The sequence below is a fragment of the Pagrus major genome, chromosome 12 (genome assembly GCF_040436345.1).
Source record: "Pagrus major chromosome 12, Pma_NU_1.0".
NCBI classification, from domain to species: Eukaryota; Metazoa; Chordata; class Actinopteri; order Spariformes; family Sparidae; genus Pagrus; species Pagrus major.
Genome location: NC_133226.1, coordinates 19,528,223 through 19,589,170, shown reverse-complemented (window position 1 = coordinate 19,589,170; position 60,948 = coordinate 19,528,223). Strand labels below are relative to the sequence as shown.

Genomic DNA, 60,948 nt, shown 5'->3' with positions numbered 1-60,948 from the left:
GTTTAGGGAAGAAAACTGCTTGATAAAGCTTAGGAAAACGTGTTTTGGCTTAAAATAGCTAGATTAGATGGACTTAACATATCTGATGTCACAACTACATTAGTACGTTAAAATAACTCGCTGTTGACGTTTGCTGTCTCACTGGACATGAGCAGCCGTCTCCTGGATGATCCCCAACCTCCTCCCTATGCGGTCTTTTCACTCTTTACTTCACCTCACTTCCTCCTTTGCTGCTTTAACAATTACTACAGCTACTAGAGGTCGCCACCTAACAAGAAAGATAAATATGGGACGTGATAAGCTGCTTTCACAGTCGACATATATGGTCGTTCTTATACGTGTGGGGAACAGTGGGTAGTAAAAGATAAATACTGGTTATCTGCACGTTTGGACACAGAACTGTATTATGTGCTTTCTTATATCAACACCAGGAGACAACGAACAAATATGCCAATGGTTTTGTTTGATATTAAAAGATTTTTATTTTACTTGAGTGACTGTCTTTGCACTGAGCTGAACGGGCTGCCAGTTGTAACTTAATTTAGCTGACATATATGAGAGCTCTATCGATCTTCTAATCCAACTGTCTTCAAGAAAGTGAATAGTTCCTGAAATGTCAAACTATTCATTTTGGATTAGTTGACCAGACTGGATTGCTGCTGTGTTACAGGTGTAATTTACATCAACATATTAAAACTGGAATCTTTGGGAGCGAACAGGAACCTCCCACAATGCAAACCACCTCCTAAACTTTCTCTCTTGGCCTCAAAAGCCAAGCGGTGAACGAGCCAAGCAGCAGCTCTGAAGCAACATCTCCTGCAGGGCTCTTAAATGAGCACACTGAGCTAGTGTTTCTTTCTTTGGACAACTCCCTTTAGCTTAAAAAAAATAAAAAGCAAACATCACTTTTCAGTCTTGTCATCACAAACTATATTTAGATTTTTAAAAGGCCGGCTGGTATTAGATCTCAGAGTGCAAACAAGAGCTTCTTGGCTTTCAGACTGCGGCTGACCCTTTCCGGCAGGTTGTAAAAGTTGTGTGTGGATACTCTAAGTATTACTTCTCGTCCACTTGACCGCAAAGGAATACATTTTTGTGGAAATGAAATGGTTTGAACCCAGGGGGTATTGTGTCTCCTCCAGGGCCCGACTCCAGACGCCGCTCACCTCAAGCCCTCTCTCCGAGGTGCTTCACAGGCTCTTCAGGACTCTTTCAACAAGGACCGTTTATGCCTGTCTATCCTGGTATTGAGTTTGCTACAAGCTAATAAAAAGAAATGGCAAACAGAGAAGAGACAAACTGTGTATTTGTGTGTGCAACGACAATGAGCAGTGGCAGTACCAAGTGTAAGAAGAGGAGATAATAAGTCATAAAAATCTAAATGTCTCACTGAAGATGTAAGCTGTTCGTTGTGTAAGGCTTTTTAAAAGACAAATGGGTGAGCAGCTGCATGTCTCCACCTCGGTTTCCTCCTATTCCCAGCTTCATCTGTCTGCCTGACACCAATGTTTACATATCTGAGGTGACTGTCTTCCTAATAAAGCTATGACATAGTGAGAAAGGACTCTAGCTGGGTAGGGCCGGAAAGAGATGTCTGAAGCATATGTGTTTGGTTTAAAGGATAAGTTCACCCAAAAATGAAACTTGTACCCACCCTCAAACCAATGGAAAGTTGTGTGAAGTTTTGTCATACAGAGAAAATGTCTGGAGCAAAACAGTGTTCTCCTAAACAAGAGAGAGAGGGAGAGAAATTCCCCAGACTCCCTTACAAAATCGCTAAATTTTGCAAGTATTTGGCCCTTCCTGTAAATTCGGCATGTATCATACATTAAGTTCTTTCTTTCTTTGTGTAAAAAAATGTAGTGTCCGTTTTTCCCACGTGTTTATTACCCAAAATCTGTTTTGCCAAATAATTCATCCATATCTTAAGGCTCTTTTTAGACACTTTAGGGTCAAAACATTGCTGCCACGCTCATATTTTGGGTTGGTTTGACTCGACATTGAGAATTTCATACATCTGTACTCATCCAGGATTCCATATCCACTGCCCTCCACTCAGTCTCCGCACACCTTGAAAATAACAGCAGCTTCATCAGGAGGCTGTTTGTTGACTTCAGCTTAGCATTTAATACAATCTCACCCATAAGGCTGATTGGAAAACTCTGGGCCTGAGCACCGCACAAGCAGACCCCCAGACAGTATGCACTGGCAGTCACACCTCCTCTACATTATTGCTCTACATGATGCAGCCACGCCTTTAGGCTCTTATCAAACACTAGGATGAAAAACTGTTACCAGCTCATATTCTTGGTTGTGGAAAGAATAACAGATACAGTATGTTAATTGATAATCATGGTCCTGCAATGATTTGGCATCAAGTGGGGAACTTTCGACATTACAAATTTGCATTTAAATGAAAGATGACCGACGGCCTGACCTCAGTGGTATCTTCTCTTCTTTTTACTTGATGTCACCCGTTTCTGAAAGTTCCCTTTATGATAACCAGATAATCAATTAGGTTTAATTATGAGGTAGCCTGCTGTGCCGATGATTTCTCCCCATCCCCCAAAATTTGTTATCGGTTGTTTAATGTTTTTTTTTTTCTTAATTTAAAATCCTGTAAAAAATGCTGACTGTAAAAAAAAGGGGCACTCAAGCATTTTTGAATAATCTTGAAAAGTTACACCTAATCGGCTGTTTTATCTTCATTACCACTGGCAGCTGTTAAAGGCATACAATAAACCAAGTGTCTGTGATCATCAACACAAAGCTTTGAACTCGCTCCTGTCTATTCACAGACTAATGACTTTTCAGCAGCATTAATTGGCGCATAAAGGACCATGGCCATAGCCGACGTCAAGCTGCAATCTAGCTCTTCAGAGGCACGTCGGATTGATCGCTGATCAGATGCAGTCTGGTATTGAACAGGCTCAGGTGGAGGCCTCGTCTCTGGAGAGCAAGAACAAGAGAAGAGGGAGTCGCTCCTGCTATCCTGAGCCGCGTAGACATCCTGGATTATTGATTGGCCAGTTGGGGAATTCCGAGTTGAAAGAGGGCGCGAGGGCACACAGGAAGAAATCCTGTGCCAGAAATAAAACACAACACACGCTTCATCAATTCTCTTGTTCAGCCTGTAGCAGAGGTGGTGTTTGTTCTCCAGAGATCAGAGAGGTTCAGGGGAAATAACAGCTCGAACATCTTAACGCTGAAGGACTTCCTTTTTGCCTCCCTTCTCATTACTGCAACCCACTGACACCGTGAACACATTAAGCCTGTCAGTCAACTGCTCCTGCCTTCGAAGCGACGGTGTACACTGCAGAGGCGAGCTTTGTAGGCTCGGGGGCAACAGAGGAAACAGCTCACCTTAAAGAAAGGCACCTCGGGAGCAAAACCACTCAGAGAAAGTGACCAAAAGTGTCAACGAGCCTCTAAAATGTTATGCATGTGGGAAAAAGTTTGACAGACATGGATTTTTAATGCCAAATGTGAATGTAAGGAGACATAATTAGTGCAGAGAAAAAGGGCAGAGCTTGATCCCTTTCAAACTGAAGAAATGAACAGTGGCCCTGTGGTTGCATTGTTACTCAGTGGTTTAAACCCAGCTGTGAGCTGCTTGTTATGATTTTCCACTGCTTCACCTGTTTGAATACTACATGTGAATGCCACTTAAAGTGCATCCACGTCAGTCAGTGGATGAAATTATGTGTACAGAGCTGCAGCGATGGGAAATTACAGAGAAGGCGTGTATCAACAAAAGACGCATGCAGTGACAGGGTCATTTAAGCAGTAAAGTGAGCCATGGCTCCTTTGAATGACTACATACACAAACCATTTTCGTGTTCAGTCACCCATAATCAAGAGACTGGTCTTGTAGTTTTCTGCATGTAACACAAACACACTCTGGATAAGAAAATGTAGAAAAGACAACACAGCTAAGCGTTGAAGTTCTTCAGCTATTCCTCTTTATTTTTTTCTTCCACACGTTATTGCTGTCATACCTCCCTGCCACGCGTGATGTTGAGAAAAGCCTCGTCTCTGGGTGTTAAAAGCTCCCCCTGTGGGCATTTTACACCTGCACCTTATCACCACCCCTCTCCTCACACCTCGGCTGCTTTTCCTCTCGCTTCCATTTACTGTTACTTCTACCTGTCAACTGTTACACCGGTAACCTTTATTATTAAACCAGTAATGATATTAAATCATAATCGTGATATTAGACTCTTTCGTCTATGATTCTGGATATCTTTAGGTCGTGATATGACATGCTGTAAGTGTCTTTTCCTGGTTTTAATGGCTGCATTACATTAAAGTGGCGTACATTTTCTGAACTTATCAGAATGTTCTACTTGTTCTAATACTTCTCTTTAACCAGTAAGTCATTATATCCACGTTACTGATGATTATTGATCAAAAATCAGGTTTGGGTTAATATTCTGTGAAAGCACCAATACTCATCCGTACAATCAAGGTATTTGGTCAAGAAGTGCTTTTGAGGAGATTTCAAAATGTCAAGAGTCTAAAAATATTGCTATATTATTCTAAGGGCCAGCTCTACAACAAAGTAATGTCTCTCTTTATGTAATATCCTATCTTGAAAGCTCCATATTCAGTTCTAGGGCGGCAACAAAATATTATTTTCATTGTCGATTTAATCATTTTCTCCACAGACTTGTCACTGGATGTGACAGAGACACCATTCACATTATAACATGAAACTGTACCATCACTTTAAGGTAAAAAAAAGAGATGGATGAATTATCTGATATTGATCAAGTCATCGTTGCAGCTCGACTGTATGAAGCTGAAACAATGTTCCCAATGTTTAGATTAAGCTCCATGTATATACAATGTCAATCTGTCCTGAGAGCTCGAAATGAAACCCATTTGCTGGTTATTCAAGATTTCAGACAGAACATAGAAAATCCATCTGCCAAGCGTTCCAAATTCCCCAATTATCTTTCCATTGAGTTCATTTCATAACAGACTACCCACTCAGACAGGTGCAATCCAAAGCTTTTACTGCCATCAGCTCATTGTGTCGACTTTGCTCTCTTCCATTACCTTTTCTCAAAACTAACATATTTTAGGTCAATGTGGTAATTCCTTTACTTTGAGGGATTACAGCCGTGCTATCAACTGAATCAATGCAATTTTCCAGCGCTGCTTTAAGACCTACAAGTCTGAAAAACCCAAATACAAGTAGCACAAAACTTTCTAAAACCCACTCAGCCGTGCTAATAAAAAACATACTACACAGCCACAAATGGATGTGCATACACCAAAACTACATCTGCTCATTTTTATTCTCCCCTTTTCCTTTATCTGACTTTCTTGTTCTTTTCTCTCCACTCATCATCCAGTCAGGTGCTTTACAGACTGCGAGGCTCTTCCCAACATCACCAACGTTTGCATGATCATCGTGAATAAAACCTGCAGAAATTCATATATCCCACAGTAGTTTTGCGCCACAGTGAAGCATCATACAAAACAATGTGTAATGTCGACTACTAGCAAAAATAAAATGTGTTCCCTCGTTGGCTTTGAGTTCTACGGTAAATTACGTGTGACCTTAACAGTGCAAGAACTGCTACATGTATTCTGCTTAACATTCTAGTCACTACAAAGTAAATTAGATCATTAATTTCATTACAAAAATACTAAATCTGGCTAATAATTTATACGATAGATTATTCTTCAGTAACTATTCTATGTCTGTATTGTGTCACAAGTGGACGAGATAATTAAAGGTCCTGAAATGGAGCCCAGTGCAAACATAGGAGGGTCTGACAGGAAGTATTGCATTAAAAAGCTGATTGAAGGACATGGTGAAAGGTCTCCAGGGGCCCGTCAGCTCATCCCCCTAACTCCGCTGTGGGACGTTAGGGTCCTCCTGGCTGCTCTCCAGCAGCTCATCCTCAGAGAAACTGATGTGAAGGCAGGTATCATTCATGGGAGAGGAGAAGGGCAGTGGGTGCTCAAAGGTGTCCGAATGTGAGACAAGGGCAAGGGGCTCAGCGGGAAACGACTTGGAGGGAGAGAGAATTGCCTCGCATCTCTCCTCCAGGGGACTGTCACAGCCGCTGGAGGCCGTTAGAAACGTCCCGCGGTCCCCAAAGGGGTCGTCGTCATCGCGCAGCGGCGACAGCAGGGACTTGGTCTCGGAGCGCACGCCAGAGTCCTCGCTGGCCGAGCAGGAGCTGCTCTCGCCGTTGCTGAGCGAGTGGAAATCAGCCGACGACAAGGAGCTGGGGGTGATGTCTGGGAACGAGAGGCTGCTGCTGCGGCTGGGGGCCACGTCGTTAGAGCTGGTGACCTCTGACACAGCTGGAACGTCTGACCCCGGTGACAAGGTCCTGCTGGCCCGCTTGCGGTTCATGGAGGGCGGAGGGGGGTCGAGTTTGGGGATCGTCTGTTTATACCTGCCAGGGAGACAACAGAGGCACTGGTTAGCGACAAAAAGCCTTTATTTGTTTATTTTATCCCCTTCACCAGCTTTTATTAATAAAAAGATGTGCTGTACATCCATGAGGACATTTTCATTGCCATTTTATTTTGCTAATTCAGATTTAGCACGATCATCTCTCTGTACCAAGCAGGTGTATGAGAATAAGCCTCAAGCCAGTTTTCGTCTCCATCAGTCACATTATACCCCATTAACCTGAGCGTACTATGACGCTAGCTGTTGCTAGACGAGACAGTAACTCCCTCTCTTTCTCTGGCTGCCTGGGGTCTGGGACTTATCTACATCCCACAGCTACCCTACTGAGAAAATACAGAGACAGGGAAAGAAAAGAAAGCCGAAGAAAAGAGAGTGGGGGGTAAAGAAGCGAGGAGAGAGCTGCAGGCTTCCCCCCCCTCCCCGTACACACACCAGAAATAGCTCCACTGCAGTGTCTCTGATTGTACCACAGAAATGCACCAGAGCGCACAACCACACACAGTCATTCTGTGAAAATGAGTCCTGACACACACCCGCTAACGAGCCTCGCTTCCTCCCCGACTCCTCCCACCTACACTGTACTGGTGGCTGCTAACTTCGTTCCCCTGTGAAATCCGGTCTGTGGCTGAATCTGGTCTGGGTAATGAACTTGCTGATGTATTTACTGTCTCTGCTTTCATACAAGGTCGGTGTTGCTGCTACAGTAATGACAGACTTCTGGTAATGGTGCAGGGAAACCATCTCCAGACTTAATTATCCACTGTTTCCCCTACTAACAAATGGAGAAGCAAATACTGTTTGGTTAAGCTCAATATAAACTCAAATGATACCAATGTCACGAGGGGTATCATCAGCTTTTATTATTGTAGTGCGATGGCAAAAGGGATGGTGATGTGGTTGGTTAGTCACTGAAATATCTCAATAACTATTGAAGGGACTGCCTTGATTTTTTATAAATACAATCATGGTTACCACCGGATGAAGCAAACTGACTTTGGTGTTTAGCTGACTTTACCTTAAGCAAGCCGGATGCTTTGATTTTAATTGGAAAATATTGGATAGATTGACATAAAACCTGGTATTTATGCCACGTTCTAGACAAAATTAACTGTATAATAGCATCTGTTAGATCATGAGTCATTTTTCTTAAGTTTAAGTTATTAAGTTTACTTATGCAGGGAGGCTGCACTGCTCATTTTGTTCATTTTTGGCGTTGCAACTAGAGCGCTTGGAGGTTGGAAGTAGGAAATTCCAACCTCTGAAGTTGACTGGAATGCAACTTCACAACTTTGATGTTTACCCTAATATTTCCTCTAGTGCTACCAGCAGCTCAAACAAAATCTGGTCCAGACATTCCAATAATTATATAAATTGTGAATGTCAAATCTAAATAGCAAATGACATTACACTTCAGTGGGACAAGATGGTAGACTCTGTGTTTTAAGTCATTGATGCTTGGAGCTCACACACTCAAAGTGGACATACAGTGTTTTCCAGATCAATACGAAGATGTCGACCACATCCATCCCCACCTTGTTGCTACTACTACATGTACCCTGACACAAATACAAAAAATGCACAACGTTTTTATGTGTATATGTATATAAATAACTGTATATATGTTATATGTCTGTGTAGCATGAAGGAGTCACAAACTTTTATTTTGTTATGCAACCCTGTGATTTGTAACGACAAATAAATCACCTTGAATCGTTTTCCACACAATTAATTGCTTCTAAATGAACAAATAACAAAAAAAAAAAAAAAAAAAAGATCTCTGGTTGTAAAAGGTTTTTTTTTCCATGTCCATGTTTATTTTATCATTGGTTGCCATGAATTCAGTTTTGATGGACTTGGCTGCCACAAGAGATGTATATTTGCTGATTTTATCTTTCTTTGTCGTTTTACGGCCTATCATACTGGGAGAAATGTTTATTTTGGGCTGATGCCGATATTTTAATTTAAAGCCTCTACTGGTGGATACTGATGAGGTACCAATATTATTGTGCATCCACATTAAATATCTTCTAAAACTGCAATTTGGTTGCCTGGGTTTATCTCTTAGTTGCTATGCTGTAAATCTGTGTGTATCTATACTTCTAGTGTTGTCCCTGCTCCCATTTACAGTCTTGCAAACAACAAATCTTTGTGTGGGAAGAAGGTTTTGTTTAATTTGAGGAAATTACATCAGTAATGTGACAAAGTGACAGAGTGGCCCACATGGTGCTAAAATTAAACCCATGGCTACTTGAAAACAGTCCAGTTTCAAGTTGGATTCAGCTCTGGTTTCTTGCGCTGTTAGTTTTGAATGTGAATATTTGTGCTGCCAAGTTTTGAAGATGAATCTGCAGCTGGATCAAGGAGCTGTCTGCCTCCCTGGACTCGTTATCATACCGTTGACTCAGCGCTCCTCTTCTCTGTCCCTTTCTCCCTCCGCTGTTTTCTTCCCATTTTTCTACCTCTTGCTTTATTATTTCACCTTTCTCTCACCATTCATCGCTCTAGACTCATTCAGCCTACCTGCCATGTGTCTCAGCTGCTATTGTCTATGACAAACCTTTGTGCCAAATTTTAACCTTTAAAGAGCAAAATGTTCTTCAGACCTGTACAATAATAGATATTAGATGACTCGAGGTGACTAGAAAAGGCTGAATTTACGTTGCCTAGAGCCCACATTTATTCCTATCTGAATCTTCCTTCAATCAGATTTATTCTACATTAAACTTAAGGATTATATGTTATATGGACCACACTACTCAAATGTTTTGATGCTCAACACTAAAGTTAGAGATTTTTAGGAGGTTGATCACATATACAGTATTTCCTATGACTGCTAAAGAAGATTTAGAAGATTTCTATCGTTCTATAGTATCGTTCATACCACTTTCGCTGTCCTTAAAGTTGTGGTGTGGACTCCGCCATCCACTTGAGTTAAAAAAGACTTTTAAAACTATCTATGTATTTATAGTTACTGTTATAGTTATTGCTCTTGGTGTGGACAACCTTTAATCAGGTTTGTTGAATACAATTCTATTCTGATCTGATGGAAGAATTCAATAACCTTTTATTTTATTTCAAGACTAATTTTGTTACATTAGCCAAAAATAATATTAGTTTATTTTGGAGCCCAACTGATATATCAGTTGGTTGATAATATCAGCCGATAACAGCCCCTCACAGATATATTGTTATCTGCGTATATGTCGCCTGATATGCGCCAACATCAGACCTTTTTAATTTAGTCATTATAGAGCAGATTAAGATGCTTTGGGTAATTTCTAATTAGTAAATTCTGAGCGAAGTTTACTGTTCAAGTGACATCTTATACAATAAGGTTTACTGTTAAACTGTAAAATACAATATTCTGACCCCAGTAGTATTTCATAACTACGATTAAGGGATCATTGCAAAAAATGTAGTGGCCAATATATTGATATCGTAACTTTAAACTTTCTAATATCAGTATTGGCCCCAAACAGTATAGTATGTGAGACCTCTGCTGCTGTGTGCCTGAGGCTGGGCTTATTAACATTCTCCACTTGGAGGGCAGTGATTTGGTGACATGCACGTGACAAAAACCGACAAACACTCACACAAACATAAATATAAACGTCAGTGTAACACAGTGAGTATAAGACAGGTACATCAAGATGTACTTTTCTTTTGCCGCTGCTCTGACAGCTTTACCGTTCAGGTGGAACCTGCGCTGACAAGATAATACCAGATCTTGACAAGAACATTTGGTCTATTTTGGAAAAAGCACCCTGGACAAAACAAGTCCAGCAAAAGGGTGGAAAAGAAAACACAGACAGCGCTACCATGCATAAGACACTTGTGACTACTGATCAGCTTGATGCTAATGTGGTTATGAATTTGCAGGACCACATCCGCATGTAAATGGAGGTCATTATGCAGTCATTAGCAGAGAAATCACTGGTGAGACCGACACACGAGCCACCCACACTGTTCACCCACCACATGCCTCGTCCCATGCTTGTGCCACAGACACTGGTTCTACATGCTGGTAGTCATGAATAATACTCACATAAAGGGAGGAGAAGGGGCAGAGAGGAGAAGAAGAGGAGGAGGAAGAGGAGAGGAAGGGGGCAGTGGCAGAGAGCACCCCAGGCTCCCAGGGAGAGGCAGGCTGGTGCAGCAAACGATGAGAGGGACGGGGATGAGGGACGGGACGATGGAACGCATGAGCTCGTTGGGTGTTAATCTGGGGTTCAGTTTGTTTGTTTGAGCAGACTGACAGGGAAAATGAGGGATGGTTAGAGGAGGAATAGGAAGAGCAGGAGAGGGTCCTCACACCTGTACCAAAGAGAGGCAACAGTTAGACTACAGCCGATCAGGGAGCTACTGTAAAGCTGCATTCTGTAGAATTTGAACATTTCCAACTTTGGAGCAGCCAGTTGTAAGACAGCAATGTAACTGTGAGAGGAGCTGCTGGTTTCAGAAATGTTTGACCCAATTCAAAATTGTTCTTTTATTGATAACCTCAACGTTACCAAGATGGAAACACGAAAGACGTTGGAGTCTACGTTACGGTCTTTTATCCTATTAGACATTTGTGTTAAATTTTGTCAGAATCATATAAAGTGTTGAGTAATCGCCAAAAAAATCAGTTCATCCTTGTCCAATTGGATGTTTTTTGACAAATTTGAAGAAATTCTCCCAAGGTGTTCTTGAGTTATCGCGTTTCCAAGAATGGGACGGATGGACATAAGGACGAACAACCCAAAAACATAAAGCCTCTGGTCACGGCTGTCGTTGTCATGGAGGCAAAAAAAAGCCAGCTGTAAGCAAAAATCGAAGCAGCAGCAGATTCAAAATGCAAATTCAAAATGTAGTCTATTTCTCACCTTGTGTTTATTTTTGGGGCTGATGCCGACATTGATATTGGGGAAAAAATAAAAAAAAGTTCAGACATTGATATATAGGCCGACATATCTAAATGATATATATAGGTCAACACATATTTTATATATAAACATATCTGAATGATATATACATAGCTCAATATACTACAAATTACCCCAGGCGCCTTTTTAAAAGAGGAAAACAAATATCGGCTGATTATTTCAGCCAACCGATATATTGTTTGGGCTATATTTTCAATAGTCAAACCACTGTGCAGGACAGAGGCTTTTGACAAGCTTTCCTAAAATCTGGCTTTTATCCATGGCTGTGAAGAGGAAACAGTGAAGGCTGTCTTCACTGAGATGTGTTTTGTTGGAAAGTAAGACTGGTAACAGCACCTGAAATAACTAGCACTGAGCACACCGTGCATCACAACGATACAGGTCAGCAGGTAGTTGGTTAGCGTGTCACATTTTCCACACTCGGAGATTGCAAAAAAGAACAAAAAACTCCTGTGGTGGGTTACCAGCAAAAGCAGTTTCTACTGAATCAACCAAAGGGCAAAGCACATGTTCATAGCTAAAGGGCAGGATAGAAATGTTTATTTTTTTAAAGTAACTGGATGTTATATAAAAAATTGTTAAAGTGTCTCACATTGTACCACAGAAAATATTTGTCCCACATTTGGTTTGTTGGGATCTGGTCACCCTATTCCACCACCCCCGAGGTTGGTCCTGCCTACATTAGTTAACCCTTCACTGGTTGTAAAAAAAAAAAAACACTGTGTTTTTGCACAATTGTTAATCTTTTGTCCCGATGATTCAGCTGGGGGAGTTTGATACCTATCAAGGCTACTGAACTGTGACTGAGCGAACGTCTATTGACAGAATTAATGGGACTTTTACAAATGGAATCAGAGGTAACTGAACATACAGAAACAATGTGATGGGTTAAAAAGCTTTGCAAGTTACTGTTATTTCACCCTAAATTGAAGGCCAAACAATGGGTATCCTGTAGTCAGAACAACCACTGTGATGGTTTAAAGCTTTCACTTTTTGTTTCTACTTGGCACAATTAAAGGTCACATGAAAATCAATATAGAGACCAAAACAGCAAAGGTGTTTTAGAAGTTAAAACGAACGCCCACTGTGTCGGTAATACAGATGACTCATAAGCACAGCATGTTTTTCTTGCATCACCATTCAACAAAGAGGACCAAAGCACATATTAGCAACACTTTCTTATTTCAAAAACACCCAGTAGGAGTTCTGCAGATCAACAGGTGGAGACAAAAGGAAAACATTTCGAACTTCCTATTTAGTCATGTCTCTGAAAGAAACGGTTCCCAGTGAAATCCAGTACACAGTAGGAGGTTTAAACTCAAAGAAGGGACTCTGTGGCTTTTTAAAAGCGTCTTTCTCTAGTAAAGAAATGAACACGCAACACCAATCTGAGACTGTGTGGGATGATTGTGTGGGATGTTTAAGCATGTAGGTGGCGAAGAGAGTCTTCAAGAGTGTGACGGGAACCGCTAAGTGTCTGCAAAACTTTAAGCAATTATATTCGAAAGAGCATCTGTCAGATATTACTCAGTGACTTCCCGGCTCTTCTGATATCACATTCAGCCTCACGTGAGTCGGACAACACAATTGAATCTTTGAAGAAGACTTTCTATCTCTGAACAACAGTGTGTAAATCCAGCTGACAGGATCGGCTCCAGCCAAACGCCTGCAAACATCGTCCATTACAGTCTGATCACATCTCTGAAATGAAATTAGTGGCCAATGAGGCTGCTGGTGCAGCGTAGAGGATGATGCTAATGATGAAGAGGGAAAGAAGAAAAATGACAGAGGTGGAGGGAAGATCTCCAGGTCAGGTCAGGAGATGTGATTATGCAACATATACAGTCAGAGTGTGAAAGAGTGAAGTCTATACCATGCCAGAGGAAAGCATGACTCACTTGTGATTCATGTATAGTTGAGTGTTCATATAAGCTCGTCGCCATATGTGTGTTTGTGCTCTGTGTGGGCATGATGCATGGCTTGAGGGATCTCAATGTTCGTCTGGAGATATCTCAACAACGAGCAGATAGATTGTTATGAAACTATTTACAGATATTCATGTTACCCACATGATGTATCCTAATGACTTCTGTGATTTCCTCATTTTTCCTGTAATGCCACCACCAGGTTTTCATTTGCAGTTTTGAGTGAAATTTCTCAACAACTATTGAGTGGACTGCCCTGAAATTTGGTTTGCACATTTATGTCCCCCTCAGGATGAATTCTAGTAACGTTGGTCGTCCTTCAAGGGGCTCTATGTAACAATTTGAATCAATTTACATGTATTACTCACTTTTTTATTGACCATATGTGAGCGGATTGTAACGTGATGTGACTGTTGACTCTTGTTTTCGTGTTTTTCAGATAAAGAGGTGGATGACTCAAAAAGTTGCAAATAACAGGGTGTAATGTTTTGCCCACTAAGTGTATTTTAAGAATACTATTACATCCTGTTTTGATCCTACTTCCACTTCTCTCTTTGTTGTGTAAAGTGTGACTCACTACATGCTCATATATAATGTTGGTATGCCAACATACCATATGCAGTGATCATACAGTACTCGAGTCAGTGGGCCAGCTGGAGAGCACGCATGGATATGATCCATGTTAGGAGATAATGCCTGTGTGATTTAAAGCTAAACTGCTGTTATAATGTACAGTACAAGTGAACAGATTCCATTGCTCTGCATGACCAGGCCTGGACCCAGGGGGAGGTTGGCTTTAGGCAGGACGAAGAAAAAGAGGAGGAAGAGGAGAGACGGGAAGAGAGAGGGTGGCGGAGGAGTATCCGTCTGCTAGTTTGCAGGACATAAAATAAAGCCACTCAGGCTGTAAACATTGATTCGCCAGGGAAATCCAGAAAACAAAAGCAAATGGAGGCAGTAAAATTTGCCGTGCGATGGGGGGAGGGCTGGTATAGGAGTCCGACTGCGCCAAAGGTAATGCAAAGGAGTTTGGCGGGGAAACACAATAACACAGGAGCTGAAGTTTCCATCTCTTTTTTCTTTATTTTTCCTATGCTTCAGTACTCGTTTGCATAGTCGCTGCCCATTTCTCTGTTGCAGCAATAACCCGACTTTTCATTATTTTATATGCCATTTGAGTATAAACCCCAGCATAAAATTTTATGATATCTATTTACATAAAGACGATGTCACTCAGGAGAGGAGCCAAACAAAACGGCAATAAAAGAGGGGGAGGATGGCAGAAAGGGGAAAGTCACTTTCAAGAAGAAGAACACAACGAGTCTGGGGTGGTATATTTCGACATCTTTTCTCAAGCCTTTGAGACAGACAATAGAAAAGCCCAGGAGGAAGAGAGGCAGACAGAAAAGAGATGCCGCTTGTTACATAATTACAAATACAGAGAAGAGAAAGGGGGGTTTCAGTCTGGCATACTGCCAGATGAAACTAACGTTCAGATGGAAACGTGCAGTAACAGATGCCTCTCTTTGGAAAAGATCTGAAGTTTTGTGTTTCCTTAATTTTTTCCCCCCACATGTTCATGCAAAAGAGGGAAAAAAAATGGCATATGTCGTGGGTAGAGTTTCAGGTTGTGAAATGATGGGAGCTGGGATTGGCTGGGAGTCTGTGCTGCAGGAAACCACAGGATGTGAGTCTGGCTGGAGGGAGCTCAGACAAGCACACACAAAACAAAGCAGACGTTCCAAACAACAACATGCACGAGCACACCAAACACACACTTCCAACTTCCAACGACTTTTTCTCCTTGTCTGTTTTGAAAACAACTTTAACACTCCTCTGGGCATTTCACCATGGATCACTTTCAGGGAGAGAAACAGCAGGAGAGGAGACAATTTAAGTGAGAGGATGAGAGAGGGAAGGAAGGGGATAAAAGGAAAACGACTAAAGAGTTTGTCCTGCTCAAGAGCTCTGCTTGATCTCATGTATGGAGTGTTTTATTGTATTTTTTTTTTTTTACTATAGCTGGTCTTTGTGATGGCTTTTAGGAGATTAAAAGCTCATTAAAAAGCTCATTAAAAAGTAATTACATGCCGTGGCTCCATGTATGCATTCAAGGTAAGAGCTGCTTGTGTATCACTGAGCTGCATGAAGAGCATTCAGACTCTAAGTCAGAAGTGCAAACGGCAAAAGCACTCCACGAGATAAAACGTGCGAGACGGCGAGAAATAGAAGCTCAAACATCTCTGGAAAGCAAAACACATTCATCATAAATTATTCCAAAAGAAAATGATTCCGTTTAGTGTCTTTACTCGCTCGCTTCTCGAGTTATTTCATGGAACAGAAACACTGAGTTAAAGCTGACGTGTTTCTTCTTAAATCTCATTCTCTCTCACAGGCGTCTCTGAGTCCCTCTTTCAAACTCAAACCTGATCCCTTCTTTGTTTGTCTAACCCGAACCCTTTTCTCCCTGTGTTCTGTAATCCCCTGATTACAGTCACACTTTCATTAGCTGGAGGCTGTTTCTGCTGAGTTGAGCTGTTCTCTGCTAATAACACTAAAAGCTAAAAGGCTGTGTATGTCGCTGTGCAGCCCTGTTACTTCAAACACAAACTGACTTGGTACAACATCAGGAATGTGTATGCATGTTAAAGGAATAGTCGGAATAGTGGGAAATATTTGCTTTCTGGCAGAGAGTTAGACGAGAAGAGCGATATCACGCTTCTGTGTACCCATTAAGTGTGAAGCTGTAGCAAGCTTAGCTTAGCATTGGAATCAGGGGGAAAGAGCCAGCACAGCTCTGTATTCAGTTAACAAAAAAGTGTTACTAATCGACACGTTTTAAGTGACAATTCGCTGTTTTACGGGCCGTGATGTGTAAAACTATTTCTTGGCTCGGATCATTAACTTCCTCGTTGCCGCTGGCTGCCTGGCTACTGCTGCTCAGAGGCAAGAAATAGTCTGGCAGAATAACCCAGTGAGACGCTGATTTGCCTTTTTTTTTAAAGTTTTGGTTCAGAATAAACAAACAAGATATCTTATTTTATTTTGTTACCCTTCAACCGAGCCGGGCTAGTTGTTTTCCACCTGTTTCCAGAGGGTTTCAAACTGTGAGGCGTGACAACATAGACGGGTGTCAGGACAGTTAAAGGTGCTGTGTTTGGCCTGCTGATTAGTCATGCTTACCAACATGGCCAACATTTGAAGCTACATAACAATGATGGACATGGAGATAATGATATCCTGGAAAAGTCTAAGTCACACTGAATCTAAAAAATATGTGTTTCATGTTTTCTCTACTGAGTGAGACCACAGAGAGAGTAAGGATGCTGCATCAGAGCCAATGTAGCACATTTTTAAATTAACTTAAGTTATTTGCAATAGGACACAAATAACACAGACACAGATAGTCGAAAATTCTAAGTATCGGCCCTGATAATTGATAATATACATATTATTAGTTTTCGTGGTGACTTATGCGCCCATTAATCTGCTTAGAAATCACAGAAAACAGACTCTACTTATAATTGCAGGACTTGCCTAAGAATAATCACGTTTTTAAGTTTTGTTCGGGATCAATGTAATCAAGTACTAGTTGTCTGTACATCCATGGGTGCAACACGAACAGGAACTGCTAATAACTAATTCGGCATATTTTTAATGGTGCCAATCTGCCAAAAATGTAAACAAATATAGGCTAAAAATATGGGGCCCACAGTTCACCAACTGACTCCATGGCAACATTATACTTCCTGGTCTGTAAATCTGTCGATATAGAGACCGAATGCTGAGGCATGAGAGTGGCAACTTTCAGTCAGAAAGCAAGCGAGTGTATTGCATTATTTCTTACTTCTCATCCATGCTGGCAGAGTTCCTCAACGTGAACGGGACAATCTCATTGCACGAGTTCTCCTTGTGGTCCGCCATCCCGTTGGCCCTGATGAAGGGGTCCAGGTCTCCGTTGACTGACGTGTCTGGTTTGGTGCTGTTCTCCAGGTTGAGCAGGTTCAGGTAGGACTCGGCGCAATCCACTTGGGAGGGGGAGAGGGGTGAGGTTTGGACTGGCCATGCAGGTGTGGAGGTGATGAGCTGGTCCAAGGTCTGGTTGAGTTGATTCTTCAGATTCAGAGACAGAGACTTTGCTGATGGAGAAACTGACGACTCAGAGCCACCTGGAATCGAAAACACAAAAATAAGTCAAGAAGATTTAAACACAACCTGTTGGCTTTTTCTTTGTTTCCTTTTTCTAAATCTCTCTGAGTGTTGATTCTCATTACAGAAAGGAGGAGCTGGCACTGTGCCAGAGCAGCACTTAGGTCCACCATGTCTCAGATTAGCAAGATTAGCATTTTCAATCAGAGGGACTAACATGATTAATACAAGCATGAAACATGATGTGTCATTTTCAACAACTACAAATAAACTACAACACAAATCCCACACAGCTCTGTCCACTGTGTGTGTGTGTGTGCGTGTGTGTCTGTGTGAGGTTATTCATTATTATTTTGGCAAAACTGACCGTTCTAAATACAAAATACCCTCCGCCAAAAATCCTCTCTTGGGACAAAGTGTGAGTGTGAGTGTGAGTGTGTGTGAGCGAGAACCAAAATAAAGGCTGTAAACACTGTAAAAATGCTCACAGAGTCTGTGAGTATGAGATAATGCTGACAGAACGCCTTCAAATCCACTCTGATTACATAATCTGGTATTACTTTATTATGGAGATGCTATTGTGTATAAAATCTGTTGTTTACACACATTGTGTTACACTGAGTAAACGTGCTGTTGATGCAGGGCCCTCTGCTTATGTAAAAGTGTTAAATTAATTGGGAGTAATCCCATTCTGGAATAATTTCTGTAATCGACACAACTATAGCTGCAAATTCATTTTCATGTACACTCAGGGTTCATTTTATTAGGTACACCTGTAAAATCTAAAGCAGTCCACTGCAACTGCTCATTGATTCTATCTTTACAAAGGTAATGTCTTAATGTCTTAATTTAACTATATATTAATAATTTTACCATAAATATTTATGTATCTATATCTTTAATATTTTCCTTCTGATTCAGTCCTAAAATATGAGTACCCGGAGCTCCTTTTAATGTAGCTCCGAACCTGTTTCTGTGTAAATGTGTTTTAATGTGTCCTGGCTTGAGTGTGATATGTTGTGCTTTCATTGCAGATTACACTTAAAAGGTAGAAAATAAAGTATTTTCTGTTTATATATTTATATGGGTCATGTTAGCTGTGTGGATTTATGGATTGTAACTAGCCTGTTGGTTCAGAACCAGGCTTGAAAATATCTCAAAAATTATTGGATGGGTTGTACTGAAATTTTGTGCAGACATTCATGGTGCCCAGAGGATGAACCCTACAGACTTTGGTGATCCCTGACTTTTCCTCTAATGCCAGGTCAGAAGTTGGGAACTTTTACAAGGAAATTCTGGCCTCTAACTCTGACTGGAAAGCATCATTTGGTCTTATCCGGACAATAACATCTGAAAGTAGCTACATGAACTGAAAAGTGTACTTGTTTATGCTTTTGTAAAATTAGATTCTATCAAAATGACCAGAAAACATGTTTGAGCATTAACTCGCACTCTTTCCTTTTCATCCTCACTCTTTATCATTAAAATGACTGGGATTTTGCATAGTCCTAATTAGCTGTGACTAATCCTTTGATGCTGTGATCTGGACATCTTCAACATTTAAACAACCCATCATGATCACCTACAAGAAAACTTTAAATTAGGTTCGCACCTTGAGAGAGGAGTAAGTTCTCTCCTCAGCACAGATCAAAGCAAAAAGCTCAATTACAGGACACCCAGGTGGCACATAGGGAAAACTTGTGTTCACCTGCGGATGGGGTTCAATTGCCTGCAGCTGTGTTTCTGTCCTATCAAACACACCTGACTATGTTTCCAGGCAGGAAGCCAGTGAGGGATCATGGCTTGTGTCATGAATGACTGGAACATCTCCTTGCCAACAGGGGAGTGAGCGCTGACAAGGACTGCAGCACACGGGGAACCTGACCTGACATGAGATCATCTGAGGGATTACACTGTTCCCACCAGTCACTTACTGTGCCCGTTAGCTTGAGGCTCCTGTTGTGGCTGCTCTGCTAGTGTTGTTTTTGGGGAGCGGGCCTCCAGCTCTTTCAGCTGCTGCACGAGCAGTGCCAGGTGCTGCAGCAAGTCCCTGTTCTGCAGCAGCAGCTGGTGGACACGGGCCTGAGCCTCCATACGAGCAGCAGTCTCTGCTGCCATCTGATCCTTCAGCAGCTGCACCTGGAGAGGAAACAAAGGGCAAGGTGTGTTTGTTTGTGTCAACATTTCTGATTCGATTCATATGCAAAACATAGATAAATTAAAGTTTTTATTTTTTTTATTTTTTCTGTCTCATGCCTCAAAGTGATGATGGGATGACTATTTAGGTAGATAATAAACTTCCAGGTTGATTTTGCTATTGCAGAACTATCAACTGGATCAGACATGAAATACTGAAGTAAATTATTAAGCATTTATGTTGCTCAGATGCTGCTATAAACACAAGGCTTGATCATCACAGTTGAGATGCTTTGTTGCAAATGCATTTTTGTCTCAGCACCACTTGTGTTTGAAAATGCTGCTCTGACTGTCCTTCCATTACTGTGTTGGTGCTGCCCCCTAGTGGTAGAGCAGCAGTAAAAGACATACAGAGATAACATTGTGGTCTCATGAGGTTAATAACACAGATTACTGGGACTTTACTGTGAATAACAGACTGACACTTGAATCAGCGGGCTATGATATGGTTGCAAAAATGAAGTTCACCTCCAAAGGTCTCTATTCTACAGAATAAATCTTTTGATCCATTATCTAAGTCTAATCTAAATTGTTCTCTGACCTGTGTTCATGACTTAATAACAGGTGAAGAAAAGGTTTTGCCGGGATAATTCAAGTACCTTTTTATTTTCAAAACAGAAAGAAACATGTTTTGCTCAGATAATTACTTTCATCAACTTGGACACAAGAGGCTGAAATGCCCTACACCATGTTCTTAATAGGGTTTTTTTTTGTTTTGTTTTTTTACACAAAATGCAAAAACTTCTCCCCATTTTTTTCACAGATGAAAAAAAAGTACGACCTGTCAAAACTTCATGACAAAACTACATCAAAAATGTTATGTTTGTCTCTAGTAAGTAAAAGCCTCACAATAAAATGATTCCAGTTTCATTTTTACCCCAGGTCTCCTAGCTGACTGAAATAGATATGAAGCTTTGTAACAGACTGAATAAGCCAAATAATAGTTAATAATTCATGCCATGCTGGATGAGCTAAATCCACAAAGTGAGTCAGGATCTGGCAGGCTCAGGCTCCTGAGACTGAAGTCAGAGTAAAAATAAATGGTACATGCAACTGGATTTACAGACAACAGGTGACCATCAGGTTTAATTTATTTAATATTGATTATTTGGTTCCCTTTTCCACAAGAGAGATTGATTTGAAAATTGCCTAAAGGAACTTTACAAAAAAAGCCAAGACTCTGAGAAATTAATGTTTGTGTATTTATAGTATAACCAAACTGACTGGAGCCGAAACAATTACTCATTTAGTGGAATGTGTAAATATGTAGTAACAATAGTGAGTAAATGCCACAAATTGTCAGTAACTTCTTGAGTTTTAAGTTCTGACATGACTAGATTTGCTTCTTGTCTTTGTCATACATCATTGCAAATTAAACATCCTTAAGTTTCAGACTTGTGGTGAAACAAAAACAACAAGCGTTCCAACGTCCTCTTAAAATCAAGTTCAAGGACCCAACGCAGCATAGTTTGAGATGCGGATCAAAATGAATTACTGTTACAACACTCAGAATTTGTATAATGAGACTAGCAGGCTTTACAGAAGCTCAAAGACAACAATAACAAAGACAGAGAGGCTTGAACGTCTGAACTTCTTCTCTGTGTTACAGTGATGGCACATGCAGAAAAAAAAAACTCTTCTGACACAAAATATAAAAATTCAAGCACCTTCAAGGACTCAAAATCTTAAATCCAAGCTTGAATTGTAGTTGTAACACAGTAGAGGGTTCAACTGTAGTCATAATGTGTTTTCAGTACAACCTGCACACTGTGTATGATCTCCTGTGTCCTTTTCTTACCTGTGCGACGGCCACCTGTGTGTGCTGCTGCTGCTGCTGTAGCTGCTGCTGGAGGAGCTGCAGGTAGTGCTGTGATGCCAGTGGAGTGAGAGAGCAAGGGCTGCTGGGAGAAACGCCTTGGGATGTCACAGTGAAGAGAGACCTCCGATCCAAGTCCTGACAAACACACAGATAAATGATAAACAACATTATATTAATTGAAGGAAAATAGTAGGAAAAACAACATACTTTAAGCCTGTACCCACAAAAACCATCAAAAACACAATGGACTTCAATGTTGGCCCACACTGCTGCAGGTTTTTCATCCTTTCTACATAATCTGCGCTATTTTTAGACCTCAGACACCAGATGAATGCAATTAACGAACCAGTAGGATGGAAACCACCCAGTCCTCCGCGTCCATGAGACCAGGACTGTGACCCACTGATCTGGAGCCCCCGGAGCCCGACTGTAGCTCCTCACTAGAGCTGAAATCATCTCCAAGCTCATTATCACACCATACCACTCTTTTCCCTCCGTCTCCATTTATCTCTCACAGCCTCCATTTCTCAGTGGATTTTTAGGTGAATTTGCAGAGAAATGTTTCCTGGAGAAGCAGGAACAGCTTTTCACTTCATCCCCTTCTCTCATATTGGAGGGACTGACCAAGACAGATGGATTTTGGGTGCTTAAGTCAAACATAAACACAAAAAATTCACGTTTGTATAACTGCACTTCTAGTCATGTAAAATGACTTGGCACAGTGGTACACAGTATATTGTAACTCCTACATCACACCGCTAGAGGGCAAAGTAGTACACTGTAAAGTTCAGCACATTCAAAGGGAGGTTGGCTTCTGCCTCAGTGACACTTTTGAAATAAGGGTGAAAAGAAAGTGCAATTTAATTTGGCACTCTTAATTTCTATTTCGGATCATTATCAACAGTTGCTGCAAGTTATAAACACTGCAAAACATATGCTAAATACACAGTAACAACAGTCACCTTCACATGAGATATTTCCGTTTTGGTGTGTTGGTCTGCGCTCCTCTCAAGGGTTTGAGGTTGGTGGGACTTGGTTAAATAAATGTGATGTCACAAGCTTTGTTGAACCAATCAGAATGTGATGACAGCTGGTGGCACGTTTGGTAATGTTTGGTAACTGCAACTCAGTATTAATAAATCTTAAAATGTTTTCTTCCTAACTTATTTTGCTTATGTGGTGAATATTTAATGTTACAGAGAAAAAACCTGAGATGTCAAACCAAGCTTCAATAACACGAAAAGCTACTGGTTAATGAATATATGTTTGACCAATGAAATCCTTTGTTTCAGCTGATGTCCAGGTCAAAATGAGAGAAAACCTTATCAATTCGGTCTCACAGCATCCAATACTGTATGACAAACACTATAATAATACGAAAATGGAACATGGCACCGCGGATAATTTGCATCGGTTCCCGTTGCATGCAGATTTCCCATATTGCCGCAACACATTTCTGCTTCACACTGGTGGGAACTAAATGTTGTTTTTACAAAAGCAATTAAAAGCTGTTAAATTAGGCTTAATGTCCTTTTTACAGACAACACAAACAAAGCAATGAGCAGATTACAGGCCCCGGAAAACTTCAACATAAAAAGAAAACAAAAACAAAAACATTCGTCCTTGTTATGAAATGTTTATCACTCATAAACTCGGATAAACAGCTTCATTAGGACTGTGTGTGTGTGTGTGTGTGTGTGTGTGTGTGTGTGTGTGTGTGTGTGTGTGTGTGTGTGTGTGTGTGTGTGTGTGTGTGTGTGTGTGTGTGTGTGGGGTTTGATCTGATTTAATTCAAAGGAGCCTGAAAACATAAACAAACAAGCCACCAACTGTCACCAGACTTCAACTCGAATGTTGCTCAACCGTAACTGGTGCAGGGAACTATGTGACATCACCTTTTTCAAACAGAACCCCACCCGCTGAGAGGAGCTGAGACGGAAAACAAACACACAAATGTGAAACAACTAAAACTGTGCTAACCTTTGTGCTAAAATGCTGTGCTCATATACTTTAGGACCCAATTGTTAATATAGTAAAAAGCAGAGCGAAAAAATAGGTTTTAAGGTCCTTTAATTGGTTTGAAAATTGTGGAATTGTCGATTCAACACCTCAGATGGTTTTAGAGGTGTTTCTGTTATTTTGTCCACTCTTCTTGTGGAGTCTATATTGTTTGGCCATTCTTTTTCCCCCCGGTATCCTGATCACTCATTGTTCCTACCTCCATCTCTCTCTTTTCCCTCCCGCGCTCCTTGCTTATCTCCATAGAGCAGATGTTGGTGAACCCCTCTATGGGATTATGGTGGCGTTTCTCAGAAATCAAAGGGAACAGACTGGGTTTTGGGATTAGGTGTCCCCCTTTTCAGAGCCAGCAGGAATATTCAGGTTTCCCCATTCTCTCCCTCTTTCTCTCCCTCTTTTAGCAGCATGAAAACAGCTGTACCACACTCGCTCTGGTGACAAATTCAAAGGAACACATCTTGACACACCAAAGCCTGCATGTTTGCATCTATTCATCCTGTCACAAAATATTAAAGATGATCTTCAGCTCCTAACTTCATGAGGAATTAAAGTATGCCAAATCTCAAACGTGGAGAAACAAAAATGTAGTCTTTGTACCCCATGCAAGAGTGACCAGGTTATTTCATCCCTAGTCTCCGCTGCCAACTCAGAGCTGCAGATCAATGATCTGGTCAGGTACTGCAGTAGATGACAGAGCACTATACTCTACTTCCTTAGTTCAATGGGCCATTTGGCAGCACTATGCCTAGATAATAGCATCAAACACCACTAAAGCAAAAGCAGTGAATCAAGGCAGAGGATAAGTCCTGCAGCTATGAAGCCAGAAGCAGTCTGGAGTAAAGAAAGCTATAATCTGTGTCAGTCATAAAGAGGAGAATTCACTCCAACTGTGACGGAAACGACCTGTCATGAGAATGTGGTGTTCATGATGTGAGTTTGTGAATGTGAGGCTGCCCTTGACATGATAGAAAATACGAGTGTGCTTACTGAACACAAAGGTTCAGCACACTTGGTGTGTGCTGATTTGGTCAAACTGAACTTATTAAAAAGTACAGTTTACAAAGTACAGCCAATCGTGGGCCGTGAACTTTTGGTATTGTACAGTATCTCTGTGGGGGTGAGCTAGTTTGTAAGACCACATGAATCACAAACTGCTCGTGTTGCCAACTTGGCAATTTTACCTCCAGATTTAGCAGTTTTTATGACTCTTTTTTTAAAGTGTCCCTAGCAACAAATCTCGCAACAATTTTTGGCAGACCTCACCTCCTCTCCTTTAAAGACGGTCCCTATGATTTCTCAATAAATGTGCACTCCTGCTTGCTCATAAAGTCTGTGACTCTGTAAGAGGCAGCATGTTCAGACAACTAATCATCAGTCAGACACAAGTGACCTGTCACTGTGTGTCACTAATGACCCATAACAAATCTCCTTTGTTTGTCCAGCGGACTCTGTTGAGTTGGTTTTAAATAATTTAGCTGACTGTTTAATATGGTTTAGTTTAGAGTTTACACCACTGTCTAGGTCCTTCTGAAATTATAGATAGATTTAAGATGATAACACGCATGATGATATGATGAGGCCAGTCAGTCAATCAATTTGATTTTAGCTTGACTTCACATTTTCATTTCTTTTTACTACCTTTCATTAAAAAAATGTTGCTATGACTGCCAAAAATCACACAGGCATTTGATCAGTTGAGGTACTAACGCTGTTACTTTGCTCTGTCCCATGATTTGAGTAATGTAAGGAACGCCCTCCTTTCCATAATGCAGGATGAACACATCACCAAGTTTGTGAGAGCTGCCCATGACTCAGCAGCTGTTGAAACAGAAGTAATGTCTATAGATGTGTAGATAACACATCAGCATTTTGCAATGGGAATAATACGTAAAAATACGTAAGAATTTCCACGTGTTCACCCGGGTCTTACGTTTAGATCAAAGCCGAGCTGAGCGGAGATGATAAAAACCTGTGTCTACCCCAGAGTCAATTGACCCGGGTGTAAATGCCGAGTGTGCACATTCCCACGGCACACAAAGTGGAAAGAGGTATTAGCAGCATGATGAGTCCTCACAATTTCTGAATGTTGTAAAGGGACAGACAGCTTTAGTCTTACTGGTAAATAACTAAAAAAAAAAAAATGCACTGTACCAGCATTCATAAGCTATGGGGCTAAGTCCATGACAGCAGTACCTGTGCTTATCTCCTAGCAATGCTAGCTTTGTGATGTCAAACAACCACAGCCAACAAGAAACACAAATCCACAAAAACTTAATGTCCAAAAAATGTTCAATCCTCTTAATGAACAAGAGGAGAGGAGGTGAGCAGAATTCATGTTTGCAGTTTGACTTTTAAACATCTCCATTACTTGACCTTTGAAATACTACAGGGAACAACTGTAGACAGTTATCATATATCAACCACCATGCAATCTACTCGCAATCTTCTGTGTGTGTGTGTGTGTGTGTGTGTGTGTGTGTGTGTGTGTGTGTGTGTGTTTCCTGCAGTCTCTTACTATAATGGTCTGTCCGGGCTTCACCACGTTCAGTTCAGCCAGACTCTGCAGAATTTCACTGACTGCCTTTTCACACAGCGAGGTGCCAGTTGAAGGATCTTCTCCTCCTCGTTTTCCGTCCTCCTCTTCCTCCCCTTGCTCTGCTCCTGTCAGTTTACGACCTGTGAGAGAACACACAAAGACAAGATGCGAAACGTTTTCCATTAACTCTGGGGTTCATGTTTGTTAACTTCTTCTTCTCATCTTTGTTAACTTAATGCGCAAGAGTCTTTAAAAGGCGTGCAAACATGGCTGCCTTCATTTCGACAACTAAACCATAAATTAGTGCTATTTTAAGCACATGCACAGTGTTTTCCCCTCTGTCTGTCACACAACTGTAGCTCAGTGCCACAAAACTATTCATTCAATGTGCAAATTACACTCATTACTGGTAACACTGGCAATCACCCTCCTGCATTGTCTTATGACGTGACAGTTGTAATTACAGGGATGTTTGCCCTCCGTCACGTATGAAATAATCGCAGCATGAGACCTCAGAGAACACACAAATCCAGATTAGCTTTGTGTTGTCCCTTCAATCTGTTCACATTTCAGTGTAACCGGACATCTGTGTTGTCGCTGTTTGATCACTGTGATTAATTAATGAGCTAGTGAGGTTTGATTTAGCCAATAAAGAGCAGTGTAATCAAACTAAATGGGCGAGGTCAAGCTTCAGGAGAGAGATGGTCGTCATGTGACAAACATGGACAATGAAGGCTCATAAACATCATGTTTTCCACAATAATTCTCTGTGAAGAATTGGTGTCATTATTATTCGGTTAAAATGCACATTTTTGTAAGATCTAGAATGTGAAACACCCCACACTAACCACACAAAAAAAATAAAATAAATAAAATGTTTTAAAATGCTGTGACCAACTGAAGTGAAAAAAGAATAGAGAGAATACCTCTTAAAAGTCTAGCATGAAAAAGTTAGCAAAGAAGTCTGATTTTGTGTTGTGTTTCTTCTGTTTGGCTGATGAATAGTTGTTGGCTCTCTAACAGTTGGAAGACTCACACAGGCAGCAGGTGTTTGCTAAACAGAAACTTAACTGTACAAACAGACTCTGGCTCACAAAGTTTGCTGAAAATAAAGCCAAATAATCTGTTCACGCAGACTTTTCAGGAGTTTGTTCCTAACTTTAAATACCTTTTTAAAAATAATGTAGTATTTTTTTTTACTTTATTTTACACACTCATGTACCCTAACCCACGAAAATTAGCCGCAATATAATAACCCAAAATGTGTATTTGTCTGCGTGTGTTCGAATGGCCTCTCCAAAGGCAACACTGTGCATAGCAGATAACAGTAAATCCCGTCAGGAAAGCCTCACCTTGGCTGCTCGGCTCCTCTGTGGACTTGTCACTCTCTCCGTCGGCCTGTCCGTCTGCATCCTGCTCAGCATGCTGCAGACTGAGCTTATGGCACACCTCAAAGGCCTGACCCACTGTCCGCACAATACGCATGGCCTGCGTCTGACAGGGAGAGAGAGCAGGGAGTGGAGAGTTTGAGATAAAAAGGTCAGTGTTTAGAAGACGAGCGAGGAGGTGTACTTACCAGTTAGCAGAGCCCTTCAGGCTTTTCACTCCGTCAAACACCACCGCACTTAATTTCACTGATCACTTCCTCCTGTCTGCTTTAAGACAGTGAAATCACCTGCTGTAGTCTTTGAACAGACTGAAAATAATCACACTCTCAGTCATCCTTTACATGCAGATGAATACTTCTGTTTCAGAGACTAATAATAAGACTTCTGCGGAACAATTCCCATTAAGAACGACTGATAATAACAGGCCTCTGAGCCAAGACGGCAGAACAACAGAACAGCTTAGACTGAGGAAAGGTAAAGAGATGCTTGTCTCAAAAATGCAGCTTGTCCTTGGGTGCAGCTATTCTGTATTCACTGCAGGTTATGGATCTGCAGTGGTAAACCACAGGATATTAAATAAGCTGCCCACTGGAAATTGAATTTCAGATAAAATTTTAAACCAAATTGATTGACTGAGCTGACATTAAAGGGAAATTAATTCCTAAATAAAAAAGAAAAAAAGAAAAACAGAATACAAAAAACCCTCAGTCATAGCTGGCTGGACACAGTAAAATGAAGCAAGTCACATTCAAGTCTGCAGTACTGTATGTCCCACAGTTTACAAAACACTTGCTGTATACAGCTGGAAGATTTACACAAGGGAGCAATGACATCAGCAAATTGAGTGGTCAGATGCACAAGTGCACAGGTTATTCTAAATACGAAAATGAGAAACACGTCTCATCGCTGCATTAGAGTTAAGATGATGCTGCTGTATCTCTTCTTCCTCTCTGATGGGTTTGTCCCTTATCATCGCTGATTGACAGGTCCATTTCCAGTTCTTTAAACTGGGGATCTCACAGGTGATGATACACAGAGCAGCACTGAAGCTGTGCCATGAAGCCTCTTCCCCATAAAAGTGCTATTTAATGATACAATCCCTGTATCTGTGGTTAGATGTCAAGGGAATAATTGAACATTTTGGGAAATATGCTTATTAATCTTCTCCCCAAGACAGAGATGAGAGGATTGATGCCACTCTCAGGCCCGTCTATTAAATACGAAGCCACAGCAGGGAGATGCTTTGCTTAACTTAGCAGAAAGACTGGAAGCAGGACGAAACAGCTGTAAGCCCCTGTTTCCAGTCTTATGCTAAGATAAGTTAGTAATCTGCTTGTTTATGATTAATGGACAGACACGAATGGTATTGATCTTCTAGTCAAATTCTTGGCAGGAGAGCAAATTGTCCAAAACTTCGAAGAATCTCTTTAAAGGATAACTTCACCCTTTCTCAGCAAGAAAGTGAGTAAGTGTATATTCAGGCATGTCAGCTACTGCTTCGATTATCACAGTGTTGATCTGTGTATGTCTACAGTCAGGAGGTGTATGTGTTTGTGTGGACTTTTGTTTTACCTTCTTCTTTGACTTGAAGACATTACATCTGAAGGAATTACTGGAACCATCTCTGGCGATGTAGCTGAAGATCTTTAAGTCTTGGGAGTCATGAGACACGTAGAAAATCCTGAAAAACATGACACAAATTACGCAAAATTACAAAAAAAGAAGTTAATTCATTTTTCATTACTTTATCCAGCCATTTTGTTACCATCACTGTCCTCAAATTATATCTAAACCTAATAGAAAAATCAGGGAGAGAGGACCAACCTGGTGCTGATATAAATCAAATGGTAATATACAGTGTAACACTTAATACATGGCACTACGACGCTATATACTCCTTGTGTCTTATACTGTACAAGTATGCCATCCCGTCTGCTTCTGCTCTTGCCAACAACCCTGCAACACTCTGCAGTAAACTGGCAGAGCCAATGGTCGGCCCTGCATCTCAATCTGTAGCTCCACTGCTATAAAACATCGCAACTGGAAGGAAGGCAAAGAAATTATGACCATCTACTACTGTAAGTCACATGATACAGAGTGGACTATATATCCCCTCTGCATCAAGACATGGACACACAGAAACACACACAAGGAGAATTATATTTAACAGACCCAGGCCCTCGATGAGGCGTGACTTTGCTAAATGAGACCCTCACACAGAAATATGCATAAATCATAAACACATGCACAAACACACATACATACGCATGCATGCACGAACGCATGCACACACACACACACACACAAACTCGAGATGGTTAGATGTTGAATGTTAAGACACTTTTAAGTGGCCGCCCACTCCTTTCCATCTCTGAGATTTCCATTTCCATGCAGATGTTGCCTCACAAGCTATAATTGCTTATCTTAGCCAGCTCCAAAAAAAAAGAACAAGAAATCACATTCAATCATTCCTCAGTCCTCCAAACCAAAAATCGTGCGAGTGTTCAGCAGTGACTGACAGCTTCACCGGCCCGTTGCTGATTGGTTGACAGGCTGCATCATCACGTAAACATTTAGGGTGGGATGAATGACTGCATTTTCTTTGGGCACATTTTCTCAAACAAACTGATACTTTGCTGGTCAGATGGTTTTAATACCAGATAACTGTGAATATAATCTGAGAGTTCCTCCCCTGGAAAAAAAAATGGCATCCCTTGAAAGTATAGAAACATATGCTCTACCAACTACAGGCACAAGCTATAGATTATTCATTAAGCTGTCGTATGAATGTAGCTGCATTTGGCACATATATTCAAGCACATTAGTCCTGCATGGTAAAGAACATGGGATGGCCTTTAAAGAGGCAAGCCTCAGCTTCATCCTCAGAGGCCAAGTGGAAGGATCTAATTTCCACTGAGAGAGACATACAGTATGTGTTATCTGCAGTATGCTCACAGTAATTACTCCTGTGAAAGCTAACAAGAACATGCCGAGTGCAAAGCACAGACTGGATCTTATATCAGACAGTTTAATCCCCTGGTTGTAAAAAGCAAGTGGCAAAGATAGCAAGACTTTTCATTTGTTCACATACATTATTACGCTGGTGTTACCAATTACAGCGGACATTTCACAGGAAAAACTGCTCACTATCTATAGAGCGCTGTATAGTTACTGCTAATGCAACCTGAACACTTCCTACTGCTGCAGCTTCACATTAGCAGCATTTAACTGGTGAAACGCGAGTTGACTTTTACTATGAAGTGATCACAGGAAACAGAAAGAGTGAGCTTAGCACATGCCGCTATCGTTCATCAAAAATGGTCGACAAAACAAGACAATGGTCATTTTAGGCATTTGTTGAACATATCAAATTGACATTAAAACATTGAATTAAATTGTCAGTAACTGAGAAGTGTGACTGACCTGTATATGGGATCTTGCATGATCATCATCTTGCTCTCATCCCATGTCCATTCTTTTCTCTGTGTAAGAGGCAAATGGTTGTGATTACACACTGATAAAGCATCTTATAATAAAGAAGTTATACCTTTATCATTACTTAAATGCTAAAACTGATTCTCTTTTGAATTCAACTTTAAGCTGACATTCGTTTCTGGTGCTTACTTTCTAAAAAGGAAAGCGATACCTTTATATATAGTTATATATTTTTTCTTTTGACAGTGTGTCTGTAGTGACCTACCTTCTGTTTCTTCCTCAGCATCACCTTGACTCCATCCACAGACACCACAATGCTGACCTTCTTCTTCTTGATGTTCTTGGCCTTGAATTCATACTAGGAAAACAGAAAAGAAACAGCAGATGAGAACAGCAGCAGTATTATATATTAATAGTATCTCAAACTTCCTGTATGAAATAATAACATCTGTAAAACATTTAGATGATTTGGTTGCAGCTGATTACACATAACTGAAGAAAAACAGCTGATAAATCGATCTTAACCTAACAAGAGCTTGGAAACCATTTATTTTATCGTGGCATTGATTTGACAAAATACCAGGGCTGCAACTGATGATCATTTTCACTATCGATTAATCTGCTCAACACTCATCATCATACAAGACAAATAAAACCAAGAAATCTAAACACTGGAGAGACATTCTCAAGAAATTTTGCCTTTAGAAGTTAACATTAAAAACTGTCCTGCTGCACATTTGGCTTGCTCACAGAATTAAGGGCATACGTAGGAACAATCTGTCAGCATTAAAAAATGATCTGCAGCGCACTTTAATCCATCAGCATCTTTAATAGCTTGGCAGCTCACAATAGGAGCACTGATAAAGTCTGATGAATATTTGTAGCCGAGCCAACTATGAAGACCTCCTCTGTAGCTCTCGGATGCCAGTGAAATGAGAGAGGACACTTAAAAAAGCTTGATGAACAACAAAGTTTTACCTTGAATGTAATGAGAAGCAACTTCCCAAAGGTCAAAATAGCAAATTAATTAACATTTAAGTTAAAAAAAAAACCCAGGATGTAGGCTTGACTCCACTCTGTTTGCTGAGTGGTACACAACAGCTGTGTCTGCACTGAGCGACTAACATGTTTCCATCTCGTCAGCTGGCCGGGCTCTCTGCTCAGGAACTTAGCAAGTCTGGCCTGTCGACTCACATCAGTGTCACTTTTAAACATGATGCAGAGTTCAGCCCTTGTTAGCTACCAGCTATCAGGGCTACAGTAGGACTGCGACGCCAGAGCCATTTATCGTGTTGCAAAATGCAGTGGTTTGACCCCTGAGCTATGAAGCTGACTTCAAACTGTGGCCTATACAAGGTCAAATAAGAATCAACGTGGAAAACAGCTTTCTGGCTTAACTTAATGGTAAAATGATTAACAAATGGTAAAATGATTGCCACTATGGAGACGAGGGCGAGGGTAAGAATACAAAGACGGGAACATACAGTAGAGGAGGTGAGCAGATAGGAGGAGACAGAAGGAGAGGAGGTGAGGAGACAGCTGTTGTTATGTAAGGACCTCCTGCAAACTGTGACCTTTTCATGCGGCTGCACAATGCTGCCATGGAACAATTAGCTGAGCATTGTGAACAAGTCAAGGCTGACCACACGTGATTATGAGATAGTTTGGCTTTTATTTGTCTTGTGTGAACATAGGATATGTCCCAACTGTCTGTGAATGTGTAGCACAGACTGCCAGTCATGACTTAAATGATGCAATTTTTGTCACATTGGTTTCCATACCTTCTCCGCTGCTAATTTTCTGCTTGTGTCTATTTGAAATGCCCTGCTCTCCCTGCCCTGGATCCATGGTGATTAAAGTTTCAGTCTCTAATTATACAGAACTGAGTCCTGAGAGAGCTGATTAAATGGAGAATAGGTTTAGAGAGGGAGAGGAGGAAACACACCACAGAGACGGAGCGAGACGCGAGCCAGGGTTTAGAGAGCAGGAATGAAGGACTGCTCTTGCAGCAAAAGGGAAGTGGTATGGTGTTAAGATGAAAGCAATGTCTTCAAGTGTGAAACCAAAAACCAGGCGATGAACGTCATTTATCTCAACTGCAGTGTGCTTAAGAACCAAAGTGCAAAATCCACTGATATTCAGGGTACATTATTTGCTCTGAGGCAAATGATGAGATGAGGCAATTGAAAGAAAGGTGACTGAGCAGAATGATGATTTTCAAACTGCCAAATATGGAAACCTGACACCGAGAAGAGGCAGTAAAAGGTTATCAGACGAGATTAAAATATGACTGAATGATTTAAGTCACAATATTTCAATTTGAATATTTACAATAGGTAAGATTTTTTTCTTTACCCTTCAATCAACTGGTACATAAAGAGAAGAGGGAAGCGTTCCCTGCCTTTACCTCCACTAAGCTGGTGAATAAATCAAAAATGTCTTTTACTCTTCAATCACTTATCTATCCCTCTCCCATAGCTATGAGATATACCCCAGAGTTGGTGAACTTTTGGTTCATAAATATCATGTCTGAGACTATCCATGCATTGATAAAAACAGACAAACTGTCAAACTGCTGCCTTCAATGCATCTGAAGAATTTCACAAAACACAGCGGAAAATTTTAGTGTATTATTGTGACAGTGTGACCCATTATTTACTGTGGGATAATATGGGTTTTACTCAGTGTTCTAATTTGCTCTGTTGACTTTATTTAATTGGTGCTCCAAAACAGGAAAAATCCATCTGGAAAAAATATATATATATATATCTTTTTATATATATTAATGTTGGATCTTCTTGGATTTGAAGATTAATTAGCCAGCAAACATTTATACACAGAACTGCACGAACAATTGCATGTGTTACTCATTCATATAGGCTACTATACTGCATACTGCTTAAGAACCATCAAATCAACTCTTGTAACAATAGCTATAAAAAATAAAGCATTTTAAATGGCAAGCCGAGGCTAACAAAGTTAGCTAGCTATGAGCCCAAATGCTCACAAACTGACCCAAAGTTTTGGGGCGCCGGATCCAAAAACTTGCTGGCAACACCAATGAGAGAGGGTATAAAGAAAAAAAAACAACACAAGCACTTTCCATAAATAGATGAGCTACACACTACGAAGTCTACAACACACAACCTTTCTTGATACCTTTGCTAACACATCAGTGTCATAAGACACACAGCTCCTGTATAATTCAGTTTATACCAGGATTCTGGTGAAGCAAAATGGGATTTTGCAACTTCATTCAAAATATGAAATTTTAATATTTTCTTTGCTTAAGTGCCAAGTGTTGTGAAATATTCAAGCATTTAATGCACTTGCATTGTTATGGTTTTCCTTTTACCGACAACAGGACAAAACAATTAAAAGCTTGTGACACGCATTCCCTGAGGCCTCAACATGTCCGGTTAGAAAACTTTCAGTACAGCATGAAAATATTTCTGAGACTACAGATTCTGACACTTTCTGAATTATGCTAGAGAAATTAAGGAGGGCACAGCTGAAAGAATAACACATGAGTTCTCGTGTATGACTCATATGTGGATTGAGCGGGCGTGCAGAGGATACGAGCTTTAGGTTCTAAGAAGCACTCTTCAAAGATTTGTCTTAGCACCTTAAAACTGTGCCTCTGATTCTGACTGCGAGTGTTGCAGGGCTACAGCAGCGTTCAAGCTTAAAGCAAACCCTAGTGAGAGCAGTTATTCCAAATCTCTCTCTGTCTGGATGTGTGCATTTAAGCCTTCAGACTCATCAGTCTTTCCAGACAGCGGAACAAATTTCAGCCTGCGTTCTTCTCTGCAATCTATTATGAAAGTGTCAGACAGAATAGTGACGGCTGTTGCTGTGTGCGACAAAATGAAGGAAGGGAAAGCCGGCTCTCGGGAGAATTTCTGAACACAGTTTAATAAATTTTGCTGCTTTAATACAGTCGTGCAACATATTACAACATCAGACCAGAGGAGACAAGAGGCCATTCACTTTTTATTAGCAATATCAGAGGAAGCCAAGATAATAGAATTTGATGTGACAGTTTCTTTTAGTGGCATGAATAACTAACAAAGCTCAACCATAATGACATAACATCTTCCAAATCAGCTTTAAGCTTCTTTGAGACCTCAATTTATGATTATCAGATTAATTGTGATGGCTGTAGAATAAGAGTTGGCTTAAATCTATGTTTTATCTCAACAACTAGTGGATGGATTACCATTAAATTCTTTCATGCATGGTCCCCACAGGATGAATCATTCTAGATTTAATGATCCTCTTACTTTTCCTCTTGCACCACCGTGAGGTTTAACATCTGTGGTTTCAAGTTGAATGTCTCAACAACTATGAGATGGATTGTAATATAATCTTGTACACACATTCATGTTCCCCTCAGGATCAACTGTACTAATTTCCCTTAACCTCTCATAGCACCATCATCAGGTCAAAACTGTAATTTGTTAAAAACTTTATTACCAAATATCAGCAAAATTGCTGACATGCTACACTTATATGGTCAACATGGAGATGATTAGCCATTATATCGTTGACATTTTACCAACTAAACATCTCTTAATCATCTCTATAAACAAACTTCATCAGGGTTGCATGACCTTCACCACCACTCAGCTTCTTACTACAGTATACTATACACACTTTTCTATAAATTGCTCAATATACAAGTTAGAAAGTTAGATTCTGAATAGTTTGCAAATAAAGTCTGCCTGTAAAGGTGGGCTAGTGACTAGATGAGTCTCCATGTTCAGTGTAATGATATTTAATGTCCCCAACAACATCTGTAGTCTCATTCAGCCATTCATTGTTAGCGACCATGTTTTTAAAGACACGTAAAGGCTTTGTAATTCACATGAGGGGGATTTACTGATGTAGTTTATGTCATAAAACAAAACACCTTTTGCAGAAAACTCATTCAAAAAACGCAGTGACTTCAAGACGAGGGAATTGGAAGTACAAGTACTGGTTTTAGGACTCATTCCTGTTGCACTGACAAACCAAACAATTTTAAAATGTGATTCCAAGATTAAATTAAGACCTAACCCCATCCACATACCATGATGGGTAAAGAGGCCTGAGTCTTAGAGCAAACTGTAGAGGACGACCCTTTGGTTATTGAGGGTGTCTCCAGTGTTATAACGCTGTCGTCCTCCTTCCTGTAGAGACTGTAGTTCTAGGAACAGAGTTCTGAGTCATGGAAGCAGCTGTATTACAGATACTGTAAATAAACCTTCTGGGCTCTGAAAGGTACCTGTCAACAAGCTCCTAATGAAAGTCCTTCAGTTAATGTCATTTGGTTCATGCTTGAAAGTCTGACTTGAGAGAATCTTAAAGGGAAAGGTTAGAAAAGGTCACTTTTTTTCCCTCCTGCTTTTCATGGCTATTTTTAGAGTGAATTAATGTGCAGGATTAGGTTTTGCAAACCAAATCATGGAATAAGAAATTATGGGCAACCCCCCACTCCCGTTGGCTGATCCTGAAAAGCAGAGGAATGTGGGGTGCATTGTGGGTCATTGATGCTCCCCTGTAGTACCATTGATTCCATACAGGAGTACACAATAGGCCCTATAGATCGCAACCTAGCAACCCCTTCATTACAATTCTCAGGATTTGGGGAGTTCCAAGGAATTTCACTTCTTTTTCCCCCGATTGGGTACACAAAGAGACGACTGTTGGGAGCAGAACTGAGCTGAGAAACACAACAGCTGTCCAACCAGCCTGGCATTTAATGTGAAAAGACACTTCTTGGAAATCAAAGTAGCAGGAAACAATTTGAAATAAAATTAGCACATTTCTTTTCTGTTATACTCCAACTGTGAGTGCTAATTTTTCACTTGTTTTGGCAACCAGGCAGCTGCTTCTCACAATGTCCCATTAATTTAACAAAGAGTCTGAGCTTTAATCACTGCTGCCCAACTAGCCTCTCACCCTGCGAGCGGTATTTTTCAGACAGGCCTCTCAGCCTCGCAGCCAAACGGGGAGGACGGAGTGACTCCCCTGACGCTGGAGAGGCCCAAACCTCCGGAGTGAACTGGCACGTCTCATCATTAGTCAGCAGCAGTGTGATAAGGGAGCAATTACCTCAACAGTCGCCACGGACGACGACCTTGGCCTAGATCTGCAACGGACTGGAGATTGTGTTTGTGCACGCTGGTAGTGTTATGTGTAAAAAAAAGAAAGAAAGAATAAGATATGAGAGCTGGATAGCCAGACACATTTTTTGAGTGTGTGTCTTCTTGAATTTAGATGCTTGCCGGTGCCTGTCTCTGCCCACACGAGCGCTTTCCGCCTGAGTGCAGATATTATCGATTGGACTCCCGGGCTCAAGTCTGTTGGCAGCCTCCAGTGAGCAGCAGCAGCAGTCTGGTCCTCAGGAGACAGGGTGCTAAGAGGAATCAGCCCGCTCACAGGGCTGCTTAACGAAGGCTTCTGCATGACAGCACGGTTACACGCAAGACTGCAATTTACTGCAAGGGTATAGAACAACTGAGGCTTTTATTGTGAAATATATTTTTTCCAGTAGAGTTTCTAGTTTTGATTGAAGAGCTTGGTTTTTGTTGTCATATTTTGTGGGTTTTTTTCTAGCTTGTTTATTCTTGATTTCAGTGGTAAACTCCTGGAAGATAAATAAGCAACCACAGCTGGCACTGACACTGCACCAGCTCCATCTGGAAGCTACAGCTGTGACTCTTTATATAAATGACTTTCATTACTTTGCACCGCAAGTGTGTTTATAGCGGCTGACAGACAATATTGATCAATCCTGGCTCGTGTTAATACATCTGGACAGAGGCATTGAAGGAATCAGAGCCGATGATCTCTGGGCAGCCATTACACCAGACCATGTGGTACACTTAATTGATCATCGTTAGGTCCTTCAAACTCAAATTAAAGCAGCAAGGTCAGACAGAAAAGCTGCCACGGATGAAAACTCGTGGGATGAGTCAACCCGTTCCTTTGGAGAAGAATCAACTCCACTTGAAGCGGGCTTGTCAGAGGAAAACAGCTAAGGCCCCAGAGCGGGCCCGGGCAGGCACTCCTTGAGTGTTGGCGCCCTTGCAGTGAGAATGGACCCACGCCTGAGTGACTCACTGACAGGCACAGTGAAAGGACAGCCAGTCCCAGAGCGCTGACGGCGGCTACTCAGGGTTAGTCACATGGGACGTAGAGGAAATACAAAGGAACAACCTGAGCATGCCAAACACTCAGGCAGAAGGTGCTCAAGGATACACTCAAAGTATGAACATCCACATGTGCACTCAGGAAGAAACCACAATAATTATATATATATATATATATATATATATATGTATATATATATATGCTGTCCCAGAATGTTAATAACATTATTTCACAACTTACAAAAATTCAAAGTGATGTAACACTGACTTATAATCTCATCTGTGACATCAATATGTTTCAAATGCATAAGTACACCTGCAGCCTCCAGCCTGTCACAGAAAATATCATCGTAATCCTCTTCCAAATTATTCCACTCAAAGACGGTGACAGCGTCTCCTTCACAAGTAAATCTGAGTCACAAGAAGCTCCAGTGAAATTAACAATAATGAGCCACAAATTGTGAGTAGTTTTGCCAGGAAGCAAGATTTTAAATCATCTCAGAAAATGACTCAGTTTCATTGAATACAATAATTATCATTAGGATAATTACTATGATGTGTATTATCATTAGTTAAAACAATCCTAAAAGAAATGAAATTTTTTTTGTTGAACAAATGCTTTTTATAATCTCACAAAATAACAAGTCCTGACAGACATGAACCTTGTTAGAAACTTGAAATCAAGTCATTTGGTCAGAGTCTAAAGTAAGTCCCAAGTCATTTGGTCCGAGTCTCAAGTCCCAAGTCATTTGGTCAGAGTCTCAAGTAAGTCCCAAGTCATTTGGTCAGAGTCTCAAGTAAGTCCCAAGTCATTTGGTCAGAGTCTAAAGTAAGTCCCAAGTCATTTGGTCCGAGTCTCAAGTCCCAAGTCATTTGGTCCGAGTCTCAAGTCTATTCAAGTCAAGTGACAGGTTGTATCAAGTCAAGTGACAGGTTGTATCAAGTCAAGCTAAGTCAAGTCTCTTCACCTCCCAAAGATTCTGCAGTCTTACCTGCAGTTTTCGATCTTTATAAAGAGAGAAGACAAGGAAATAGTTCCTGTCTAATAATCATTTTATTGGCCGATGTATGTAACTGGTTCAAAAAGTATGACAATGAATTGTGTTATAATTGATAATCACTGAAATAGTATTTTAAAACACTTAACTTAAAACATCAAATGAACAAAGACAAGTCACCCAAGTCCTCATGTCTCAAGTTAAGTCAAGTCCCAAGTCTTTAACCTCCAAGTCCAAATTGAGTCTCACGTCATTTATTTTCTGTCAAGTCAAGTTACAAGTCATCAAAACAGTGAGTCCAAGTCCACATCACAACGACTTAAGGGTCATCTTGGTCCACAGCAGTGATGCACGGCTCTGTTTTCTAAAGCTTGTAAATAGCTGTATATCATTTATAAAGTGCTTCACTGGCTCAACAAGCGAGGCTGTCTGGGAATCATTCAGTATTCATCCAGCCAAGAGTATAAAGTATACAATATAAAGTATTTTTGGCGCCGGTTCGTGTGTCTCGCACATTTTTTTTCACAGATCAATCAAAATAAACTGTTGTCTAGATGCAAACATGCTGGCAAGTAAATTTTAAAAAGCATTCTGCAGCAAGAGGTTAACACAGGGACCATGGTGATTAAGAGATGCTGAGCGTGCCTCTGTCCGATGCAGTCGTCTGGCAAAGCAGCAGTCAGAGTAATAGGATTACTGAGACGAACGCTGTCAGATCACAAACCTGAAAATCCCAGCACCCAGTGCAGGGGGGGGCCACACATCACAGATCTACATGCAAATACTGTAAAAATAGTCCAAAAATACTGTGTTTATGTTACTTTATAGTCAACATGTTGAGTAGTAGTGAGGGCAGAAGCAGAGTCTACACTTTGAGGGTTTTGAATAGAGACATGTTTAACATCCAGCTAATAAATAAAGACTTACATCAGTCTAAAGATTATCATATTTTCCAAATGTCTTAAATCAGGAGAAATAACCTTTCAGTGCATAAAACACAAAGAGAATTATAATAACCTAGACTAACCTGGATATATTACATACATACATATCTGTTGCCAACCTGTAGCTCTACATGTCCACCATCACAAACACAAATGTGAATGGACAGGACACTGGGGAGCCTACAGCTGGTGTGAGGGATGAAAATAAACCAGGGAAAACAAGAAAGTAGGTGACTAACCATTTACTAAAACAATGTAAGGTTTGAGGCCAAATACAACTGCCTGATTAACCACATGTTAACCCTGTTTCAGGGGGTTAAACGTGGGGTGCCATCTGTGCCTCACATGCAAACATGCCCCTCGGAAGAGGCTTTAAGAGTGTGTGAGAGCTTTGAAAGCTCAGTCATGAGTAGCCCAAATCCTTGTCTGAGAGGACTGAGACAGCTCGTCATGCAGGCGACAACAGAAGGTTGTGCAAAGTGTGTCACTACACTGCACTCATTGATGACAGCCACCTCCTCTCTACTCCCAGTTTTCCCACTCGCTGACTTGTTCCTTCCAGTTGTCAAGGTAAATATGAATTCACACCCAGGAGGAGTGCTAAAATCATGGCACACCTACAAAATATGTGGAAAAAAAGCAAAGTTAGCTTTTTTCATTTGTTGGCCCTGTATCACTGAGGCTCTTTGATTCACAGTGAGCAATGCACCGCAGCAGATTAGAGGTAATCATATAGATCAAAAGCTTTTTGTGCAGAATCAAAGGAGATGAGCAGTTGTTAGTATGGAGTCTGATAACCAAGATGATCAGTGTGCTATTTTCGTGATAACAGGAAAGGGTCTACAGTCAGAACTGCTCTGTGGGGCTTTACTTGCTAATATAAACACGCTAACACGCTCATAACGACAATGTTCGCAGGTTAGCGTGTTAGCATGTTAACATTTGCTGATCAGCAACAAAAAGTACAGCTGAGGCTGACGAGAATGTCATTAGTTTTGCAGGTATTTGGTCACAAATTAAATTTTTTCTGATCTCATTTTCCAGTTAAAGGGTAACTCCACCAATTCTACAAATTACCATGTGTTTACAAGTATTGGGGAGAGCTACTGCATATGTGAAAAAAGTAGTATAAGAGAGTTTTGTGGCTCCAGAGGATAAATTTCTTCCAGTGATGTCACTCAGTGGCTAAGTTGCATTGTGGGTAATGTATAGGGATATCTCTGGTTCCACTATAAGGATTTTGATCAATTACTGTCCACAGTGAGTCCAACATTGTTATAGGAGTGCAAAGCTAGACCAGTGGACTGCTTTTTAGAACTAGGCGCCTATTATGCAACTGTGTGACATCACAAGAGGCAATTTATCAGATCACATGCAGCTTCCTCACATATGCAGTAGTGCTCCCCAAGACATGTAAACACACTTTAATGTGTAAAATTGATGGTGTCATTGAAGCCTGTTTCAACTATATTTCAGTTTCTTATTTGGAAAGTGAAACCTAAGATGTGACAGGAAGGTTTTAAGTTTTGCTACATATTCAGGACATTTAGTTCATGGATGTTGACCAAAACTTCAAGGATGTTTCGCTTGTAATAATACAGTCCAAAAGTTACAAGTTTGGTGACAGAGATCTCTTTGTTTCATAGCAACTGTAACTGTGACCAAATACTGTTTAAGAAGGTTAGTTTAGTAATACTTTTAGCCGGGATAATGGAAGTCACAACATAGTCCTGTACTAGTTTGATGAATCTCATGTAGGTGATGGCACAGGGAGAAAGAAACAACCAGACAGACAGATAAGACAGAGATCTGAGGAGCACAGGCTTTATCTTAACCCCCAAATGCACACAGAAAGTGAGAGAGCAGACACTAAAATCCAAGTGGGATCGAATTATTCAAAGGAAGCACAAGAAAAAAGTACAAAGTTTGGGAAATTGAGATTCTGTTCCAAAAATATGCTAATGCCTCCAGTGCATATGATTAGACAGCTTATGGGCTGTCTCCTCCCTCATTATCTATTCAGGGTTTCTGCCCTGATGGCTCGATGCAAGTGGAGATAACAATAAATGCAGAGAAACAGTTTCCCAAACTTTCACTGCAGAGCAGTGTGTTATATAAACAATACTGACGTTAATCAAACAGCACACATTCCTCCTGTGCCTGACTATTTGATCTGTTAAAAACCTGCACTGCCTCCGTGACTGACGTTAATGACAGAGTTTGACAGGCAGGGACATGGTCCTCTGTGAGGCCGAGACATTGTTAATCTGAGTGACAGTCTCATTAGCCTTGTCATTTGGACAGCAGAGAATTTGTTATCTTGTTAGCGTCTGAGAGGACGGCAGAGTTCTGAGGATGAGCAGCAGCAGTTTATTCACATCATTTATCCAATTAGAGTCTAACGGGGCAACCGTTGTGTCCCTAATGGACCAAAGCAAAAAACACAATATTATTGACAAGTCTTGGATTCCTAAAAACATCCATGAACCTTTAGTGGAATTTTACAGATAAAATGAGTGTTTCAACAGAAAGACAAAATGATAAATTGTAGATAATGAGTGCAGTGATCCATATCTTTACTATCAACAGTTTTGATTATCGCATTCTCAAGTATGGGACTGATGGACAAATGGACAACCCGAGACATAGTGGCTCACAAAAATTTGAAAAAAATGCTTATCACAAATTTCTAGAGCTCAAAGTGACGTCTTCGGATTGCTTCTTTTGTCGAACCAACAGTCCAAACACTCTTCATCTACTATCATAAATGACAGAGAAAAGCGACAAATCCTTTTTAAAGAGGCTGGAACCATTCAATGTTTGACTTTTTTTTCTCACGTTACAACCAATGATGCTGGATGGCAGCCTGCATGTAGGATTCCCAATCATGCAACAGTCGACCAACATCCACCTGAGGTCAGGAGGAGGTCAGGAGGAGACTCAGCTGACGTGGGTTGACCCATTCATTCAGTCTGCACAGGATATAAGCCTGTCTCCACATGGAAAACACAATATTGCTTCATTAAGGGTTTTAAAGTAATCCGAAATAGTCAGCAGAAAGACGTTACAACTACAAACGCGTTGTGTAGGTAGCAAAAAAGAGGTTTTGACGGCAGAAGTCAGTAGCGATTTAGCATCAACTTGATCTCAGAGCTTTTAAACCTCAACAGCTTCCTGCGTGTTTAAACCAACACAGACTTGAGGAGCACGAGGAGTAAATGTAGCAACAATGATGAAGGCAGTGAAACAAAAAGAGAATCAGAGTGCAGGGAGGAGGTTGAACGGTAGGAGCAGGAGAATGAGACCTTGGGGCTTTCTGTGTAGCACGCTGGAACAAGATGAGAGAAGAAGTGAGATGAATGCGTACACACATATACACAACTGCACACACACACGCACACACGACTCCAAATAACATTTAGAAGTAGGGCAGCCTATCTGCCAGCTCAAAAGCCTGCAGCGCTTTCCTCAATTATTATCCAACAAACGATACCATAATACAATAGACCTAGTTTATCTGCCTACTCATGCTAAGAAAGAAGGCTTCCGGGCAGAGAAGCACAACTTGCACACATGAAACTTGTTTATTTTAAGAGAGTTTCTGGTAAGATGTTCACTTTAATTTGTGTGAATATGATTAAAAAACACTTTAGCCTAGTGTTTTTCAAAATTGAATACCAACCAAATAGTGTTAACTCTACAGATAGGGCAACATCTATGCTTTTCCTGTGCAACTATCATCACATATATTCAGAGTTAATTCCTCCAAAGTTTGAGCCCATCCTTAACCTGAAGGCGAGATGAGAAAGACGTGTTTTGGCGGCAGAGCTGGTTGCCAGGGAGACCTGAGGAGCGGCCTGACATTTGTGGTTAATTCAGATCTGCGGCATAATAGCGAGAGGGAGCGAGGGCTCAACAGTATCACTCATCAAAAGACGAACTGAGGCAAACCATGCAATTGAAATTCTAATCTAATTCAAATCTAATCGTTCTGTTGGGATGATCGGGATGACCGAGCCGACTTTGTACATTAACAGAGATCAGATCAGAGAATTACTTTGACCAAATGTAGGCACAGTGACCTGCAAGAGGAAGAGAGAAAGTGAAAGAAGACACAAATACTTGTGGTTCTTACAGTAGCACGGGAAGCACTGACGTCATGTAGCGAGGAGCAGATGCAGATGATGATAAAGAGTTTCACTTGCACTACAAAAGAAATACACTTCAACTAGAATAAAGGTCCTCAGCCTTGATAGCATCTCTGTGAGGATGTACTCAGGACCATGTTCACCATCTTAGTTTGGCGTGTTAGCATGCAAACATTTGATCAGCACTAAAAACAGTACAGCTGAGGCGGATGGGAATTTCATTTATTTTGCAAGTTTTTGTCAAAAAAGTTCTTGGGAAAATAAAACTTTTGAACTGATGATGCAGTTCAGTTGCCAGGATAAGTCAGTTAACGTTTTTGCAAACCACTGATATGATCTTTTACAATATTTGTTATAACATGTTCACATTTCATGTTTATGTCCTGACTTTCATATCACCTAAGTTAAACAAACAGGTAGAGAGGTACTGAAGTTAACATGTATGGAAGCTCATTGTGTAATTGGATCATTTTTGACGTTTTCATATCATGGAGTACAAGTAGGCCTCGGCAATATATCGATATTATATTGTTATGGTGATATGAAACTATATATCGTTAAGTGTTGTCGTTTCCTGGTTTTTAAGGCTAAATAAAAGTGATTTAATTTTCTGAACTTACCTGACTGAGATTTCAAGATATCAAGAAAAACATTGCACATCCCAATATAGCCTCAAAACATTGCAATATTATTTTAATAATATTGGAATTACCGTAATCAAATTGTAAATGTTATTTTTTCCACCCTTTGTGTATATACAGGACGTTTTGACCTATACAACTCTCAGACAGTATTCTATGCTAATCCAAGGGCAAACATGCAGCCTGATGCAAAGGTGCTCACATGGCTGCATGCAGGTGCAGGCACACACCAACAGCACACCCACATGTGCCCAGATCCTGGTCTGTTGACTTTAGTTGTGTTTGTCCTTCAGATTAACCACAGACGGATTTGCAGCAGGCAGCAGCAACAACAGTAGCGAGCAGGTTTTGTAACCGTTCTGTTGAGTTTCTGGTTATGAGCTCCACAGGGGCCTTTACACTGTAATGAACTATAAGCTTGGACTTGCTGACATAATACATTTCTTTCAAAATAGAGTAAAAATAATACTGCCTTTATATAGCTGACCTGGTTAAAAATGCCAACCTTGACAAGTCTGTGCAACGTTTGTATTTTCAATTCCAATCCGTCTTTTTTTGTTGTTGTTGTTGAAACAACTGAGTCATACAAATCTATTTTTAGAAAATAATGATTTTCAAGGCTTGAAATTTTACAGACAAGACACTCATGTGTCTATCCAATATATACAGGAAACCAAAAAAACATGACTCCCACAACGTTGCATGCCGAGGCTGCAGAGAGCTACAGTCAGGAAAAGTCTCTGCAGAAAATGTGCCTTCAGGCTCTTCAGCAGGATTGAGTTCATGGCTTTAGAAAATGTCTTTTCCTTTAGGATGGGGCTTGTTTTGGGTGAGTGTGGGGAGATCAGGGTGCATAAGACTTGACTAATTGTAGCGCTGAAAGACATGGCAGCGCCTTAGGGCAGATGAAGAAAGCCTGTGTGTTTGTGTATGCGTGCGACATGATGCTGGTTGTGGAGGCAGGGACCACTCACCACCTGTCTGTCCATCCATGTGAGCAACGACCTGCTGTCCCTTCAGTACACTTATCCACACACACACACACACACACACACACACACACACACACACACACACACACACACACACACACACACACACACACACACACACACTCACACACACACACACACACTACTGTTGAGGAAAAAAATGCCCCCCAAAAAAATTGCGAAATTAATACAATTTTGACTAAAGGCTGTTGCACACCATGTCTATTTTTTCATATATGTTTTTTTAATCCGTCATCTGACAAAAAATGTTACGCTCAGAAACCTTGCACAGTCCAACGCTTTTATTTTTCTTGTCATTGTGAAAACTGGCAATCGCAACTGACGGCAAAGTGGAGTCGTCAAGCAGTGAAGCTGACTTTGTGGTCGCCTCGCTTCTTGAAAAATTCAAAATAAAATACTCCATCCAAGAGCAAGAGCAAAGAGAGTTTCACCTGAGCTGCGGAATTATCCCGATCGCTCCCGGGTGTATTTCAGGATGTCATGACATGCACACATCACAGCACATTAATCCAAATTGTGCCATCAGAAAAGTGCATGCTAGTTTCACCTGGATCCGCAAATATCGGTCAAGATCATGGTTAATCATTTTTGCTGTGATCAGTCTGTTTTATCACACTGTTTTATCACACTACGGTGGCTCTGAACAATCAAACTACCCTCTAAATCCCTTTAACGGATGCAAAATAAGGCAGAAAATCGATCCTGTTCAGAAAACAATTATGAAGGCGGAAAGTTTTGCAGTCGGTGTGTAAACATGATAGACACAAAATTGGGTCGTATTTATTTTCAAACATGTGGCAATTTTGGATGAAAAATTAGACTTGGTGTGCCTCCTTTATGGAGGAACCTGTTCATTTCAATGGAATCACCGCAACCAGTGCATTTGTCTCGTGGGGACAAAGTAAATTAAAGTAGACTTTTTTGTATCAATTTTGGACAACTTCATTTAAAAATAGCAAGCTGTCTTGACAGTAGAAATGTGAAAAGATTCTGAGATGAATGTGGAAGATTCAGCATCCATGCAGTGCAGTGTATAATCAGGAGTTTGCTAACTACACAAAATTATAGCCTACTAAGGCCAAAATGAAGGAAGTCATGTTTCACAATTCACTTTTTTTAGCTTTGAGACTGGACCAATCCAATCAAACATCGGTACCGGGTTCCAATCCTGTACTGTTCTGATGTGTTTACATCCCCATGGTGCTAAAACCAGTGGAGCTGGTGGCCGAGGACGCCCTGGGCAAGTAAACGCTGAGCTCGAGTGAGAGTAATGCCTCATGCAATCGTCCGCCCAGGGAAGTGAAAAATAAATGTGCCTAAAGCAATATTATCTGAAAATAAACTGCGTGCTGTGTCGCTGAAACTGAGCTCGTGTGTTCAACAGGACTGATGAGAATTATCTGACATAAATGAGATAGTTGAGATTAACAGCTGGTGGTGCTAATTTTATAAGCGGGCACATTAAAACACTGCAGAAGAAGAGGGCACGATAAGATAACCTGGACTAATTAAATGAGAGCCAGACAAACCTCAAATGGTGAAAACACACAATGGAAATACGCCATTTGTGTTTGCTTCTCGTTATAATCTGCGGAACGTTACAGTCTCCATAACGCCAGAAACCCCAGGTGGATGGAAACGGATCTTATGTGACCAAATCACATCTTGCAGAGACTCCTGATGAATTTCACTGTGCCACTTTCTCATGTGACCGAGCCTTTACAGAGCACATCATGCAGAAGTGCACTTTTACACACTGATCACCGATTGTGACTTGTTTTCAAGTGACTGTTAATCAAGAAGAATGAGACACCCGTCCTCTCTGGGTTTGGATACACAAAGGGTGACTGCACCCTTTCAAAGCTGAAAGAACATCTAATCTGGTTCACATATAGGTCACCTACTATGCTCTTGTACATCTGCCATTAAGAAAGCATGAATACAAAGTGAAAACAATGCCCCCCAATATGTGTCATGTCTCCCTAAATACAGCATATGCCTCAGTGCAGACGCAGAACAACACCCAACCGCCCCCTCTGTGCTATAGATCTGTAACCCCCCTGGAGTTAAGCTGTGCTCTCATTTCTCTTTTGGTTTTCTGGGACATGCAGGGTGCCTTATTGTTATGCAAAAATGTGATTAACTGATGATTAAGAATTGTTTATCGGGTCCTGACTCCTGTTCAGTTTTCCTCGTGTTCATGTTGTTTGATCGTCATGTGTTCAAATCTAACTTTGGTTCTACTGTAGGTTTGGAGTGAAATCCCTCATTTGTGTATTTCACAGTCATGCATAGTCACATGTGACGTTATCACTATTCTCTCTGTGTTGTGTGTGTTCTGCAGCCTGCAGGCATGGGTAAGTAATTGTTATGGCTAGCTGCCAAATTCTGACAATACAGAAGGAAGGGAAAGAGAGAGAAATAGAGATAGCTAGAGGAAGTGAAATATGGCGATTTCTCTGTTACTCTGTGGAAGTTATTTATTTCGGCTGCTGCCAAATTAGTTAACTGCTGCCACAGGGTCATATGGCCAACTGACAGCTGGTCACATGACCTTAGAGAAGTTATTTAAGTGTTTTTATTACATATGTTTTGCTATATCTCAACTGTACCCAAGAATCAAGCCCAACAATAACTAAAAAGTCATTTTGTAGGTATTTTAGAGTTTGTCATTTCCTGGAAAATGATTAAATGTTGAGGTAGCATACACTCATTTTTATGATGCCGCTATAGGTGTATAAAGGTGTGTTTCTGGGGGGCAGTTCTCATGGACTATTGTACAAAACCACAAGTTTCTAATTTTATTCACTGATTTGGGTGAAACTAGTCCAGTACCTTAAATGGCAAGCGACTTCAAGCACATACAACTTAACATCCATACAGGTATAGTATCAGACTCGTGCTTGGTATCGATACACAAAGTTCAGTTATCAGAATTGTTATGGTGAGTTTTCTGTTTAAGTCTTAAGCGTAGAGACACAAAAGGGCACAAAGTGAAACTTAAGTAAAAGTGTAAGGTGTAAAAGTTTCTGCTGCAATCTCTGACAGGTCTGGAGTGCCTGTTTTCCCACTACATCCCTCTTGACTGTCAGAGTCATGGCAGCTTAACATGCTCTTAGAAGTTTTGACACAGACTCAGCGGACCCTCACTGAAATGTAGGAACCGAACCAAAAAACACAAGGTTTGTTTCTTTCTTGCACAGAGATTTTCTCATGAGATGTTTAAGACAGACAGAGGGACAAATGCAGAAAGAAGGGAGCCATGTAATTTCCAGCGAGACTCTTGGCAGTCTGAGGAAGGAGGCTGCATCCTGACGGACATGTGAGGGAGGCTTAAAATCCCATTAGGGCCGATCAAAATTCAAAGGGATGCATGCATAGCCTGCCCTCAGCCTAAAATCTATTCCTGTCAGCACTGAGTAGATGGCAGAGATGGGCTAAATTGAGACAGTCTATTCTGGTAGGAAGAGAGTGAGGGGATGAAAAGAAAACAGCAGTGGTGGGAGGGAGAGGAGGGGGTAAGAGAGAGGGTAATGGCAGAAGAGAGAATAGCCTTAAATTTGTTTTCTTTTGTAGAGAGACAGTGGCCTTTTGTAAATTGTTTCCCAAAAAAATTCCAGTATATACACGTCCTTTTCTGAGGCAGTGAGCTGTGGACGGCTACACCAAATCTCTCCATTTGGGAAGCGGCAACGCCAGCCTTTGTCATTCCTCGTTAATCAATTGCGGAGGTTGTTAGAATGCAAGGGGGCTATCTATTATGGAGCACTGGGGCTCACACACACACATTAATACATACAAATACGTGTGTGAACGCATACCACTGGGGTGGTTTCTATGCCACTGGTCAAACTGAATGAAACAAATTCTTATAAACCAACACAGTGGGACCAGTCAGCCATAATGGGAGAAGGTTTAACAAAAACAAAACCCTGAAAAGATCCACAGGGTACAAAACTGTCTCCTTTCACTTTCTCGCCGTGGGAATGGCAGGTGTGTGTGTTTGTCAAACGGCTGAGGATGGCTCCTCTGCTCTGTCAGAACCCAGCCTCACTGTTTGTTCAGAGATGATCAGGCCGTGTTGCTCTCTCTTCTCATGTTTGCTCCTGTTTCCTCACATCGACTGAGACTAAAGAGATTAGCTGAGGGAGATGAAACGACTATGGCTCTGCCAGCCACCAACCCCTCTCGCTTCCAGGACTTCCTCTCAAGTCTTTCTCCCACTGCCATCAGTTCATTCCTCACTCTCTTTAATCACACTCAACTCCGCCGAGTCTGTGCGCGGTCCCTCGGCTAAAGGGTTGCTCTTTTAAATTAAAGACAAGGCTTTCGGCTTTTGTGAGGAGAGATGAGGAGAAAGTCAGAAAGGCCAGTCAATATTCATCTACACAAAGCTAATTACATTTGACTTGGCAACCGACCCTGAACGCACGCGCCTGCCCTCTAAAATGCTCATGTGTTTGCATTCACACAGTGTAGGCACAGTGTGAGAGGGTTCAACCCAAAAAAGAAGTTCTTGGCAGAAAAATACAGTCGTTGCTTTCGCATGTGTTTGGAACAAATGGGACGAACAGCATGTGCAAGAACACATCCAGAACACATTTCAAAAGACCATGTAACTATTGAAAGAAGAAAAACACAATCTTCCTTTTTACCAATGAAAAGTTGGACTTATAAGGAGTAAAACCCTTGAATACTCTGGTATGACAAGTACTTTTTAACGGCTAATGTTAGCTTGCTTTAGTTAGCAAACTTCAGACCTATATTGCTGTTGTTAGTGCTGTGCGATATGGACAATTTTTTATATCTTGATATAGCTAATTTTATATCCCGATAACGATATATATCCCGCACCAAATCTTCTTGGGGTTCTGCTTCTGTATCCGCGTCTGATGTAACGTTACTAGTAACGTTATTTTCGTCTTCCATTACGCTCTCCTCCGTCTCCGCCATGCTGCTTTGCCTCTGTTCACTCCCGAGCGACCGGTGCCGTAAACGAGTCCTTGCGGGTGACGTAAAAATGCTACCACAAAGCAGTAGCGTTGCTGCAGTTACATTCGCCTTCATACAATGAACTTGTTTTGAACTCAAAATTTGGATATCTAACGGTCATTCCGATGTTGAGTTGTGCTTTACACGGCGTATTAAATCACAACCGTAGTGTACGTTAACGTTAGTGTAGCAACAGTGCTAAACAAGTAGCCTACACGTTAAAAATTACGATATAGATAACAGAGGGTTATATCCTACAGTAGACATTTTTATATCGCACTACGATATATATCGTAATATCACACAGCTCTAGCTGTTGTGTAACTGATATTACTGAGACAATTCACTGGCTGTCCACTGTTTCGCTACAAACTAGCATTTCCCAGAATATATCTTTGTTTTTCTTGCTTGTGGTCACATTCCTTTTTTTAATTCAGTATTAAAATCAAAAAGTAAAACATAAAAGATCAAATGCAACGTTCATGTCTTTCTGTTAAATATGAGGATGCTGGCTTGACACGGTTAGCTTAGCTTAGCACAACACTGGAAATAGGGGGATACAGTCATCATTCTGGCTGAAACATTTTTAAAAAAATCAACAATTAGCATATCTACTAGCAGGTTATATCTCATTTGTTTAATCAATGCAAAACCTGGCAGAAAAAACAACTATTTGTGGTTTTACCGGAGGTTATGCATGGGACTATTTCTTAGCTGGGTGCAGTGACTTGTCAACGAGAGGTCACCAGACGACCAGCAGTGACTCCAAAGAAACACTCCACTTTGATTTTTGCTCAGTTTATCTGCTAAGCTAAGGTAATCAATTTCATGGACTAGTTTTAATGAACTAAGCGTATTTCCCAACAGGTTGAACTATTCCTTTAAAGTAAGGGAAGCTAAAGGTAAAGCAGGGAAGCTCCAAGACATAGGGGCAGCATATCACCAGAGTAACCGACAACTTTGCTAGCTATGATTGACTGTAGGTAGCTTTCGTTAGCTAATAACCTCATGGCTCAGTAAGCCGAGGAGCCGGTGGACCTGGAGTTTACCTGGACTCAGATCACAAGAGGATGACAAAACGCGGCAGGCGATAACGCGAGAGTTGGACATCAGAAGCAAGTGAAAACGGCGTGTAGAGATGGAATATTTTCACATGTTAACGTCAGTAGACATCTCTGCTTCACAGTATATAGACGTCTGTTGATAATGTTGGTTCCTTTTTTGAGTGTTATAAACAAACAAATTGCTCCTCTAAGCCCAGAACTTCCTACTGATGCCTTTAAAGCAACTGACTCAAGAAAATCTTGGAAAATAATTGGGAAATCATTTTTCAAATGCTCCTGCGATTGCAATATGTGTCCACAGCGGCTGCTGCTCAGTAAAAGTCATCTGGTCTTGCTTTAAAGATTAAACTGCAAAGATGACATGACAGAAAACCAGAGTCATCCACCGGTCAGTGTAATAACACGAGACTATAAATAGAGACATCTCTGTACTCACTGTCAGCAGAGATGACATTAAACACACATGACAGATGAATAAATAAGAGGTTGTTTTTTATAGATTGGTCAGTCCTATCAGCCTGACTCTCTTGTTTACATCAGTCACAGGGGACTCTATAGAGCAGATATACTTTACAATAGGCTGAGAGTTTCAACTTTAATACACTAACTCATTTATTATTCATTCAAGGCTTTCTTCGGCCCTCGAGGGAACACAATATACAGAGACAAACAAACCCAACATGCACCGTATGTATGCATCCACATGTGAGCACACACTCATAGCGCTAATGAAGCACTGCGTGTATTTTTTAATGGGAGCATGGTATAAACAGATGCTGGTATTTGATGTGAAAACAACTAGGTCTTTTTCTTCAGAGAGATAATCTCTTTTCTTGTAGCAATCAGAAGCATCTTCCCTTCCAGCCTGCCTGTACTTGCTGTGTTACGCTGTGCCTCAGCCTGCTGTGTGTCACCCCAATGATCATGTTTACCTTTACAAGCTTATTGATATGTCAGTTTGGGAATCTCAGGGAATAACAGCCGCTATCTGCACACTCAGCCCATTCACACACAGACTCAAAAAACTGTCAGGCTTTGTCTCTGTTCCATAGACCTACTTTTTGCAGATTTGCCTGAAATATCTCTTATGAACAGGGGGGTTCCTCTGATTTCACACACACACACACACACACAGTTTCACACTTAAAGCAACAGCTCGGCCACCTACAAACCCACTATTTTACACTACAGGAGAAAAAACAAAGCAAGAGTCTCGGATTCCCCCAAAAAAAGTTTGAACGTTGTGCCTCATGATTCATATATTTTTCAGAGGCTACATGCACATTTAGACTTTTTAGTAGCTCAAAAAATGAAATCACACATTTCTTCTCTGCACATTCACTCGGCTGGGCTTAAGAGCCTTGTCGTGTCTGAACCAAGCTCGTCTAGTGAGTCACATTTAAATAACAGAACCACCCCGGCTGCCTGATACGGCTTCTGGAGGAAAATGCTGGCCTACCGGGACAATGAGAGGGAAAAATGATTACATGATCCCCACAGTAACGCTACTGATATAGCTTCATGGGGAAAAAAAACCTATCGAGCCTGACTATGATATAATATGTGTGAAAAACAAGGAGGAAACGGGTCGACAGAGAGAAAAATTAAGCTCATGAACTCAAAAAGATTCTAATAAACTATCAGTTCAACACAAGGACTTTAATCAAGAATGTGATAACACACACACACACACACAGTGCCCTTCAGCCTCTCAAACACATCTAGGCAGGGCTATTCAGCATAGAAAGCCACACAATCAAGCCTTCTCTTATTGCTTTTTCCTTTCAACAAAACTCATCCCTGCCTCGCTTTTTCTCAGAAGTCGTGCTCTCCCGTCCATCCAGTGAATGACTCACTATTACCTCAATAAAAATGTCATCTGACAGCCACACATTCTTTGTATTGTGTGTGTGATTACTGTGCTATTCTTAAGATTCAGTCCTCCATCATGGACCAATCCGCACAGGACTGAAGAGGAGTGTGTAAGTGTGTGCGATTCTGGTCTTAAAACACTTCATGCCATCTTACCCTGATTCTCCTCATGGCCGCCACGATCTCCATCCGACTGTTGGGCCGGGGCACGTCGAGACTCCCCACGTACTGTAGTAAACAATCAGAGTCAGAGATGTTATCCCACACGCCACAAATGCACAGTTAATTTGCCGTGATCGTACATAACAAACTCAGTGATAGCATGTGTTAAATCGATTGTTATTATCACTAAACTATTCAACTTCAGCAGCTCCTACAGTGAGGTCCAGAGGGTATTTTTTTAGACTTTTATAACAACAAAAGCTGCCTACTTACTGTCTCCAACATGAACCTAAACTCTCACAATAGTGGAAAAATACTTTAAATATTTTCCATTGCAGAGAACCTGATAAAGCAAATATTTTGATTGAGCTTTGCTTTCTTAAGAAACTCTTTGTGGCTCGCATATATTCAGGTGTGTTACTGTGTAATTAGGGAGCTCCAGGGAACATGGTTGCTTCTGCGGTTGTTATTTCGAATCCTGTTAATTTTCTAAGGGCATAAATGAGTAACACTGACATTAATCCATCTTTTTATTTCATTGTTGGCTTTAGGATTGGGCAATATAGTGACATTTTATCTTTATATGGTATGAGACAAAGCATCTTCTTAGATTTTGGATATTGTAATATGGTGATATGTCATAAGTGTTGTCTTCTCCTGCTTTTAAAGGCTGCATTACAGTAAAGTGATGTAATTTTCTGACCTTAACATCTGTTGTACTTGTTCTAATACTTGCCTTAAAAGGTACAATATGTAAGAATTTTGGTTTAAAACATTCACAAAAAGTGTGAAGAAATAACAGTTCTGACATTATGTCAAAGACATCTACAGTATGCATTGTTTTGCAGAGATATCTCCTTGAGTTAGCATGCAAATCAGCTAGTCTCTAGACAGTTTGTACCTCAAGGGGTAATAGTCCAATAGTAAACAACACCAACACTCCTCAGGTGGCCAATTCTTACATATTGCACGTTTAACCCACATAGTCATTATATCCCCATTACTGTTGATTATTTATCAAAAATCTCATTGTGTTTGTATTTTGTGAAAGCACCAACATTCATCGCTGCAATATCGTTATCAAGGTATTTACTCAAAAATATTGTGGCATTTGAGGAGATTTTAAAATATCTTGTATCGTGATGAAGCCTAAAAATATTACAATTAGGGTGGTTGCAACTACAGCCCGACCAATAGTCGATTTTCGGAGCTAACGCAGCAAAAAATTTCGAAATCGATATTTGAGACGGTATATGCAAATTTTTTGCACTGATCTCCCAAATGTGGTTTTCAAACGGAGGCAGGATATTTATAAGTTTAACATAAACATAATTGCGATAACTACTTTAGTTAATTTGTTTGGCTACGATAATCGTGTAGTTAAAATCTGATATCGTGACAGACCTAGCTCCACAGTTTGACGATATATAGTATTACAAAATTATTATTGTTATCATCATTCACCCTAGAAGGACTGAAAACAGATTTGTTTTCATGACTGAATAAACAAACTGACCTTAAAAGGACAACACAATTTCTTTTTACTTTGTTTATATTTGGCGGACCCTGCCACCTTTCTAGCTTCAAACAGTGTTCTGGGGACCTTATTTTCCTCTGAGAACAGCTTGTTTATTCAGAGATTCTATCATTACCTCATTAATAGTGTAAACATTCAAATTCTGAGTTTGAATTTCTTCTCCAAAACTACACAGTGCCCCTTTAAACATATCATTTCAGAACATAATACATCCTGACAGACTTGAATCTTATTATAAACGTAAAATATATATATCTTTAGGGTTGTACCGATCCGATCACGTGACTCGGAAATCGGGGCCGATCACGCCACTGAAGACTCGATCGGGACTCGGACGTTACGACCCGATCAGAGATCGGTTTTATATATATTTATTTAGTCATTATTTGTATTAGATTGTTGATATATGGGCTATTGGTGATTCAAAATAAAAAAAATAAAATGAGTATTTACTACCACCGTTTACGACATGCGCATGCGCAGAAGACCAGCACGCCAGTTTGTTTTGAAGCGGAGTGGCGAGTTGTGGCGCACCATGTCTGCTGTGTGGAAGTATTTTAAAGTGAGTGACGAGAACGATGCAGTTGCAAACTGTCAGATATGTAAATTTGGGATATCGAGGGGTGGTAAAATATAATAAAAAATAAGGGACACCTTGGATAGTTTTCTTCGATCTTTTTAATTTTTTAAATGTATTATAAGAGTATCGGATCGGGACTCGGTATCGGCAGATACTCAAAAATCAAAGGACTCGGACTCGTATCGGGGGCAAAAAACCCTGATCGGAGCATCCCTTTTCAATAACAGTAACACAGTAGAATTCAATAACCTGGTTAAGTGAATGTATATGGTACGATAACAGTCAATAATCATACTTCAAACCGGTATATTGCTACAATGCAAACATAACTGAGGTAATTGCAGCCCTAAATGGAAAAAAAGGAATATTGAGAGAAAGACAGACTGAGGTGGGATTGCTACCCAATAAAATATAACATATAAGCAGCCTTGTTGTTGAACTTTGGACAAGAAACTCCTTGGTTTAACCCTTTGTGCCACTGTGCACTGTTTCCTGCTGTAACCTCTGCTTGTGTGAATTATCTCAAAATAAAGTTAGTGTGAATACAGCCAGTGAATCCTGTCGAGCTGCCTCCCTGAGAGCTTAATTATTCAATGACTTGTGGAGGGAAAACCTGAAAATACACTCAGTTCAGCTCACTTTTGAGCCACAATGAAAGCACATGTGTGCGTGTGGCCGCTGCCGTGCGTTCAAACTTCATGGATGGATCCGGTGCACCTGCCGCCGCGCTCCAACACAACACACAACACACACCGCGGGTTAAAACAGTGGCAAAACACGCAGGAAGCGCATATTTCACTTCACCTTGGCTTGGAAATGAATCCCATGCTGGTACGCCTCCTCGTTGTGGAGCGGCACCCTCGAGTCCGCCACATCGTCCACCAGGTTGTACCTGTTCCTCGCGGGCATCACGCGGGCTCCAGCCGACGACCCCCCCTCCTACTCCTCCGTCACTGTTTAACAACTAACCCGGTGTGAAACGCTACAATCCCGTGTGAGAGTACCGCACGGCTCCAGGAGTGACTTCCCGGTGGAAACGCAGTCCATTGTTGTTGCTTTGAGCTCCAGAAAGGTCCCGTCCTCCTCCACAGAGGGACAGATTTGGGCGCCCCCACCTCTTCCTCCTCCTCCTCCTCCTCCTCCTCTCCCTTCTTTTATTTCTTTCCCGTGACAATACACACCGAGGGACACTTCAGGATTTCCTTCCTGGAAACGCTTCTCGTGAAATAACAGCGTGCAGGATGTGTGTTTTCCAAAGCCACAGGGTGGGGGGTCCAGCGTTTCCTCTGCGCAGGTGATGTTGCTCTCTGTGGGTAATTTTTTTTGAATCCCGTCCTGTTGGTGGTGCACCCGTCTCCCTCTCCTTCTCCCTCTCCCCTCCCCTCTGTCTCCCTCCCTCCACAAAGCACAAAGCAAACCCTCATTGGAGCAAAGTTCCCAAGCATGATGCAACCAGGAGCTGAGAGGAGAGTCCCTCCACCCCCCACTCCCCCACTCAGGAGATGAAAATTTCATACACCAGGGAGACCAGAGTGGTTTGTCTGTGGAGGAGAAACTCTACAGAGAAATAAAGGAGGAGGAATTATTCACAATAGAAGCTTAAAGGTGCACTATGTAGTTGTTTTTTTTTTCATTGACTGATTTTTTTATGCCGAAACAAATTAAATGAACAAACTGTCTTTGTTTTCATGATTGAATAAACTTAATATAACCTCATTAATATTCTAAATATTTAAAAAAAATAACTTTAACTACACATGTGATCAGTTTATTTTATTTTTTTAAGCTGAAATCTTCACTGTAGCTGTGAAGCTAAAAGCGGGTGGGTGCGCAACCTTGACCCCTGTCAAGGGTGTAAATAACATCTTTTCAAATCTTTTTGGGATCTCTGGTATTCGACATACTTTGACTATGCCAGAAAAGCTGTAAAGAGCTGTTTTATGTTGTTTGTTTTTGCTCTTTTTTTAACGGTTTAAAACAAGTCCCCATCTGCTTCAGTTGTTTAGGAGAATGCTGCAACAACGCAGTTCTGCTGTGAAGCTCCAGAAATGTTTTGTGGGCTGCAAAACTTCAGCTGATTTTCCATCGGCATGAGGGTGAGAAGATAATGACTGACTTTTCATTTGTGGATGAACTTATCCTTTAAGTAGACATAGGATCATAAGATCAAGAGTTATAAGATATGATGCATTGTTAAAGACCCAAAATTAGGCTACATAAAGCAGTTAAAATGAATTCACCTCAACCACCTACAACATTTAAGCCCTGCTTACATGTATTATCATATAGCATTCCCTAAATTAAACAACATATTTTCACTTTCAGACTTCAACTGAACTTGTTTCCTATTACCTCATTCTGCTGCAGGCTATGAGACTTAAGCTGTTTTACTCAATATAAATCTTTCACGTTGCATTATGCTGATCAAACGGCTAAGACTCATCACACAAGCCTCATTTGGTCGTTTTCATCATCCTTGGAGTTTCCTCTCAGGAGCCCAAACAAGTCTATTAGTAGATAACAAGAGTCCAGTCACTGAACAGCCACTATTACCTGCATGACAAATAGCTTTAATGACATTTCTGTTTGGACAATAAATTGCTGTTTGTTTGTCATATAGTGGAAATGATGGAGTGTTGATAGTCATGATCTCCAGCCTTTATTAAGCTTCCACCTCTTACCATGTTTCTCTTATATTATACCTCTGGTATTAGCAGTAAACCTATAATGCATGTGCAGGCAAATAATAACCCTGCATGTGGTTCAATTCCCATAGTGTCCCCTGGTGTACTACCAGTAGAAGTACTGTCTTACATAATCAATTAAATACACAGTTAAATGATTAAGACTAAGACATAGCTGAAATAATGTAATGGCGCCCTCTGTTGATTACTTACTATAAGTTACTGAAGTTAAAATGCAATTTTGACCATATTTCCAGATATATTTTTAGAATTATTAGTACATATAAAAGAAAGGTCTTCATCTATAGCTGCTACTTTTACATTTCACAGGCAGAAGATACACTCATATGGACTAATCCTTGAAAATAAAATGAATTACAGACTATTAAAATGAGAAACACGCAGTTGGGTACAATTAAATCCCACAAAACTGCGCTAAAAGGGCAAAATATTAAGATCGAAAAATGATAAGCTTTATAGGTGAGAGAAGCTGCATCACACGGGAAGAATAATGCTGACTTAATGTGTTTTTAATTAAATGTTGAACATTAAAGAGGTCATATTATGTTGTTGGGGGTTTTGCCTGTCCTTTATTGTGTTATGTCGCATTTTTGTGTGTATGTAAGAGGTCTGCAAGGTGAAGTCCACATCAAACGGAGTTACTCTCTCCCAGAGAAAACACTGCTCCTGCACTGCCTGAAACGCCTGGTTTGGAGTCGAGCCTATACTTCCATTACTTATGTGTGTCACTATGTAACAGGCATTATATAAATATATTGTTATTATAAAATATATACACTCCAGTCAGTCAGCAGACATACAATTGCTACTGCTGTAGTGGTGTTATTTTAGATCACACTACCTTGCATGGGGTGACCCGCCCTACTCTGCCTCTGATTGGCTACATCCTGCCCATTAAGTAACATGCATGTGCAACTCACACCAAAGATTGAACAGAGGCGAGGTGTCTCACTCTGTAGCTAGACACAGTGTAAAAAGGGATGCTGCAGCAGTGCACCCTATGAGAAAAATAATGTTTTTTGAAAACTAAAGCATGTAAACCTATTCTACCAAGACCCCCAAATAAAAGTACGAAATATGTATGAAGTATGAAAATTTGCATAAAATAACTTCTTTTACTTGATTCATTCATTAAACAGGCATGATAAACAGTAAAAACATCCTTAAAAAATACTTTTAAACATCCTATCCACATGTGAGGTAAGTCTAGATATTGGTTTAATACTGCTCGCTGTGATGTAGACAATGCAGTCTGTTTGACTTGTGTGCAATGCAACACTGAAGAAAGTGCAGCCATCCACATAAAATAATCCAAGTGGGAGGAGTGTAACACGCAGGGAGTGGTTTATTTGTTGACATGCCCACATGGAAAAGAGATCCAGAGTTTCCTTAAATGTCATACTGCTGTGTTCCAGGTTACAAGTCCAATAGACATAGGGAGTCTGACAAAGTGTTATCAAAGAAAAGTGGCCACCATGTGAATATGGGCTATAAAAAAAAAGAAAATTAAAAAAGTTAAACTGGAAACCACCTCACCCTGCTGAAGGCAAAAACGTTCAGTGAATAAAGTATTTGAGATGACTCACCCACACACCATCCATTTTATCTACTTTTCTGCACATAAAAATGCATACAGTCGAAGGGTTAACTCCCCACTTCAGCTTTGATTAATGATACCAGACAGTTCCCTGTCTCTTTTTGGAAAATGTGACAAATGATAAAAGACTGGCTGTCAGTCATCCATTAGCAATGCCTAGCAAGAGATTCCCACCTGGCCGCATCAGTGGTGTGTCACATTCATCTCTACATCGGTGAAGTCGGACGGATTTCAGTCTCGCCATCTGATTTTTACAGAAATCATAGCAATATGCCACATGTATCATATGTCAGTCCATTTGTAAAATACATCCATGACAGGTATGTTGAGCCTACAAAGAAAGTGACAGTCATAGAGCCACTTTTACTGGAATATGACCAGACGACATCAGAGATGGTGAGTAAAAAAAGATGTTCACCAAAAGAATTAACCTCATTTTACATGTAAACACTGTAAACAATCCATCACAAAACAAAAGGAAGCATCGCAGTATACAAACAAACATGAAAAATATGAGCCCTCGGGTAACCTGGATTTCTGTGATGAGACTGACGTGTTATGAAGAATTCTTCAGCACTCACGGCCTGAAATCCTCTTTCATATGTTGCTCTTTGATCATTAATAAAAGAAAAAATGAGAGAAGAATTCTCGACACCCAGAAGTATAAACCTTTAAGAAGATTGTGAAGGTGCTAAGACTTCTCAAATATTACACTTACCTTACAGAAG

General features: G+C 40.7%; 1 protein-coding gene across 2 annotated transcripts; it reads right to left on the bottom strand.

Moving 5' to 3' along the window:
* Positions 1-3,939: 3,939 nt before the first annotated feature.
* Positions 3,940-57,016, bottom strand: LOC141005506 (carboxyl-terminal PDZ ligand of neuronal nitric oxide synthase protein). Of its 2 annotated transcripts, XR_012179875.1 has the most exons (12): positions 56,723-57,016; positions 53,796-53,867; positions 31,097-31,189; positions 30,820-30,878; positions 28,969-29,077; positions 27,361-27,502; positions 25,988-26,148; positions 21,433-21,588; positions 19,373-19,577; positions 17,137-17,458; positions 10,485-10,753; positions 6,354-6,419 (listed from the first exon to the last, which is right to left on the bottom strand). XR_012179875.1 is itself a non-coding variant. In XM_073477358.1 (11 exons), the coding sequence occupies exons 1-11, from the start codon at positions 56,825-56,827 to the stop codon at positions 5,861-5,863; spliced, it is 1,983 nt and encodes a 660-aa protein (XP_073333459.1). In that variant the 5' UTR covers positions 56,828-57,016; the 3' UTR covers positions 3,940-5,860. The 2 variants fall into 2 exon arrangements, 1 of the variants encoding a protein (XP_073333459.1); XM_073477358.1 differs by lacking the exon at positions 10,485-10,753 and having other exon boundaries at positions 3,940-6,419.
* Positions 57,017-60,948: the final 3,932 nt, after the last annotated feature.

Excerpts from the sequence above, each read along its gene's own strand:
- LOC141005506 (XM_073477358.1), bottom strand. The coding sequence starts at position 56,827 with ATGCCCGCGAGGAACAGGTACAACCTGGTGGACGATGTGGCGGACTCG. Across the intron at positions 53,868-56,722 it reads GGATTCATTTCCAAGCCAAG|TACGTGGGGAGTCTCGACGT; the intron begins GTGAAGTGAAAT and ends TGTTTACTACAG. Across the intron at positions 6,420-17,136 it reads TCTGCCAGCATGGATGAGAA|GTATAAACAGACGATCCCCA; the intron begins GTAAGAAATAAT and ends TCTCCCTGGCAG.